The 70,688-nt window shown below is 49.8% G+C and overlaps 1 protein-coding gene across 4 annotated transcripts; it reads right to left on the bottom strand.

Annotated features, from left to right (window-relative positions):
• Positions 1–41,371: 41,371 nt before the first annotated feature.
• On the bottom strand, positions 41,372–52,988 carry CCNE1 (cyclin E1). Of its 4 annotated transcripts, none has more exons than XM_015123475.3 (12): positions 52,702–52,988; positions 52,275–52,321; positions 52,087–52,174; positions 51,820–51,888; positions 47,990–48,135; positions 47,731–47,866; positions 44,850–44,996; positions 43,872–43,967; positions 43,564–43,698; positions 43,343–43,454; positions 43,089–43,246; positions 41,372–42,035 (listed from the first exon to the last, which is right to left on the bottom strand). In XM_015123475.3, exons 2-12 carry the CDS (start codon positions 52,295–52,297, stop codon positions 41,913–41,915), a joined length of 1,233 nt encoding a protein of 410 aa, XP_014978961.1. In that variant the 5' UTR covers positions 52,298–52,321; positions 52,702–52,988; the 3' UTR covers positions 41,372–41,912. The 4 variants fall into 4 exon arrangements, with proteins under 4 accessions (XP_014978961.1, XP_014978962.1, XP_028694837.1 ...); XM_015123476.3 differs by having other exon boundaries at positions 51,820–51,879; positions 52,702–52,978; XM_028839004.2 differs by lacking the exon at positions 52,275–52,321 and having other exon boundaries at positions 52,702–52,985.
• Between the last annotated feature and the right edge of the window lie 17,700 nt (positions 52,989–70,688).

Raw genomic sequence — 70,688 nt, 5'->3', positions numbered from 1 at the left:
AGTGCAATGGTGAGATCTCGTCTCACTGCAACCTCCACCTCCAGGGTTCAAGCGATTCTCCTGTCTCAGCCTCCCGAGTAGCTGGGATTAAAGGCGCCTGCCACCATGCCAATTTTTCTATTTTTAGTAGACATGGGGTTTCACCATGTTGGCCAGGCTGGTCTCTAACTCCTAACCTCACGTGATCCACCCGCCTCAGCCTCCCAAAGTGCTGAGACTACAGATGTGAGCCACCATGCCTGGCCCAGTGTATCTGTTTTTGGCTGCAGTATTTATTTAGCATTTTCCTCAGACAGGGTATAAGTCTTTGCATACTTTAAAATCTCTTCCAGCTTGGGCAACACAGTGAGACCCGTCTCTACAAAAAATTTAAAATAATTAGTGGGGCACAGTAGCACATACCTGTGGTCCCAGCCACTTGGGAGGTTAAGGTGGGAGGATTGCTCAAGCCCAGCCAGTCTAAGCTGCAGTGAGCCATGATCACACCAGGCACTCCAGCCTAGGTGACAGAGCGAGACACTGTCTCAAAACAAAGAAAAAGAAAAAGAAAAATCTCTTGCCATTGCCCTGATATGTGCATGATACCTTTTGTGGACATAGGATTCCTGGGTCACTGTCCTTGTCCCTGAAGTCACTGTTCCGTTTGTCTCCTGACTTCCAGGGTGGCAGATGAGAAAGCCAATATCAACGTGATTTTTCTTTTCTTTGTAAGTAACCCTCTTTTTTGTCTGGAAGTTCATAATTCAGGAATTACACCAGGGTCTGTTTAAGTATATGTCTTTTTACTTAATCCTTCCCGGAACTCTATCTGCCCTTTTAATCAAGGCTTTCATCAGCTTAGAAAATGTTCTTTAATTAGGAGCTGGGTACAGTGGTGTGTGCCTACGGACCCAGCTACTCGGGAAGCTGAGGCAGGAGGATTGCTTGAGCCCAGGAGTTTCAATGCTGTAGTATGCTATAATCACACATGTTAGTAGTCACGGAACTCAAGCCTGAACAACAAAGCAAGACCCCATCTCTGAGGGGGAAAAAAAAAAAAAAGGAAGAAAATGCTCTTTAATTGTTTGATTATTGTTTTCCCTGTATATATATTTTTTCTTATCTTTCGCTTTTTTGAATGTTAGATTATCAGGGTTTGTCCTCTCAATCTTTTTCTGGTTTTGCACTGCGGTGAGATTTCCTTCCACTTGAACTCTCATAGTATCAACTTATTTCTCAGCAGTGATCATTCCCTTCCTGAGTTTATCAGTTGAATTTTTTTTTTTTTTTTTTTGAGACGGAGTCTCGCTCTGTCGCCCAGGCTGGAGTGCAGTGGCGCGATCTCGGCTCACTGCAAGCTCCGCCTCCTGGGTTCACGCCATTCTCCTGCCTCAGCCTCCCGAGTAGCTGGGACTACAGGCGCCCACAACCGCGCCCGGCTAATTTTTTGTATTTTTAGTAGAGACGGGGTTTCACCGTGGTCTCGATCTCCTGACCTTGTGATCCGCCCGCCTCGGCCTCCCAAAGTGCTGGGATTACAGGCGTGAGCCACCGCGCCCGGCTATCAGTTGAATTTTTAAACAGAGAAGTCGTTTGATTCTTTTGGTTCCTGATCGTCCTCCCTCACCATGCAACTACCAGTTCATCTCTGTCTTACTTTTTTGTAAAAGTTCTTTTCCTTCCTCAGCAGTGCCTACTGTTCAGAACAGGTTTTCTTTGCTTTGTTTCCTCCTCTTCTTCCTCCTCCACTACTACTACTACTACTACTACTACTACTACTACTACTACTACTGCTACTGCTACTGCTGCTGCTGCTACTGCTACTACTACTAGTACTACTAGTACTACTACTACTGCTACTACTAATTCTTCGTCTTCTTCTTCTTCTCTTCTTTTCTTCCTCCTCTTCCTCCTCTTCCTCTTCTTCTTCATCCTTCTTCTTTCTTCTTCTTCCTTCTTCTTCTTCTTCCTCTTCTTCTTCTTCCTCTTCTTTTCTTCCTCCTCTTCCGCTGCTGCTGCTGCTTCTTCTTCTTCTTCTTTTCTTCTTCTTCTTCTTCTTCTTCTTCTTCTTCTTCTTCTTCTTCTTCTTCTTCTTCTTCTTCTTCTTCTTCCTCCTCCTCTTCCGCTGCTGCTGCTGCTGCTGCTGCTGCTTCTTCTTCTTCTTCTTCTTCTTCTTCTTCTTCTTCTTCTTCTTCTTCTTCTTCTTCTTCTTCTTCTTCTTCTTCTTCTTCTTCTTCTTCTTCTTCTTCTTCTTTTCTTCCTCCTCCTCTTCTTCTTCTTCTTCTTCTTCTTCTTCTTCTTCTTCTTCTTCTTCTTCTTCTTCTTCCTCCTCCTCTTCCTCCTCCTTTCTTCTTCTTCTTCATGGAGTCTCCCTCTGTTGCCCAGGCTGGAGTGCAGTGACAGGATCTCAGCTCACTGCAAACTCCATCTCCTGGGTTCAAGCAATTCTCCTGCCTCAGCCTCTGAGTAGCTACGATTATAGGCACGAGCCACCACACCTGGCTAATTGAGGTATTTCAGTTTGGCCTTCCTCCTTCAGGTTCCTGAATTTTCTAAGATGGGGTGCAGTTTTCCTGGCTGTCACATGGCTGGGGGTACCCTGGAAAGCCAGGACAGGCTGCTGGCATCTCCTGGCAGTGGCAAACCAGCACAGCAGTTTCAGGCATTTTCGACCTCAGGGGCTGGCAGTGAGCAAGCTGGCCAACGTGACCCTTCTGCTGAGTGCTGGCGGTGTCCTCTCAGGCCACACGGGCATGCAAGCCCACCAGGTTTCCTGAGGCCAGCAGTGCTATACAGAATGCCAAGTTCCCTTTCCCAGGGAGTGAGGGAAAGGGGACAGGGAGGACAGAGAGGGACTCCTGTGTGGGCGGTTGTGAGGGTGAGCTGCTCCTTCCCCAGTGCTCCACCGCGAGCTGGCCTCACCCAGCGCCCAGCAGGAGGGGAAGGACACTTTCGAGGGGAAATCAAGGAGAAAGGGCTGCACCCTGAACCCCAAGTTTGGGTGTGTGCTGGAGTAGAGCCAAGAGGAGACCAGGAATTCCGCAAGGACTAGAAATCTGGACCAGAGGTTCTGAGTCACACTAGAATTGCCAGGGAGCTTCTTTTTTCAATTTATTTTTTAATTTTTATTATTACTATTTTTTTGAGCAAGAATTTCACTTTGTTGCCCAGGCTGGAGTGCAGTGGCGCAATCTCGGCTCACTGCAACCTCCACCTCCGAAGTTAAAGTGATTCTCCTGCTTCAGCCTCCTGAGTAGCTGGGATTACAGGTGTGCACCACCACGCTTGGCTAATTTTTGTATTTTTAGTAAAGATGGGGTTTCACCATGTTGACGAGGCTGGTCTCGAACTCCTGACCTCAAGTGATCTGCCTGTCTCGGCCTCCCAAAGTGCTGGGAGTCTGTGCATTTTCAAATGTGATCGATGTTGCCACGTTGCCCCCCATGAAGGCTGGTTGTAACAATTTATGCTCCCACCAGCAAGAAAATTGATTCGTGAAGCATTGGGTGGTAATGTCCAAAATGCAGGGAATTCCCTGGGCAGCTATGACCGGAAGAACACTTGCAGGATAATGAAGACAATATAATGGAAAGTAAAGCCAAGGAAGAGATGGGATGTGGTGAGGCATGGTGGGGAGAGGAAGAGGGAGAGAGACATGGTGATGTCACCAGAGCCCCTGGATCCAGCAGTTCCAGAAGCACGCTGACCTCATCAGCAGGGTAGCAGGTGTCAGAGGGACCCATCCTTCCAGGCTCAGACCCTCCCTTCCCTCTGAAGAGCTGAGGATGTATTCAAGGAAACCTAAACAAACCTTGCTGCCAGGCGTGGTGGCTCACACCAGTAATCTCAGCACTTTGGGAGGCTGAGGCGGGAAGATCACAAGGTCAGTTCTAGAGAGCCTGGCCAATATGGTGAAATCCCGTCTCTACTAAAAATACAAAAATTATCAGGGTGTGGTGGCACACTCCTGTAGTCCCAGCTACTCAGGAGGCTGAGGCAGGAGAATTGCTTGAACCTGGGAGGCGGAGGTTGCAGTGAGCTGAGATGGCGCCACTGCACTCCAGACTGGACGACAGAGCAAGAATCTGTCTCAAAAAAAAAAAAAAATACTTACTGGTAGGAATATGAGCTATGAGCTATTAGATTGGTGCAAAAGTAAGTGTGGTTTTTGCTTAAAAGTAAATGCAAGAAGATTTTGCACTAATGTAACACAAGTATTATTTACAGTTAAATAATTAGAAGTCATTTTATTTGCATATAAGCTACATGATTATAACGGTGGAGTATGTATTGGTCAGGGCACTTTTGGATGCAAGTGACAGAAAACTGATTTCCATTGGCTTCAACACATAGGGCACTTATTGACTCACCTGTCTTCCCACAGAAAGATCAGCGTAGGCCCGTCTTCAGGAACAGCTGGATGCAAAGGTGAGGACACCATGGGACCATCTCGGGGAACATAGTAAGATCCTATCTGTATAAAAAAAATTAGGGGCCGGGCGCGGTGGCTCAAGCCTGTAATCCCAGCACTTTGGGAGGCTGAGACAGGCGGATCACGAGGTCAGGAGATCGAGACCATCCTGGCTAACATGGTGAAACCCCCGTCTCTACTAAAAAATACAAAAAACTAGCCGGGCGAGGTGGCGGGCGCCTGTAGTCCCAGCTACTCGGGAGGCTGAGGCAGGAGAATGGCGTGAACCCGGGAGGTGGAGCTTGCAGTGAGCTGAGATCCAGCCACTGCACTCCAGCCTGGGCAACAGAGCGAGACTCCGTCTCAAAAAAATATATAAATAAATAAATAAAATTAGCGGGGTGCAGTGGTGATTGCCTATAGTCCCAGCTACTCAGGAGGCTGAGGGAAGAGGATCACTGGAGCCCAGGAGGTTGACGCTGCAGTGAGCCATGATTGTGCCACTGCACTCCAGCCTGGGTAACAGAGAAAGGCCAGCTCAAAAAAGGCTTACCCCCTTTAACTCCAGTTACAAAAATCCTGGAGAAGAATTCTGATTGGTCCAGACTGGGTCACATGTTCATCCCTGTTGTCAAGGCCTGAATCTGTCATCAGAGGCAGGAAAACTGGTACCACACTGCCTCCAGGGGAACCCAGCAGCCAGTCTCAATTGTGTCTACTTGGGGAGGAGAGAGAAAGAGAGGAGGAAAGGGTGGCCATGGGAGACTCTGTCTCCAGCACAGCAAGCCTGGAGTTTAATCAAACAATCGTGGTGGGGTGAGGTTGGTCACACCTGTAATCCCAGCACTTTGGGAGGCCAAGGCAGGCGGATCACTCGAGGCCAGAAGTTGCAGACTAGCCTGGGCAACATGGTGAAACCCTGTCTCTACTAAAAATACGAAAATTAGCCGGGCATGGTGGCATGCACCTGTAATCCCAGCTACTCAGGAGGCCGAAGAATGATAATCGCTTGAGCCCAGGAAGCAGAGGTTGCAGTGGACCGAGATCGCACCGCTGCACTCCAGCCTAAACAGCAAAGGGAGACCCTCACTCAAAAACAAACAAAACAAAACAAAAGCAAACAAGCAACTTTGCCTAGGACATGGGATACCCTGAGTCTCAGAATGTGGCATCAGTACAGTGACTCACACCTGTAATCCCAGTGCTTTGGGAGACCGAGGCAGGAGCACCGCTTGAGTGCAGGAGTTTGAAACCAGCCTGGCCATTATAGTGAGGTTTTGTTTCTGAAAAAAAAAGAATTGGGTACCAGAGTGGGTATGGTTCCCACCGGGCAGGGGCACTGATAGCACTGTCAGGAGGAGGATGGGGACTTGGAGGGAAGCTGGCCTGCTTTGGAATTATGCAGAGTGGAGGTTCATGGTGGCTTTGATGGTACTTAATTAAATATTTGGCCCATTTCATTAATTCAATATTTAAATGTTAAATACAGAATCAGATGTTACTTAGTGGACACTACTTCTCAACAGCCATGAGTCATTCAACAGGCCTCTGAATGGGACCTCTGCAGCCTCAGCCTCCCCTCCCCTACAGGAAGAAGGACTCCAGGAGACACTCGGGGAGTGTAATTAATTAATTATCGATTGAGGTTACACTGAGCTATGCTGTTTCAGAACACCATGTATTGGCCGGGCAAGGTGGCTTACCCCTGTAATCCCAGCACTTTGGGAAGCCAAGGTGGGCGGATCACCTGAGGTCAGAAGTTCGAGACTAGCCTGGCCAACATGGTGAAACCCTATCTCTACTAAAAATACAAAACTTAGCCAGGCATGGTGGCACACATCTGTAATCCTAGCTACTCGGGAGGCTGAAGCAGGAGAATGGCTTGAACCCAGGAGGTGCAGGTTGCAGTGAGCTGAGATCGTGCCACTGCGCTCCAGCCTGGGCAACAGAATGAGATTTATCTCAAAAAAAAAAAAAGAATGTCACCCGTCACTCAGGGGAGCCTCTCCTGCTGGGTCCCAGGGCCAGCTCACAGGGAGGTGGAAGAGGCAAGAACCCATTTCCTGCGTAGCAAAATCTACCTCAAACTTACGCACACACACACCCCTGCCACCTCCTCTGTCTAACACAGCCCCATGCCCCACATGTCCCCATTGCAGACTGCTTCCTTGGTTTCAGGCCACGTCCCCTCCCCTCCACCTGCCATCTTCCCAGGGCTGTTGGGGGCTCCCTGGCAGCCACAAGGGAACATTCCGCCCCTGTGTGGGGAAGGGCTCCCTGCAAATGGCTAAAATGTGATGACCTTCAGCTCCCCTTTGTTTAGTGCTCCGGGACCCTTGGAGGCTCCCTTCCCCACCAAAGCCCTGGGAGCTCGGGAGGGTGGGGTTCCTGGACTGCTTCTCCTGAGGACTGCGAGGTAGGTCGGCTGCCTACTGAGCCTCCGGGCCGGAGGACTTGCAGCTCTTTCCTGGCCAGCACGATAGGAGGCCCAGGTGTGTGAGTGACAGGGAGTGAGAGGCGATGAGAGGCCAGGCAGTTTGCAGCCACGGCGATCCTTCCGGAGGCCAACTCTGATGGGTTAGAATGGGCTGAGGGCTCCTTACTGCCCTCAAGATAACGTCTAGACTCGGGCTGCCCTGGTCCTGCTGCTCCCACAGTGCCAAGCATTACCTGGCCTCCTTAGTCCCTCCCCCAAGCCCAACAGTCTGCATTCCAGCCACATCAGCCTCCTGCCAGTTCCTGAAACACGGGGTGTGGGTTCTCTGGATTTGGGCCTATTCCGTTCCCTCTGCCTGAAATCCGTTATTGTCCTGCAGGTCTCACTGAAGATGTCAGCTCCTCCAGGAAGCCCACCTTCCTTTAGCATGGAGCCAGGGATGGGAAGGGGTGGGCAGGCAGTCCCGGGCAGGGGCAGCGGGATGGCTGCTAGGCTGCCTCATCCAGCTTCTCAGAATGGCCTAGGGTCTGGAAGCCAGGAGCTCTCTCCAGCCACCTGGGACCCTGTGGTATGTGAACTGGGGGGACAGGGACCCCAGGGTGGAGGAAGGTGGGTGGCCAGGTGGGAGGCTCAGAACTGCCACCTGCTGGCCGCTGAGAGGGGTGGCCTGGAGGGCTCTGGAAGCGGCTGACCTGAGGGATCTCCTAGCCCTGCCCCATTCCCCCCTGGACTTCCTGCCACTCATGGGAAAGGGGAGCCTGGACACTCTGAAGTTGCCAAAATGTTCTTTGAAGAGTCAGACAAAAAATGCCAAAACAAGGTTACAAAAACCATAGCTGGCTGGGCGTGGTAGCTAACACCTGTAAATCGGGCACTTTGGGAGGTTGAGGCAGGAGAATCACTTGAGCACTGGAGTTCAAAACCATCCTGAGCAACATAGAGGGATCCCTGTCTCTACAAATAATTTAAAAATTAGCCAGGGCCGGGCACAGTGGCTCAGGCCGGGACAGTGGCTCACACCTGTAATCCCAGCACTTTGGGAGGCCGAGGCAGGCAGATCACTTGAGGCCAGGAGTTTGACACCAGCCTGGCCAACATGGCGAAACCCTGTCTCTACCAAAAATACAAAAATTAGCCGGGTGTGGTGCACGCCTATAACCCCAGCTACTCAGGAAACTCAGGCACGTTAATTGCTTGAACCAGGGAGTCATAGGTTGCAGCAAGCTGAGATCATGCCACTGCACTCTAGCCTGGGCAACAGAGCAACATTCTGTCTCAATTAAAAAAAAAAAAAAAAAAAAAAAAAAAAAAGGCCCGGCGCGGTGGCTCAAGCCTGTAATCCCAGCACTTTGGGAGGCCGAGATGGGTGGATCACTAGGTCAGGAGATCGAGACCATCCTGGCTAACACGGTGAAACTCCATCTCTACTAAAAATACAAAAAAAAAAAAAAATTAGCCGGGCGTGGTGGCGGGCGCCTGTAGTCCCAGCTACTCGGGAGGCTGAGGCAGGAGAATGGCGTGAACCCAGGAGGCGGAGCTTGCAGTGAGCCGAGATAGTGCCACTGCACTCCAGCCTGGGCGACAGAGCGAGACTCCGTCTCAAAAAAAAAAAAAAAATCAGCCAGGTGTTGTAGTGCACACCTGTGGTCGTGACCACTCAGGAGGCAGAGGTGGGAGGATCGCTTGGGCTCAGGAGGTTGAGGCTGCAGTGAGCTATGATTGCACTACTGCACTCTAACCTGGATGACAGAGCAAGACCCCGTGTCAAACACGAAAACAATATACAAAAGAAAACAAAAATAACCGTAGCCTATTTAAAACGAGCAAGTTAACACTTTTTACACCAAAATATATACAACATCATGCAATTAGGTTTTTTACAAGATAACTGGAGTTTTTAACCTACAAAAATACTTGGTCGTGGAGCACCACAGACGCTCTGGGAAGGAGTCACACCTCTAAAGTAGTTGAGTAAGCTGGGCACAGTGGCTCATGCCTGTAATCTCAGCACTTTGGGAGACTGAGGTGGGTGTATCACTTGAGGTCAGGAGTTTGGGACCAGCCTGGCCAACATGGTGAAATCCCATCTCTACTAAAAATACAAAAAATTAGCTGGGCGTGGTGGTGGGTGCCTGTAATTCCAGCTATTCAGGAGGCTGAGGCAGGAATCACTTGAACACGGGAGGCAGAGGTTGCAGTGAGCCAAGATTGGGCCACTGCACGCCAGCCTAGGTGACAAAAGCAAAACTCCATTTCAGAGAGAAGTAAATAGATAGATAAATAAATAATAAAGTTGTTGAATGGATGTAAGCGTCTCTCCCTCACCTCTCTGACTCTGTGTAATCTCATTTGGAGAGGATAGTTCCTTTGGGACCCTGAGGCCTGGGTCAAGTGGCCCACATGCTGCTTGTACGGATGAGGAAACTAAGTACTGGAGCAGGAAAGAGGCTAGCCCAAATGGGTCCTGGCAAAGTAAGCTGTCCCCTCTCCCTGCAGTTCCTTCCCTCCGGGCTCTGTGGAGCTGTGCACCCTCCTCTGAGCCGCCAGCTCTGGCAGGAGCCTGGCCTCCCAGGCATCAGGGACAGGCCACCGACCCTCCTCCGTGGGCCACCCCTCCATTCAGCATCCTCCGCCTGACTTCCCTGCCCTTTATAAATATGCATTGGGCCAGAGAGATAGGGGGCCTCTTTTTGAGGAAAAATTAACCACAATGACAAACTTAGATATTCATGCAAACCATCAGCCTGTTACACTGATTATGCAGAATGCAAACTGTGAGTATCTGAGTGACTGAGCTGGCTCATCAAAGGCGCCGTCAGGCAGCAGGGGTGCTCCCGGCCCAGCCCACCTTCCCACCGCCTTTGTACTCTCTGCTCAGCCCCAGTGCAGGCCACCGGGCTACCTCCCTCGCACAGCGCCCGTTCCTGACGCAGGGACCCCTCCACGCTCTATTTTAAAGGATTAATTAACCTTGTAAGATTGGCGGGGAGAGCTCCACCTGGCTATCTGCTGCATGAAAGCGTCCGCTCACCACAGTATTTTAAGCTCACAGCGCAGACCATATGGTATTTCAAAGAACAGAAGTTGAAAGTGCAGTACATATTTATTCCTTCCACAGAGAGCATTAGAGGGGTTTAAGTATTTTATGAAAGCCTGTATGTGCAGGCATGTGTGTGAGCGCGTGTGTGTGCGCGCATGTGTGTGAAGCCAGCAGAAATATACTCCACTCGGAGAAAAAATAAATTACACAGATTTATTTTCATCTCTCTGCCAACCTACCCCATAGCAACAGTGAAAACTTGGTCTATGTAAACTCGAGAAAACAAGAAATATTTTATCAAGTCGTCTCAACTCATGGCTATTGCCAAGTCCCCTCTTTCTGGAAACACGAGCAGTCTCCTCATGTCAGTTTTGCAGGTGGAGAGGAGCGAGTAGGGGGCAGGTGTCAGACGAGAGGGGTCAGGCCACGTGGGAAACCCCAGGCCTGCTTCCCAAGCAGGAAGTGCAGACCCTGCGCCACTGGCTTGGGAAAGGCCCTTCCTCTCTCTAAGCTCAGTTCCCTGTCTGGAACAACATGATCTCTTGGCATTAAATGAGAACTAGATACAAAAGGTAAAGGACAGTGCCTGGCACAGGGCAGGCAGCACTGGTGAATCCTGGATCCGGTACCTGGAGGAAAACTTACGTTGTGGAAGTCTGTTGATTTCACCCTCCCAGCATGCATGTCTCGTCTCCTGGTAACAGTCCCGCCCTTGTCCTTGGGGAAGCCCCCTTCTGTCCAGGTGATTGGGATGGAGTTACCTCTGGCCCTGACTTTAGGGTTGGCCATGACCAGGGCTGGCCAATCAGGGGCCTGCATCTCCCCAGCCTCCTGGACTGGCTCAGGGATGGTCACATGACCCAAGACAGACCAATGAGGCTCAGCCCTCAGACTTTTGCCGGAATTCCTGGGAAAGAGGCTCTCTTTTTCCCAGCAGCCTTGCAAGGTTGAGGGCTTAGAGCTTACTGCTAAGCTAGCCTCGGGGGAAAAAACCTAGTGATAGGAAAATCTAGGGTAGATGTGGATTCTGTCTAATGGACAACTCCCCTCTCCTAAGCAGGGACAGGAACTGAAGTTCTAAAAATAAATAAAAATGTTAAAGGAAGAAATAAGGTAAAGGGAAGCTGATCAGGTTCAGCTGCCCAAGGGCCTGACTGTCCTCTCCTGAAAAAGCCACAGGTCTGATCTAATCTGGATAGGAAAGAGCTCTGGGGAATGTCAGGCCGCCCCACCCTTCAACAGCTCAGGCTGTGCCCCAAAATTCCTCTGACAGAGACCTGGGACCTGAGAGAGGCGGGGCCTCAGAAGCGGTGGAGGAGCGCCTACAGCCTTGGAAGCCATCTCCAGCCCTGGACTTCCACCCCTTTTTCACAGGAAGAGACTCTTGTCCGGGAAGAAGTTTGTGGCCTCAGAAGTTCATAAAAAGCACCTAGTGTAAGTGTGAGAGCGTGAACAGACTTTGAAATCTTCTAGACCTCCCCCAACCCCATCATTCTATGCATGACAAAACTCAGTACCTGGAAGATATAACTACTTTTCACCCAGCCTCTCCCCGATCCCACATCCACCGTCTTCAAGGTTTTCCCTTCCTGTATGTAGGAGGGAAGATACTTTCAGGCCACAAGATGTAGACGGGAAAATGCACTTTTCTCTACTATTGTATAACCGAAAATTTTACATGATGGCCAAAAAGTCAATCTAGTCAGATGGTGGTTCTCCCAGAAACTTTGAGCTTTGTTCAGTCATTTCAGATTTAAATGCAGCCACTTTAGATTTTCCTCCCCACCCCCTTCCTCCTTCTGAGTTTCAAGGACCAACAGAGTCCTGGCATTGTTGACAGCGTCATTGCAGCGTCATTGCTCTTGTCATGGTCAAGTACCTAATATCTGATCGACCCTCCCGTAGCTAACAGCCACAAACCCGAACAGTAACTGAAGGCCCCAAACAGCAACAAAAAGGCAGATACTGCAGGAGAATCAATACTTAGTAGAAGAGAACAGCACTGGGCAAGTTTCCCTTTTGATGGATCTGAGCCATTCGGGACTGCTCCATGCAGGACTCAGATAGAAATCCTTGGGTAGATCGGCCGGGTGTGGTGGCTCACACCTGTAATCCCAGCACTTTGGGAGGCCGAGGCGGGCGGATCATCTAAGCTCAGGAGTTCAAGACCAGCCTGACCGACATGGTGAATCCCCGTCTCTACTAAAAATACAAAAATTAGCTGGGCGTGGTGGCACATGCCTGTAATCCCAGCTACTCAGGAGGCTGAGGCAGGAGAATCGCTAGAACCCGGTAGGCGGAGGTTGCGGTGAGCCGAGATCGTTCATTGCACTCCAGCCTGTAATGCCAGCACTTTGGGACGCCAAGGCGCGTGGATCACTTGAGCTCAGGAGTTCGAGACTAGCCTGGCCAACATGGTGAATCCCCATCTCTACTAAAAATACAAAAATTAGCCGGACATGATGGTGTGCGCTTGCAATCCCAGCTACCATCGAGGCTGAGGCAGGAGAATCTCTTGAACCCGGGAGGTGGAGGTTACAGTGAGCTGAAATCACACCACTGCACTCCAGCCTGGATGACAGAGTGAGACTGTATCTCAAAAAAGAAAAAAAGAAACAAAAAAAAAAACAACAAAAAAAACACAACTTACTGGCTTGAAAAACTAAAGGTCACTGTAATTACGGAAACTAAAAAAACAAAAAACAAAAAACAAAAACGACTGGCGAAATTTCTTGAGAGACAGAGAAACAGAGAAAGGCCATGTGCAGTGGCTTACAATTGTAATCCCAGCACTTTGAGAGGCCAAGGCAGGTGGATCACGAGGTCAGGAGTTCAAGACCAGCCTAGCCAGCCAGGCGCGGTGGCTCAAGCCTGTAATCCCAGCACTTTGGGAGGCCGAGACGGGCGGATCACGAGGTCAGGAGATCGAGACCATCCTGGCTAATCCGGTGAAACCCCATCTCTACTAAAAAATACAAAAAACTAGCCGGGCGAGGTGGGGGGCGCCTATAGTCCCAGCTACTCCGGAGGCTGAGGCAGGAGAATGGTGTGAACCCGGGAGGCGGAGCTTGCAGTGAGCTGAGATCCGGCCACTGCACTCCAGCCTGGGCGACAGAGTGAGACTCCGTCTCAAAAAAAAAAAAAAAAAAGACCAGCCTGGCCAGCACAGTGAAACTCTGTCTCTACTAAAATTACGAACATTAGCTGGAGCTGGTGGAGAGCACCTATAATCCCAGCTACTCAGGAGATCAAGGCAGGAGAATCACTTGAACCCAGGAGGCAGAGGTTGCAGTGAGGCGAGATCATGCCACTGCACTCCAGCCTGGGCAACAGAGCTAGACTCCATCTCAAAAAAAAAAAAAAAAGAGCCACAGAAGGGGAGTCCCCAAATCCAAGTATAAAATGCACAAATCTCGGCCGCGCGCGGTGGCTCACGCCTCTAATCCCAGCACAGCACTTTGGGAGGCTGAGGCAGGCGGATCACAAGGTCAGGAGATCAAGACCATCCTGGCTAACATGGTGAAACCTCATCTCTACTAAAAATACAAAAAATTAGCCAGGCGTGGTGGCCAGCGCCTGTAGTCCCAGCTACTCGGGAGGCTGAGACAGGAGAATCGCGTGAACCTGGGAGGCGGAGGTTGCAGTGAGCCGAGATCGCACCACTGCACTCCAGCCTGAGCGACAGAGCCAGACTCAGTCTCAAAAATAAATAAATAAATAAAAATAAAAAATAAAAAAATGCACAAATCTCTTGCCGACTCCAGAATCAGGCATGAGTGAGGAAGTCAGCAAGCAGTAGTTAAGGCTACGTGAACTTGAGATTTCAACTGCCATCCTCTAGAGGGGAGAGAGAGTTTACAAGTTTAGCCAAGTGAATTGCCTACTTCTAAAAAAAATACTCTTCATATTTGAAAATTGCTACGAGAGTAGATCATAAACATTCTCACCACAAAAAAATGATAAGCATATGAGGTGGTAGATATGTTGATTAACCTGGTGTAATCATTTTCCAATGTATACAGATATCAAAACATCATGTTGGGAGCTAAATGATGGGAACTTATGAACACAAAGAAGGAAACAACAGACACTGGGGCCTATTTGAGGGGGAGAATAGGAGATGCGAGAGGAGCAAAAAAGATAACTATTGGGTACTGGGCTTAACATCTGGGTGATGTAATAATATGTTCAACAAACCCCCGTGACACCTGTTTAGCTATGTAACAAACCTTCACATGTACCCCCAAACCTAAAATTAAAAAATGTTTTAAAACCCATTGTGTTGTTAATATCTACGATTTTTATATATCAACTATACCTTAATAAAGCTGGGGTGGGGGAAGAACCAACATTCTTTAAAGTATAAAGAGTCCAGAGTCTCTGCAACATGTCATGGCAACATCCAGGATAGAATCCAAAATTTTTTTTTTTTTTTTTTTTTTTTTTTTTTTTTGAGACGGAGTCTCGCTCTATCGCCCAGGCCGGAGTGCAGTGGCCAGATCTCAGCTCACTGCATCTCCGCCTCCCGGGTTCACGCCATTCTCCTGCCTCAGCCTCCCAAGTAGCTGGGACTACAGGCGCCCGCCACCTCGCCCGGCTAGTTTTTTGTACTTTTCAGTAGAGACGGGGTTTCACCGTATTAACCCGGATGGTCTCGATCTCCTGACCTCGTGATCCGCCCGTCTCGGCCTCCCAAAGTGCTGGGATTACAGGCTTGAGCCACCGCGCCCGGCCGATAGAATCCAAAATTACCGGACATGTGAAGACAGGAAAACATGACCCAAACTCCAGAGAAAAGAAAACCAATGGATACTAAACAAAAAGTGACCTGTGGTGATGAAACTAGCAGATGATAACTTTAAGGCAGCTCTTATAACTACACAGATGAATACAAAGGAAACGCTGATCAAAATGTATAAAAAGATAACTATTCTCAGCAGAGAAATAGAAACTATGAGAAACAGGACTTGTTGCTCTCTGATGTGGAAATCCACTGGTTACAGTTGAGACATCTACACTTGCGGGCATCAGCTGAGAGAGCCATGCTTCCACCTGAGTCACAGTTACCAGACCACACTAGCCCCCGTTCATCCTGCTCTCGCGGAGTAAGAGGCCCCATCAAGTGTGCAAGTCCTGTCTTGAGAAACATCCTCCCCATTTCTTAGGCGCAGGAAAATGTGACTGATAACCAAACCCTAGGGCCAAATCTGTGTGGAAAATCCAAAAGAATGTATCAAAAATAAAATAAATAGAAGTGATTGCAAACTGAAATTTTAAAATCAATACCATGTAAAATGACATTTTAAAAATGAAATATCAGCCAGGCATGATGGTGTGTGCCTGTAGTCTTAGCTACTGGGGAGGCTAAGGTGGGAGGATCACTAAATCCCAGGAGCTCCAGGTTGCAGGAGCCATGGTCACACCACTGCACTCCACTCTGGGTGACACAGCAAGACCCCAACTCTAAAAACAAACAAGTAAATAAATCAATAGTGAAATTCTTAGGGATGAATCTAACAAAATATGTTTATGATTGGTATGCCAAAACATATGAAACATCATTTAAAGAAATTAAGGGTCAGGTGCAGTGGCTCACGCCGCTAATCCCAGCACTTTGGGAGACTGAGGCGGGCGGATCACCTGAGGTCAGGAGTTCGAGACCAGCCTGGCCAATATGGTGAAACCTCGTCTCTACTAAAAATACAAAAATTAGTCAGGCATGGTGGCACATGCCTGTAATCCCAGCTACTCAGAAGGGTGAGGCAGGAGAATTGCGTTAACCCAGAGGGAGGAGGTTGCAGTGAGCAAAAATCATGCCACTGCACTCTAACCTGGGCAACAGAGTGAGACTCCATCTCAAAAAAAAAAAAAAAAAAAAACACACACACAACAACATTTCAACAAAGAGTGTGAAGGCCTGTTAACCAGGAGCTCCAATGTCTGATGTCCAGGAACTGGAGATGGATGTCCTGGAGATGGATGTCCCAGCTCAAGGAGAGAGAATTCACCCTTCCTCTGCCTTTTTCTTCTATCTGGGTCCTCAATGGATTGGATGATGCTTGCTCACATTGGTGAGGGCACACTTCCTTTACTCAGTCTCTTGATTCTAATGCTAGTCTCTTCCAGAAACAGTCTCACAGACACACCCAGGAACAGTGTTTTCCCAGCTTTCTGGGCTTCTCCTACTAGTCGGGTTGACACCTAAAATTAACCATCACACCCTCCCTTCCTACCCCACCTCTCATTCCAGAGCTGAGCAACATCCAAAATGGTACCAACTCAAAGCACCACCTCACCTCAAAGCCAGGTGGGGCTGGGACTTGAACCACCTAGAGCTGATGACTTCATTTGCCACTTGAGCTGACAGCACTCAGTTGCATCCTGTGGTCCTCATTTTCTTCTGAAAGGCCCCTAGACTGCTGTCCCATGATTGAAAAAATGTTTTGCTTTGTTTCAAAAAAAAAAAAAAAAAAAAAAGTCAGGGAATCTCCATTTGTCTGTGCTGTTTGACAGAAGAGGAGGGAGAGAGATAAGTGGTTTCAGATACCCTTTCTCCTTTGATTCCTAACACCAATTCTGAATTAGGCTTTATTTTTATTCCCATCTCACTGAGAAGAACACCAAAGTTCACTGTGGCTGGGTTTCCTGTCCAAGTTCTCATCTCTAGAGAGCAGAAAAGCGACTGGAATATATGTAAACTCCAAAGTCCAAGCTGTGCCGTCTAAATCCTTTCTGCCTTGACAGAGGAGCAGGATCTGGAATTCTCCAGTTTCTGCCTCCTTATCTGACCTCTGCTTCCTTATAGGCATAGTGAAAATATGCCTAGCCCTTCTTAGATGCCCTGAGGGTACCTTCCAACTTTCTTTCTAGCTAAATTCAAAGGCACTTCTTGGGGGCAAGGCAGGAGGATCAGCGACAAAGGCTCAGAAATCTACAAAACGCTCCAAGGCAGATGCAAATGTCATCTTTGGTCTCACTCCTGAGAAGGTGGAACAAAGTCATTTTGTATTTTGCTCTCAGCTGTCTTTCACCAAGTTCCCCAAACTCCTTCCCAGAGGCCAAGCGCTAGGGAATCCCTGCCCTCTGTAAAAATACTTGGCATTGTCTTCATGTACCAAGTTCTACCTGTCCAGGTCCCTCGTGGGGGATACCTACAACTTGGCTGTCATAAAGCAACACTGTGGACTCCTGAGGAAGTTTCTTTAGGTACATAACCAAGAGTGAAACTGATGTGCTGAAGGTACAGGGCTGGGTTTAGGGTGAGGCAAATGAGGCACTGAGGCACCTAAGGTATAAAATTTAAGAACAGAACCGGTGCGGTGACTCAAGCCTGTTATCCCAGCACTTTTGGAGGCTGAGGCAGGAGGATCACCTGAGGTCAGGATTTCTAGACCAGCCTGGCCAACATGGTGAAACTCCGTCTCTACTAAAAATACAAAAATTAGCTCAGTGTGATGCACGCCTGTAATCCCAGCTACTCCAGAGACTAAAGCATGAGAATCACTTGAACCCTGGAGGCAGAGGTTGCAGTGAGCTGAGATCATGCTGCACTCCAGGCTGGGCGACAGAGCAAGACTCTGTCTCAAAACAAAACAAAACAAAACAAAAACAAACGAACAAACAAAGCCCTCACTTTCAGTGCTTTACAAGGGGTGGGGTCAATCCTGACAGTAAAGTAAGCGCTTCCTTATGTGTGTGCCCAAGCACCTCCCTTTCTATCCCTGGTCCTAGTCCTACAAAAGTATACATGTATTTAATTTCACTGTACCTGGCCACACACTCACTCACAAGTGCGTGGGACTGCCTCTCTCATCCATCCATGCCAGCACTTCTCATCATCTGGCTTGTTGAGTTGCGTCAGCTCTGTGGGGCAATGTAACATCTCATTCCTTCCCCTTGCCTTCTTCTGACCGCCAGTGAAAATGAGCCTCTCTGCATACCTCAGTCATTCTGATTTTTCTTTCTGTGAACGGCATATATGTATCTTGCCCATTATCATTACTGTTATTATTATTATTTTGTGACAGGATCTCACCATGTCACCCAGGCTGGAGTGCATTGGCGCGATCTCAGCTCACTGCAACCTCCATCTCCTGGGTTCAAGCGATTCTTGTGCCTCAGCCTCTAGAGTAGCTGGGGGTTACAGACGCACGCCACCACACCCCCGAGTTTTTTTGTTTTTGTTTTTGTTTTTTTGTATTTTTAGTAGTGACAGGGTTTCATCATGTTGGCCAGGCTGGTCTCGAACTCCTGACCTCAAATGATCTGCCCGTCTCAGCCTCCCAAAGTGCTGGGATTATAGGCATGACCCACCGCGCCCGGCCTGCCCATTTTTTTTTTTTTTTTTTTTTTTTTTTTTTTTTTTTTGAGACTGAGTCTGGCTCTGTCGCCCAGGCTGGAGTGCAGTGGCCGGATCTCAGCTCACTGCAAGCTCCGCCTCCCGGGTTTACGCCATTCTCCTGCCTCAGCCTCCGGAGTAGCTGGGACCACAGACGCCCGCCACCTCGCCCGGCTAGTTTTTTGTATTTTTTAGTAGAGACGGGGTTTCACCGTGTTAGCCAGGATGGTCTCGATCTCCTGACCTTGTGATCCGCCCGTCTCAGCCTCCCAAAGTGCTGGGATTACAGGCTTGAGCCACCGCGCCCGGCTCCATTATTTTTTAAATTCGGTTTCCTCTCTCTTTTTCTTTTGTGCTGATTTTCAGAAGCTCCTTGTGCATTCTAGTTATAGCCTTTTGTTCATTTAAAACATGGAGAATACCTTCTAGCTTATCACTCATATGTTAATTTTGTAGCAAAGCAACATTTTTCATTTTGGTGTAGTCAAAATCCATCACGTCTCACCTTTCAGCTTATGATTTGGAGGTCATGAGAAATCCTTTCCTAGCACAGAAATACTATGTTACCATATATAATTGAGTTTATGCTAGACTCTCCAAACTATTCCTCTTACCTATTTGTTTTTCTGTACCAATATTCCATTATTTTAATTACTATGCCTTTGTAATTCATTTTAATGCCTGTTGAATAAGAGTTTCCTTTGTCCTTCTTCCAGATTGTCTTAGCAGATCATGGATTTTTATTCTTCCATAAACGTTGAAGAATCAAGTTTCTCAAGTTCCAAAACAATTGGGCTGGAAGTTTTACTGAAATTGCAATGCATAGTTAGATCACCTAACGGAAAATTTACATTCTTTCAAGGTTGACATTATCTCACTATGTATTCAAGCCTTTTAAAACAAAATCTATATATTATAATTTCAGGTTTTGCTCCCTAAAGATCCTGTGCATTTTTTGTTAGGTTAATGCATAAATATTTCAGTATCATGCAGAATACTTTATTTTTTATCACATTCATAATACACGTATTATTTTTGTGGAGGAACCCATTACTGACTTTATATTCTGACTATTATTATTATTATTATTATTATTATTATTTTGAGACGGAGTCTCACTCTGTTGCCCAGGCTGGAGTGCAGTGGCGTGATCTTGGCTCACTGCAACTCTGCCTCCCATGTTCAAGCGATTCTCTTGCCTCAGCCTCCCCAGTAGCTGGGATTACAGGCACGTGCCACCATGCCCGAATAACTTTTGTATTTTTAGTAGACAGGGTTTCACCATGTTGGCCAAGTTGGCTTCGAACTCCTGACCTCAAGTGGTCTGCCTTCCTTGGCCTCCCAAAGTGCTGGGATTACAGGTGTGAGCCACTGCACTCAGCCTCTGATCTTTATTTTTAATAGAAGAGGGTCTCACTATGCTGCCCAGGCTGGTCTTGAACTCCTGGCCTCAAGGAATCCTCCTGCCTCAGCCTCCCAAAGTGTTGGGATTACAGGGGTGAGCCCCCACACCTGGCCCTATTCTGACCTTAAACTACCTTTGTGCAACTCTCTCATTAGGTTAATTTTTCTGTTGATTCTTGTTTTCTATATTGATGATCATTACTTGACAATAACGATGTTGTCATTTTGCTTCCAATCCTTCTATTACTCACTTTTCTCACCCCATTGCACTGGACAAGACTTGCAAGTACCAGGTTGAACAGTGGCAAGGCCAGACAGAGGGCATCCTTATCTTTTTTTCTGAGTTGTAAAAAGATGAAAAGCTTTGGCTTTCAGCCTACTGCTTAGAGAAGAAAAATGCAATCATTAGAAATTTGCTCTTGAGAAAGATCCCTGCGACTGCCCATGAAGGCAGGACTTGAGGCTAGTAAGACAAGAGGCAGAAAGACGGGTCTCCTACAGTCCAGGTGAAGCATGATGTGTTTCAGACCAGGGCCGTGGAGACAAGTGTAGCAGAGAATTGTGGGTCGGGTGGGGTGGAGGAAGAATTGATGGGATTCTCGAACAGATCAGAGGGAGGAGAGTGAGGAGTCAAGACGGAAGCCCTATCTGGGGCTTGGCTGCCACTGAGCGGGCCGTGATGCCACTCCCTGAGGAGGAGACCCAGGGTGAAACGGGAAGGAAGAAGGGCTTCACTGCACACACGCTGGCTCATAAGGGCCGTGGAACACCCGGCCGGCGGGGAATACGGAGCTCAGAGCAGAGGGCTGCGCCGGAGGGTAAAAATGGGGCTGTCAGGAGTCCAAACGGCATCAATGTTCAGAAAGCAAGTGGAAAATAGTTTAGCTACTGTTACAACTATCAGGATCATCCGCAAGCAAGTAGGCGTTAAAACCTGGGATGGACGAGATCTGCCAGGGGCAGCCCACTGCACAGATCACACCACTGCACTCCAACCTGGGCAACAGAGTGAGACTCCGTCTCAAAAAGAGGCCCAGACCTCAGCCCCTGGAGGCAGCAGCTAGAGGGGCAGACAGAGCAGGAAGGGGGCCCCGGTGGGTGAAGGAAGGAATACCAAGGAGGAGTGGCTCTGCCAAGGACGCAGAGAAATCTAGGAGTGATGGCGCCCATCCGAGCTCTATCCGGTTCTGCCTGCCGAGGGCAGGGCCAGCGCAGCTCAACTTGCGAGCCCGCCTTCGGCTGCTGCGAGGTACTCAGGTCTGGCCGCTGAAAAGAGGCCACTGCACAGCTGAACGCCAGACCCGGTCCACCACAGTTCCGGTCCCGCCCCTCTCACTGTACGGGTCTCTCAGGGCCCCTACGCATAGCATGGCCCGCCCATCGCCGCCCTGGCCCCACCTACCCCGCCGCAGGCCCCGAGGAGCTCGGAAGCACGGCCTGGCCCCGCCCACCGTTGCCCTGGCCCCGCCCCTCCCGCCGGGGGCCCTCAGCCCCTTCGTACAGCCAGGCCCCGCCCCTCACCGCCCTGGCACCGCCCTTTGCGGTGCGGGCCCCTCACAGCCCCAAGCAAGGCCCGGCCCCGCCCCTACCTCTCCGGCCCCGCCCCTCTTGCGGCGCGCGCCCGGATGTGCTTCCGCGCCCGTCGGAGCAAGCTCCAGCGCCCTAGCAGCGTGGACACAGCGGAGTGGCCGGGCCAAGCCCGCCCAGGGAGGCTGTGGACCGCTCCAGTCTGCCGGGGGAGGCGTCGGGGCGACGTGAGGCCGCGCTCGGGCCCCCAGCCCCGAGCATCCGCCTTGGCCAGGCTGCAGCCGCGCGGCCTGGGAGACGCGGGGCGGGGCGGGGCGGGGCAGCGCATCACGTGTGTAAACACAGCGCACGTGGAGCGCAGCCTGAGCGCTAGGGCTGTATGGCTGTCCCAGCTCTGGAGCCCAGGTTCTGCAGGTCCCAGGCCCTGGGGAGACGGTGAGGCGTGGGCGCAGGCCGGGGTCCGCGTTGGTCCAGCTGAGCCTCAGTTCATTCTGTTAAAACCTTAATAGGCCAGCGCTGTGGCAGGCTAAGGCAGGAGGATCGCTGGCGGCTAGGGGTTCGAGACCAGCCTGGGCAAAGCAGGAGACCTCATTGGTACAAAAAAAAAAAAAAATTTTTGCTGGGTGTGGTGGTGCCCGCCTGTAATCCCAGCTACTTGGGAGGCTGAGGTGGGAGGATCGCTTGAGCTTGGGAGTTCGAAGCTGCAGTGAGCGCTGATCGCACCACTGCACTGCAGCCTGGGTGACAGACTGAGCCCTTGTCTCCAAAACAATACATAAAAAATAAAACTATACTAGCCATGCAAACACTAACGTTGGCTCAGCCTGCCAGGCCCTGCCCTAGGGAACATGATAACCCTGTCACGTGGGCACCATCCCATTTCACAGAAGGGGAAAGTGGAGGCCAAAGCGGTTAAGAAACTTGCCCAAAGCACTTGGCTGGAAACTGGTGCAACGCAGGTCCGACCTTTCGCAGCGGGGCCCCTTCCTGCTTGGGCCTCGGCCTGCATGACGGGGCACTGGCCGTCAGTGGACGAGGGGGGTCAGCTCCTGGCGTCATTCCCCCCGCCCCTCAGGGCCGGCCTGGCCTGGTACGCTCGGCGGAGCCGGTTTCCCCGTTTGTGCAGTGGAGTAGCAGAGGTGCCGCCTCCAGAGGAGGCTCAGAGGCGGCCCTCCCCAAATCGTGGCGATAGCTTCCGTCGGGCGTGGTGAGGATGGAACTGGCCAGGGCCTCGGGCCCCAAGTCGCTGCTCACCGGATTGCCGCCCCCTCCGGGGCCCCCGTCTCCTCCCAGAGCCGGGGGTGGGCAGCGCCCCGTGCAGGGAAGGCGTCTAGAGCACGCGTGGGCTCCTTCCAGGAGCTGGAGCTGACTTCTACCCAGGCCGGCCTCCCTCCTCTCCCCTCCTCCTCTTCCTCTCCCTTCTCCTCCTCCTCTGCCCATGCCGCGTGACCGGGAGGCGCCGCATTCAGAGTCGGCCCCAGCCTGGGGCCAGCCAAGCTGTCAGCCCGGACTGGCGGCGGAGGAGGCCTGGGAGGGGCCCCTGGGAAGGGGCAGAAGTGCTCAGAATTCCTAGGAAGCGCTTGTCCCAGCAGAAGAGCTGAGCTGTTGAGCTTCAGGGGACCAACGCATGCCCTATGCAGAGGCCTGTGTGGCCAGGGCCACCCCAGGGCCAGAAACCCCAAAAGCTGATGACTGGGCCCCAACCCTCGGTGGGATTTTGGAACGCCTGTGAGCTGGTTAATGAGAAGTCCTATCAACCAGCCCCCAGCTTCTCATGCAGTGTCTTGTCACAGGCCCTGAAGCCAGGCCCGGAGGCCAGGCCCCATGTGGGACCTTGCGCAAGTGTGGGACCGCGGGCAAGTTGCGGGACCTCCCTGTTTCTCAGTTCCCTCTTCTCTAAAATGGGTCCAGTGATCATTCCCACCCCATAGGATTGTGAGAAAACGAAATGACTAAACAGGAGTAAAACCAGGGTGGCAGTGCCCTGCAGTGTGGGTGAGCACTCAGTGCTGGAGAACAACCCCATGTGGCCTGAAGGGCATGCCTTCCTGCTGTCTCCATCCAACCCCCGCCCGACCCCAGTTCTTCCCTCAAGGTTAGTTTCATGGATGTTTCTACACAGGCTGCTTTAAACAATGTCTTGCCCAGTGCACTCACTGAGGCACATCACAGTGGCAACACAGGCGTGGGTGGGGGCCTGGAAACTGAGCTCCCCAGCTGGCCCCCTCGAAGTTCACATACCCCCTGGCCAGCCTCAGCATGCCCTTCTCTGTTAATGCCCATTTTCCCCCGACCACCCCCGGCCCAGGACCAAGAGCCAAACAAGTTTGGCCACTTGTCCTTTATTCCACTACAAGAGGGCAAGTCTACCCCGAATGGGCTTGTGGGTGGCAAACAGAGGCTTTGTGCATGAGAAGCCCAGACCTGGGGCTTTGGCTGTGAAGACCCTCCTGGTCTCCTGTTTTTTTTTTTTTTTTTTTTTTTTTTTTTTGAGACGGAGTCTCACTCTGTCGCCCGGGCTGGAGTACAGTGGCCGGATCTCAGCTCACTGCAAGCTCCGCCTCCCGGGTTTACGTCATTCTCCTGCCTCAGCCTCCCGAGTAGCTGGGACTATAGGCGCCCGCCACCTCGCCCGGCTAGTTTTTTGTATTTTTTTAGTAGAGACGGGGTTTCACTGTGTTAGCCAGGATGGTCTCGATCTCCTGGCCTCGTGATCCGCCCGTCTCGGCCTCCCAAAGTGCTGGGATTACAGGCTTGAGCCACCGCGCCCGGCCCTGTTTTTTTTTTTTTTTTTAATCCAGGTCAGGGTGAAGGTTGGACCTTACGGTGTTGGTTTAAGGAAGGGGAAAATGGAAATCCAAACACAGGGAGAGCTAAGAGACACCAGAGAGGGAAACTAGGGGCCTTAGGGCTGAGGCAGACCTCAACAGTCCCCAGGGGGCTGCTCCCACCCCTGAGGCCAGGTGGCAGGCAGGCTTCCCCACACGGTCATGTGGAACCTTCCCCATATCCTGGGCCTGGCACAGAGGCCAGCACGCTGGAATTCGAGACGCTGAGGGGATGAATGACGGTGGGCACACAACTGCAGCAGGCTGTTGGAAGCAGGATTTTTGCAGCTGTTCCAAAGCACGCTCCCATCTCTGCCGTCACCCATGCTCTGGGAGGGTCTTTGTTGGTTTCTGTACTTGCTGCTTTTGCCAACCCAGCATCCCTTCCCCTTTTCTGCAGAGCCAGGTAGTTCAGATGGACCCATTCCAACTCTGCCCCAGAGACTGACACCTGACACATGTCTGGCTAATCACAGCACTACATTCCTCTGGCCACAGTGATTAGAGAAGGGATGGGCATGTGACCCAAGCTGGACCAATAAGAAGCATCCCCAGGACTTTTGCTGGAGATTCTGGGTAGGAGGTACTTGCTGGGAGGAATGTCTGCCTGGAGACACTGGCCAATGCCACGTGGAGAACAAAGTCGGCACAGTCAGCTTTCAGAGCTGAGGCAAGGATTCCTGAGGACAGCAATGTAAACACCCTGATCCAGCCATGCCTGAGGCTAGATAGGCCCCTGGGCCATTCGTTTGAATCCATACGTTCATATGAATCCATGAATTCCTTGTTTTCTCCTGGGACTTTGAGTTGCCTTTTCCTTGCAGCTGAACATCTTATCTCATCTGACCCTCTGGTAGAGCAAAGACTTCAGCCACCATTTCTGGATGAGCCTTGGTGGCTCCAGGTCAGATGGCTCATCAAAGGTGTAACCTACCTGCGGGTAAGTGGCTTCCGCAACGTCGCCAGCCGCAGGTCCCTGCCTCTAGTCTCTCTCCTGGCCTCCTGCTCTGACATTCCTGAGCAGTGAGTCTGTGGCCACCCAGCTCTCAGATGGCCTTGGCTGTGTGTTCCCCTGAGCCTGTGCTCTCTGGGTCTGTCTCATCCATAATCATATCCTCAGGGCCTGGATATCCCCAGAGGTGCTCAGCAAATATGAGTGGTGAGAATTCCGTGGCTGGTCAAGGTTTGGGGGATTCAAAAAATCAGGAGCACACGCCCGTAACCCCAGCATTTTGGGAGGCCAAGGTGGCAGAATTGCTTGAGCCAGGAGTTCAAGATCAGCCTGGGCAACATGGAACATCAGTCCTTCTGATGCATCTGATTGGGGGGAAAAGCAAAAAATCAGAAACTCCTAGAGCTTCATCTCCCACTCTGCCGCCTGCACGTGGCGTGCACTGGTCAGCCCTTAGTGTAGCAGCCCCTCGTCCCCCACCTCTGCTGACCCGAGGCCTTCCTCCAACCCTGCAACCGCTTCCCTGGGCCAGCTGTCTTATGGATGACAACATGGCCAATCTTGAGTGGGGGGATGAATTTTCACACTCTCTCCCCTCTGGGTCTTTCTCTCCCACTCAAAAGACTCAGGCATCCCAGACATTTCCCAGAACACACTCCGGGGCCGAGGCCACGGCCGCTCCCCAACAGCACACCAGAAGGGGCGAGTGCGAGCGCACAGGAGGAGGGAGGTTGCTGCTGGAACTCAGACTGCACGCCTCCCAAAATGTGCAGCCAGCACATCTGCCCAGAGAAAAAGGGAGGCCCAGAATTGCAAGCTTTGTTATTTTTACTTTTTGATGCGAGGGGCCATCTGTACAGGTTGGAGCTTGTCTGGAGGAAGCCAGGCTTTGTCAATGAAATTCAAATGCAGGATTACTTTGCAGGCTGTCACGCCGAGACTTTCTCCAGGAGCTGGGGTGGCAGTGCTGATCATTTTTACAGCAGCAGAGCGTGCCAGGTTCCAGCAGCTGTTGGGGGTGAGTGTGCTTGTGAAGCCTTCGGCCAGAGCATCGCTACTTGCCTCGGCGACTCTCTACTCAGTGTTGGATCCACCAAGGATGCCAGGAGGGGTCTCGACCACCAGCTGTGCACATCGGCCCCTAGTGTCTGGGAGGAGGAGGTCTGGAGGGCAGAAAGCCCAGTGGGGCTTGAGGAGAAGAAGAGAAAAAGGTTGGCCGCGCGGGAGATGGGGGTAGGGGGGACTCTGACACCCTCCGTTGTCGCTATCAGTTCCCTCCAAACTATCTCAGTCAACACTCAGTTGCAGACTCATCCTGGGGATATGCCTGTGACCCCCACTTTTAACTACAAGTCACCCTTGAGCCTCCTGCATGGAAATTCCAGAACCGCCTGAGTTGCAGGTGGAGGTGGCTGAGTTGGGACCCAATGAGGACATTCTTTTTTTTTCTTTGAGACAGAATCTCACTCTGTCACCCAGGCTGGAGTGCCGTGCGCGATCTCAGCTTACTGCAACCTCCACCTCCCAGATTCAAGCGATTCTTCTGCCTCAGCCTCCCGAGTAGCTAGGACTACAGGCGTATGCCAACATGCCCAGCTAATTTTTATATTTTTAGTAGAGTTTGGGTTTCACCATGTTGGCCAGCCTAGTCTCAAACTCCTGGCCTCAAGTGATCCACCCACCTTGGCCTCCCAAAGTGCTGGGATTACAGGCGTGAGCCACCGTGCCCAGCCCCACCTAGGTCGTTTTCACAAACCAGGGCTGCCTGGTGAAGTGGGGCTGGGAAAGGTCATCCCAACCCCATTCTGAAAGCACCTTTTGGTGAAATCTAGGTGCGGAGCCTGGACAGAGCCCAGATTTTAGCGGCTGTTTGAAGCTCACGTGCTAATGATGTTTGTATCCAAATAATAACAAATGTCAGGTGTGTGCACCTGTCTCTCTCATTTGTTTATTGCCTGAATGCTTTTCTCAGTGCCTCTTTCCTGGGTCAGATGTGCAGCCGCCACCTGTTCTGGGGTGGCACGGAGGAGGAGGAGGAAAGGATACTGAGGTTTAGCACATTTACGTTTGGAAACTCTTCGATGCTATCCCTGATAGTTCACCCTAGGATCTGGGGGTGGAGGGTGATGACAGAAGCAGGCAAATAATCTGTGAGTCTTTCAGCCATTGCTGTGTGCCCCAGCGTACACATAGCCTTTTCTAACGTATGCCAAACAGTGAAATCTAATGGTAATAGATAAGGATGGCAGGAAGAAAGCAATCTAGAACCAATTATTTCTTTTCTTTCTTCATAAAGAACCCTTAGGTGAGGAATGTGATTTGAGGTGCATCGAGAGGGGTCCTTAGTTTCTAAACACTGCCCCCCAGACCCTCAACACACACACACCCTGCCTCTACCTCCACGCAAAGATTGGACTCAATACTGAGGTCAGAGCTCCTCTACGTGGGATTATAGCAAAAAAGAATGCAGGAGAGGGGACGGTGGCTGGGGACACAGCAGATGGGCACTGCCAGGCAGGACTGCTGTGGGCATTGCCAGGGAGAGCCCGGACGCAAAAATGACAGTGAGAGGGGCCCCGGCAAGGGCTTCTAGGGCTTTGCTGATCCCCAGGCTCATGTGAGAGCTGACTAGCTTGGGCAGATAGATGCTTTTTCTTTTTTCCCCCAACAGAAACAAAAGAATGAAATCATTGGCATCACTGCTGGGCGCGGTGGCTCACACCTGTAATCCCTGCACTTTGGGAGGCTGAGGTGGGTGAATCATGTGAGGTCAAGACTTCGAGACCAGCCTGGCCAACATGGTGAAACCCTGTCTCTACTGAAAATACAAAAATTAACCCGGTGTGGTAGTGGGTGCCTGTAATCCCAGCTACTCGGGAGGCTGAGACGCGAGAATCAGTTGAACCCGGGAGGCGGAAGTTGCAGTGAACTGAGATCATGCCACTGCACTCCAGCCTCGGCGACAGACCAAGACCCTGTCTCACAAAAAAAAAAAATAAGAAAGAAAGAAAGAAAGAAAAAAAAAAAGAAATGATTGGCATCAATTGGGCTCATTCAATGTAGATTACTGACATGTATTGTTTTGAAGATGGAAGAAATATAATTAATAAAAGCCCCCCCCAGCCTGCCTTTTGTGCTTCCCACGAATTCCTTATTGACGTCTGCATCTATCTCAAGGCGCAGATGAGCCATCATTTTCAGCTGCCCTGGATAGCGCGGCGATGAACAGTGTGGAATAATCACTCTTGGCATCTGTACGCTCATCTTCTGCAGCTGCAATTTTTCTTCTGCAGCCTCAGTTTTCTCCATCACAGTGGTGGAATCAGAGAGGGAGTTTCCTGGAGCACAGTGCAGGTTCCCTTCAAGGAAGAGCAAAGTCCGCCCCAGTGCTGGAAGCTTTTTCGGGAGGCCTGAGGGCCTTCCCACCTTGGATCTCTCTCTCCAGGGCCATCAGACAACCGGTTACCTTTCAGGTGCCAGGCTTTAATGGGCGCGGGGGAACCATTTCCCAGCAGCGGCCCAGGAATCACACCTGCCTCACCTCTGGCCTTAATATGCCTCAGAGGGACTGAGGGCCGAAGGTCACCCCAGGGACCAGCAAGAGACCTAGGGGATAAAGACAGGATGTAGGGTGGAGGCTGCGGGCTTCTCTCTGCCCCTGGCAGCCTCTCGCCCACCTGCTTGCTAGTTTGACTTCGGTCCTGCGCATTGTCCCTCTTACACCCACCCACCCTGACATCTAGAAAAATGAAACCTCCTTTGCATGCCAGGAAGCAGGGGAGTTCCCTGAAGTATGACTGCAAACCTGAAAGCAGCCCCAAACTAGTCTTCCATCACCACCTGGAAGGTAAGAGTTGGAAGAGAAACAGAAAGCAACTTTTTTTTTTTTTTTTTGAGACGGAGTCTCACTCCGTCACCAGGCTAGAGTGTGGTGGTGAGATCTCAGCTCACTGCAACCTCTGACTTCCTGGGTTCAAGCGATTCTCCTGCCTCAGCCTCCAGAGTTGCTGGGGTTATAGGCACACACCACCATGCCCAGATAATTTTTGTGTTTTTAGTAGAGACGGGGTTTCACCGTGTTGACCAGGATGGTCTCCATCTCCTAACCTCATGATCTGCCTGCCTCAGTCTCCCAAAGTGCTGGGATTACAGGTGTGAGCCATGGCGCCTTGGCCAGAAAGCAACTTTTAACCCCCAAGAGGCTGGCCTTGCTCCCAGGCGTGCTGGCCAGAGGGTTGCAACCCCACTGGGCAGATGAGGAAACTGAGGCTTATACTAGGTAAATGACAAGCTGAAAGCCCCACAGGAACTTGGGGTCAGAGCCAAGACTCCTATAAGTCCAGGAATCTCAAACTTAAGTGCCTATGGGAGCCAGGCGCATATAAAGAACATGTCTTTGGACACCAAGACATTTTGTATTGAATATTAAACATGCTCAAGTAGTCTTCACTTCTAGAAGAAACGGTCCCTCTCTGCCATTCTTCTTGAAACACTCCACCTTCTTGATCTACACAGTTTTCTCACTTTTTTTTTTTTTTTCAAAGAGACCGGGTCTTGTCACCCAGGCTGGTCTCGAACTCCTGGGCTCTAAAGATCCGCCCTCTTCGGCCTACCAAAGTGCTGGGATTACAGACATGAGTCATCCTGCCCAGCTAATTTTTTATCTTTTTGTAGAGACGGGGGGTCTCACTGTGTTGTCCAGGCTGGTCTTGAACTCCTGTCTTCAAGTGATCCTCCTGCATCAGCTTCTCAAAGTGCTGGGATTACAGGTGTGGGCCACTGCACTCAACACTGTTTTCTCACTTTTGATAGTCACAGGTACAAGAAATATTTGTCTACTCCAAGAAGATGTACGCGCATTTGTGAAGATAAACAGCAACAGAGCCTGACACCTTAGCATGGGTGTGGTAGAGGTGGTGAGGATTCTGGTCCATTGCAGACCGCATGCTCTGCCTGCGGGGCTGGTCAGAGCTGGGGAGCTATATCTGAATGTGAACTTTTCAGGTTTTCAGTGTTGCCTCAAGTGTTTTGAAATGACTCGGCAGCCCCAGCACAACCACACCTGACCTGCAGGCCCCAACGTGCAGCCTCTACATTAGCCCTGAATGCCAGGGCGAATCCCCCACAGCTTAGAAGAGGGATGGAGGATGCAGAACTTCAAGGGCAACACTTCCGCCTGGGTGTGTGGTGGCTCATACCTGTAATTCCAGCACTTTGGGAGGCTGAGGCGGGAGGATCATTTGAGGCCAGGAGTTTGAGACCAGCTTGGGCAACATAGTGAGAGCCCACCTCTACAAAAAAAAAAAAAAAAAAAAAATTAAGAGATACATAAAAAATAAAATAAACTTTTTTTTTTTTTTTTTTTTTTTTTTTTTTTTTTAAGAAGGAGGGAATGCTTCAGACCAAGTAACCATCTTACAGAGCTTGGATGTTCATTACTTGTCTATAACAAGAGATAACTCAGTTAGGGGCTTAGCGGGAGGAATACAGAGAGCTTTCTGGATGACTCAGGTTGTGACTGCTGGAACATACTAACTTTGGATGTTTTTTTCTTTTAGAAAAGGGACAGTATCCCGGCCGGGCGCGGTGGCTCACGCCTGTAATCCCAGCACTTTGGGAGGCCGAGGTGGGCGGATCACGAAGTCAGGAGATCGAGACCATCCTGGCTAACACGGTGAAACCCCGTCTTTACTAAAAATACAAAAAATTAGCCAGGCATGGTGGCGGGCGCCTGTAGTCCCAGCTACTTGGGAGGCTGAGGCAGGAGAATGGCGTGAACCCGGGAGGCGGAGCTTGCAGTGAGCCGAGATTGTGACACTGAACTCCAGCCTGGGCGACAGAGCAAAACTCCGTCTCAAAAAAAAAAAAAGAAGAAGAAGCAGAAGGAGGAGGAGGGGGGGGGGGAGGAGGAGGAGGAGGAGGAGGAGGAGGAGGAGGAGGAGGAGGAAAGAAGAAGAAAGAAGAAGAAAACGGACAGTATCCCAAGGATGCTTCATTACAGCCCTGCCCCAAAGTAGAGAGGACGGATTTGTCTGTGTGTCTGATGGTGCATTGGAGACTGGGCTCTTGGATGCCATGCTCCCGGTAACCCCACCAGGAACTGGGATTCTATGGTGTGTGGCACCTTTGCTCAAATAAGGACTAGAACCTGGACAGAGGCTTGATTAATTTCTGTTAATGTCTCACTTTCTAATCTTTTTTTTTTTTTTTTTTTTTTTGAGACAGAGTCTCGCTTAGTCGCCCAGGCTGGAGTGCAATGGCGCGATCTCGGCTCACTGCAAGCTCCGCCTCCCGGGTTCATGCCATTCTCCTGCCTCAGCCTCCCGAGTAGCTGGGACTACAGGCGCCCGCCACCTCGCCCGGCTAACTTTTTTTGCATTTTTAGTAGAGACGGGGTTTCACCGTGTTAGCCAGGATGGTCTCGATCTCCTGACCTCGTGATCCGCCCGCCTCGGCCTCCCAAAGTGCTGGGATTACAGGCGTGAGCCACCGCGCCCGGCCTCTAATCTTAATTTTGGTCTTTTGCAAGTAGAAGATAGTCTATAGTCTCCTGGGCATAAAAAGGTAAGAAAGTGGCTATAAATGTAAGAATCCATCCATCCGTCTGTTTGTCCATCCATCCGTCTGTCCGTCCATCCATCCGTCCGTCCGTCCATCCATCCGTCCGTCCGTCCAACCATCCGTCCGTCCATGCGTCCATCCATCCATCCATCGATCCAGCCATTCATCCATCCATGGAGCAGATATTTAATGAGCAGCTATTTTGTGCCAGGAAGGCAATGAAATCAATTGGCAGGTCATCACTGAGAAATAACAACAGAAAAGCAGTGATTTTGTGTGTGCATGTGCATTTTAAACTACTTAGTGATGATATAGCTGAATGAAACCACCCTGTAGAAGAACAGCAAATATTTTCATTCACTCGTGTGTTAGTGTGTCATTGAAAAGCATTCTGGAGCAATGTACACTGTTTTAACACTCAAACTCTTAAGAACGGCATCTCTGGGGAATCGTCAGTTTCTATGTTGCATATGTTTGTAGTAGTCTGATTTATTATAACAAACAAACTTTACTTTCATAGCCAGAGAAAAACCAATGAAGTTAAATACTAGCAATTGTAATGGGAAGACAAGTTGACAATAGCAAGTACTGGAGCAAGGGTGGAGACGCAGGAGCTCTCACACTCCCTGGCTGGAAGCAGAGATTGGTGCAGTTTGAGGAAGTCCCTGACCACATCTAGTTAAGGTGCACAGGCACACGCCCTTTGACTTGGCACTCCTACATCTAGGAATGTGCCCTAAAGGAATCCAAGTAAGTGGCACCAATGTGAACAAGATGCCAACTGCAACACTGTGATGGTGAAAAAAATCAGAAACCTACTTGTGGACCAGGGTGGCAGGGAGCATATCTATTGTGGAACATTCACACAGGGGAAAATTCTACCACCATTTCAAAAGAATAAACTCAACCCTGCAGGGATCAACATAGGTAAATCTTGAAAATAACACTGAGGCCAGGCACGGTGGCTCACGCCTGTAATCCCAGCATTTTGGGAGGCTGAGGCGGGCAGATCACCTGAGGTAAAGAGTTCGAGACCAGCCTGGCCAACATAGTGAAACCCCGTCTCTACTAAAAATACAAAAATTAGCTGGGCATAGTGGTGGGCGCCTGTAATCCCAGCTACTCAGGAGGCTGAGGCAGGAGAATCACTTGAACCTGGCAGGTGGAGGTTGCAATGAGCTGAGATTGTACCACTGCACTCCAGCCTAGGCAACAGGGCGAGACTCCATGTCAAAAAAAAAAAAAAAAAAAAAAAAAAGAAAGAAAAGAAAAGAACATTGAAAGAAAATAACAAGTGATATTGTGATATGTAAAGTTTGATTCCATTTAAGTATTTTCTTTTTCTTCTTTTTTTGTTTTGTCACTATTTCTCATTTTTCCTTCCACCAAATGTAGGTAAATTTTTAAACACCCAAAGCAGTGTTTGCTGTAAGTCTATTTATTGCTTCTGGATCCAAAAATAAATTGTCAAAGTCTAAAAATATGCGTGGGCATCATATACATCCACGTTGGCGGGCTGTTTCAGTTGATGAGGAACATGAGGGGACTTTCAGCTATGTCTATAATACTGTATTTCTTTTTTTTGGTTTTTTTTTTCTTTTGACAAACTGCTGGGCATACTCAAATGCTGCATTTCTTCTTTAAAACATGATATGAAGTCAAGTAGGCAAATTTGGGTAATGGATCCACAGCTATTCATTTGTATTATTCTTTGTACTTTAAAATTTTTGCCAACCTGGTGGCTTTGAAATGATCTCATTGTTTTATTTTGCATTTCACCAATGACTTGCGGATTGAGTCACTTTCACATTGATTGTGTATTGCCAGTTCCCATTTTTCGTAATAGCATGAACAATGGAAGGTGAAATAAGGAATTTCTCTAGAAGGTGGTGAAAGGCGCAGGTGGAGGCCCCCTGCAGGCAGGTGGGCATTGGAGTGTGCAGCCAGGGCAGGTCTCACTGAGGTAGAGACCCCATGCTTGGGTAAGGCCGGCACAGAGGCACCGGCAAAGCCTTCCAGGTGGTGAGTTTGCCCAGGGACGAATGTCAAGGGGGCGGCGGTGGCCAGAATGAATCTGCGACTCCTCCACCTTAAGCTGGAGCACAGAGGAGCTGCCTGGGAGGGATGATGCTTGGTGCGTGGGGGTGATGGGGGCTGGCACCCAAGTTTCTAGAGGGAAGGAGGGGTCAGCAGAGCGAAGTGCGGCAGAGGTTCCTTGGGAGAGGAAGGCAGATGCATACTGTGAGATTTGTCCCACAGAAGTCTTAGGTGGCCTTGTTGAGGGCACTGTGTGGTGTGGGGACACCAACTAGAGACGCTCGAAGAGGGAGTGACAGTGACACTTTCAAAGGGGCTGCCCAGGAAGAGAAGTGGCAGCTGGGCGCAGTGGCTCACACCCATAATCCCAACACTTTGGAAGGCTGAGGCGGGCAGATCACCTGAGGTCAGGAGTTCGAGACCAGCCTGACCAACATGATGAAACTCTGTTTCTACTAAAAACACAAAAATTAGCTGGACGCGGTGGTGTGTGCTTATAGACCCAGCTACGTGGGGAAGAATGGCTTGTACCTTGGAGGTGGAGGTTGGAGTGAGCCGAGATCATGCCACTGCACTCCAGCCTGGGTGACAGAGTGAGACTCCATCTCAAAAAAGAAAAAAAAGAAAGAAAGAAAAAAAAGGAAGACAAGTTGGGAGATGGGGGTGGAAGCCTGGAGAAGACAAAGGGGCGGGCCCAAGGGGAGAGGCTAAGGAGGCTAAGGGTTCGCTTGCACAAGCTCCCAGGCATTCTTGGAGTCCTCACTGCTCTGGGCTGGGCTGGGCTACACAAGGCACACAGGTCAGCCGGTAAGTCCCCACCTCAGTGCCCTCTCTACCAGGGCTGTCTGTAGGGCTAGAACACATCCTCAATGCTAAACTCAGCCGGGCACAGTGGCTCATGCCTGTGGCCACAGCACTTTCGAAGGCCAAGGCAGGAGGACCACTTGAGGCCAGGAGTTCAAGGCCAGCCTGGGCAACATAGTGAGATTCCCCCATCTCTATAAAAAAAAAACTTTAAACTAGTCGGGCATGGTGGTGTGCACCTGTAGTCCCAGCTACTCAGGAAGCTGAAGCGGGAGGATCTCTTGGGTCCAGGAGGTCGAGGCTGTAGTGAGCTATGGTTGTGCCACAGCACTCCACCTTGATGACAGAGCAAGACCCTGTCTCTTAAGAAAGAAGCAGCTCGGCCAGGCGTGGTGGCTCACACTTGTAATACCAGCACTTTTTTTTTTTTTTTTTTGAGACGGAGTCTCGCTCTGTCGCCCAGGCTGGAGTGCAGTGGCCGGATCTCAGCTCACTGCAAGCTCCGCCTCCCGGGTTTACCCCATTCTCCTGCCTCAGCCTCCCGAGTAGCTGGGACTACAGGCGCCCGCCACCTCGCCCGGCTAGTTTTTTTTTTTTTTGTATTTTTTAGTAGAGACGGGGTTTCACCGTGTTAGCCAGGATGGTCTCGATCTCCTGATCTCATGATCTGCCTGTCTCGGCCTCCCAAAGTGCTGGGATTACAGGCTTGAGCCACCGCGCCCAGCCAATACCAGCACTTTGGGAGGCTGAGGTGGGCAGATCACCTAAGGTCAGGAGTTCGAGAGCAGCCTGGCCAACATGGCAAAACCTCGTCTCTATTAAAAATACAAAAATTAGCCAGGTGTGGTGGTGGGCACCTGTAATCCCAGCTAGTTGGGAGGCTGAGGCAGGAGAATCGCTTGAACCCGTGAGGCAGAGGTTGCAGTAAGCTAGATCATGCCGCTGCTCTCCAACCTGGGAGACAGAGTGAGACTTCGTCTCAAAAAAAAGAAAAGAAGAGAGAATGCTCAATTCTTCACAGAACAGCCTAGCTCAGTGACAATGAACCCAGTGGTGGCATAAAGAGGGATCAGCTGTCATTCCCTGTTTCTCTTTAATGTGCCAAACGCTGTGCTCAACATATCTATGCATGACCTCATTTCATCTCCCCTCTTTTCCATGGGGGAAGCACTACGTCATCATCCTCAGGTCACAGCTGGGAAACACGAAGCTTGGAGAAGTGAAGCACAGAGCCCGAGACCACTCTGGGAAGTGGCAGAGCCGGGTTCCCACGTGAGGTGACTGCCTCCAGAACCCAGTGAAGAAACGACATCAGTGTGGGCCAGGGATGCACCCCTGTAGGAGGTGGGGTCCAGCCACCGTAGGCACAGGCCTGGGCAGGGGCACAAGGGCAGAATCATGGGGCCTGGGGAGATAATGCAGGCAGTGCCATTTAGAAATGATGGTGATGCAGCTGATTTTACGAATGTCCTCATTGGCTGCCTGCTTGTCCCTCACACACTACACACTCATTTTCATTTTCTTTTTTGATTCTTTGTTTGTTTGTTTCAAGATAGGGTCTTGTTCTGTTGCACAGGCTGGAGTACAGTGGTGTGATCATATCTCACTGCAGCCTCGACCCCCTGGGCTCAAGCGATACTTCCCACCTTGGCCTCCCAAATAGCTGGGACTACAGGTGCACACCACCACGCCCGACTTGCACAGTCATTTTCTTACGGCACAAAGACACGTAACTCTGCACTTGTTCATCAACCTCTTCCTCCAAACCGGCTCTGAGCGGGCACTCCTGTCTTACAAACACCGGCTTCCTGCTGTGGGGGAGACCACACCCATCTTAATTGATGGCAAAAGCCCCTTGTGATGTGGTCTTGTCAGCTCTTCACCTTCCTCTACCCTATTTGTGAGGGCTTTTTGTGACTGCTGGAGAGCATTCCACAGCCCCACCTCCCGAGCTTCAGTCCTGCTGCTGCTCTGCTCTTAGAGTGCCGCCTTTTCATTTCATACCAGTGCCCTCCGGGGACTTCTGGGCTTCACAGGTCTAGGCTCCCTTGAGCTCATGTCTCCAGGACTGGCAGTGTACACTCAGCAGGGGCTCCACGGAGGGGCACCTCACACACCAACCCCAGGGAAGCCAGCATTCGACTTGAACCACACTGCAAGATCAGATGCCACACAATTTTTGGAATTGGCATTCATCAGGAAAATGATTTAAAAGGTGCGGGATGCTGTTTATTGAATAAAGGATAGCATTACCCTCCCATGTGAGGCTCCCAGGAAAGAGTACCTGGTAAGCCTGTGCAATTGAGTACATTAGAGTCTTCTAAAGTTAAATTTGGAATTGGGACGAGGTAGGAAAAAATCTATGCTCATTGGATACAGAATGCAATTGTCTGTCAGTGCAGGAACTGAAGTATCTGCAGCAAATTATATTTAAGACTCTATTGTCGCAGGCGGATTAGCTAATGCTTGATTTTAAGTATAGGCTTCTAATGCTATTACTCCTGGTTAACTCTGCCTGGCAGGTAACCTTGTGGAACAAATGACTGCATTGCTTGAATAACATATTTGATCAAACAGGACAATTCTTTCAAAAATTGAGTTCTCTGTGGCAATTTGAGGCCTGTAATCAGCAAATTAGATGATTACAGCAGGGATAAAAATAGTCTTCTAACAATGTCCAAGGTAGAAATGTGATTTGAATTTCAAAATGTGGAACATGTGGTAGGAAAATGCACGGTTGGGTAAATATGAGTAGACATTATCAGATTTGATTTCTCTTTCTAGCCCTGCTCGGAGCTAGAGCCTAATTTTGCCCGAATAAACTGCAATCTCGTTTGTGTCTGAGTTAGAGGATGGACACGTATCGGGTGCCATGCTCCGAATCTTAAAGGGCTCCATGGCTCTACCTGCCTTAGAAACTAAAAGTCAGTATGAACCTCAGCATCATGTATTTATCCACATGGTACCAAATAACCATCATGAAAGAGTAAGCTGTCTGTGTTCCACACAGGGAAGATGGCATTGGAAAACCCTCGACTCTCACCACCTGAGGACCAGGGCTTTTGTTTTGTTTTGTTTTGTTGTTTTGTTGTTGTTGTTAGGCACAGTGGGCAGAGAAATGACAGCAACTTTGGCGGACTCTAGTAAATGAATTCTTTTTTGGGAGACAGGGTCTCACTCCGACGCTTAGGCTGGAGTGCAGTGGCACAATCATGGCTCACTGCAGCCTCCACCTCCCAGGCTCAGGTGATTCTCCCATCTCAGCCTCCTGGGTAGCTGGTACAGGCATGCGCCACCACAACCAGCTAATTTTTAAATTTTTTGTAGAGATGGGGTTTTGCCATATTGCCCAGGCTGATCTTGAACTCCTGGGCTCAGGTGGTCTGTCCACTTTGGCCTCCCAAAGTGCTGGGATTAGAGGCGTGAGCCACTGTGCCCGGCCGCAAGTGAATTCTGTGAGCTGAGACGGGATATGAGGATATGGTCCACCACAATCCAGTGTCTCCAGGGTTGGTGAATCACTCGCTCTTTCTCTATCTCTAACCCGAGGGTTACATCAAGGGGCCACATCAACTCCATTCTCTGGTCCTTCTCGCTAACGCATCTCCTTAGGACATCTGTTCACCCAAGTTGACTGAGCTGCCATTTTCACCCCAGTGTCTCTTGTGGCCTCCTCTGGCTTTAGCTGAATAGCAGAACATAAGTGACTTGGTCAAGGGGTATTTGCAGCCAATGAGAGAGAGGCCAAAGCATGGATTACTAGCAAGTGAAAAAAGCTCCTCTTACAGGGGAACTTTGATTTCCACTTACTAGCAGCTTTTAGGGTTCTTGAGTATAGACATGATTGATTAATATGGATGTCATTTACCCATTCGGGACTTAGCCTTTATTAGCACCAATGATTAAGAGCTGCCTGTGACAACACTGCCACTTAAAAAGCTTTGACTTCCAGAAATGCAGCATTCCAACAAGTTACATATAAGCCATTCTTATTTCAGCATATTCTAGCACTCTCTGTAATACAGTGGCTTGCTAAATGACCTGTGAATTAATGTTTACCTCAAATACACTTTTTTCCTTTTTTTTTTTTTTTTTTTTGAGATGGAGACTTACTCTGTCCTGCAGGCTGGAGTGCAGTGGCATGATCTTGGCTCACCGCAACCTCTGCCTACCGGGTTCAAGTGATTCTCCTGCCTCAGCCTCCTGAGTAGCTGGGACTTCAGGCACCCACCACCACATCTAATTTTTTGTACTTCTAGTAGAAATGAGGTTTCACCGTGTTGGTCAGGCTGGTCTTGATCTCCTGACTTCAAGTGATCCGCCCGCCTCGAACCTCCCTAAGTGCTGGGATTACAGGCGTGAGCCATTGTGCCCAGCCTCAAATGTACTTTCAAATTTGCTGTTACCTCAATGTGTCAAGCTCTCAATGGAAATAGAAATGTTTTTAGTGCCATCTTTTTGCTTAGAAAATGCCAAATGTGGCCGGGCGCAGTGGCTCACGCCTGTAATCCCAGCACTTTGGGAGGCCGAGACGGGCGGATCACGAGGTCAGGAGATCGAGACCATCCTGGCTAACACGGTGAAACCCCGTCTCTACTAAAAAATACAAAAAACTAGCCGGGCGAGGTGGCGGGCGCCTATAGTCCCAGCTACTTGGGAGGCTGAGGCAGAAGAATGGCGTGAACCTGGGAGGCGGAGCTTGCAGTGAGCCGAGATCCGGCCACTGCACTCCAGCCTGGGTGACAGAGTGAGACTCCGTCTCAAAAAAAAAAAAAAAAAAAAAAAGAAAATGCCAAATGTAGGCCGGGCACACTGGCTCACGCCTGTAATCCCAGCACTTTGGGAGGCTGAGGCAGGAGGCCAACACAGTGAAACCCCGTCTCTACTAAAAATACAAAAAAAATTAGCCGGGCCTGGTGGCAGGTGCCTGTAATCCCAGCTTCTCAGGAGGCTGAGGCAGAATTGCTTGAACCTGGGAGGCGAAGGTTACAGTAAGTCAAGATCACACCACTGCACTCCAGCCTGGGTGACAGAGTGAGACTCTGTCTAAAAAAACAAAAAAGGCCAAATGTAAGTTAACCACTTTTAGGATTTTGCCAAGTCACTTACAAATGAATGCCATTAAAAATTCACTGCTTTTTTTTTTTTTTTTTTTTGACAGGGTCTCACTCTGTTGCCCAGGCTGGAGTGCAGTGGCATGATGTCAGCTCACTGCAACCTCCGCCTCCCAGGTACAAGCGATTCTTCTGCCTCAGCCTCCCAAGTAGCTGGGACTACAGGAGCACACCACCACAAAACCAGCTAATTTTTGTATTTTTAGTAGAGACAGGGTTTCACCATGTTGGCAAGGCTTGTCTCAAGCTCCTGGCTTCAAGTGATCTGCCTGCCTCAGCCTCCCAAAGTGCTGGGATTACAGGTGTCAGCCACCACGTCCAGCCAAAAACTCACTGCTTTTTTTTTTTTTTTTTTTTTGAGATGGAGTTTTGCTCTTGTGGCCCAGGCTGGAGTGCAGTGGTACAATCTTGGCTCACTGCAACCTCCGCCTCCCGGGTTCAAGCGATTCACCTGCCTCAGCCTCCCGAGTAGCTGGGATTATAAACATTTGCTACTATGCCCAGCTCATTTTGTACTTTTAGTAGAGACGGGGTTTCTCCATGTTGGTCAGGCTGGTCTTGAACTCCCGACCTCAGGTGATCTGCCTGTCTTGGGTCCCAAAGTGCTGGGATTACAGGTGTGAACCACCACGCCCAGCCTTAATTTTTGTAATTTTACTAGAGATGGGGTTTCACCATGTTGGGCAGGCTGGTCTCAAACTCCTGACCTCAAGTGATCTGCCCAACTCAGCCTCCCAAAGTGCTGAGGTTACAGGAGTGAGGCACCGCGCCCAGCCGCATTTTCTTCTTTTCCTTTTTTTATTTTAATTTTTTTTTTGAGATGGAGTCTTGCTGTTGCCCAAGCTGGAGTACAGTGGTGCAATCTCGGCTCACTGCAAGCTCTGCCTCCCGGATTCATGCCATTCTCCTGCCTCAGCCTCCCAAGTAGCTGGGACTACAGGTGCCCACCACCATGCCCAGCTAATTTTTGTATTTTTAGTAGAGATGAGGTTTCACCATTTTAACCAGGATGGTCTCAATCTCCTGACCTCAGGTTGTCCTCCCACCTCAGCCTCCCAAAGTGCTGGGATTACAGGCGTGAGCCACCGTGCCCGGCCGCATTTTCTTCTTAAAAGCAGTTTTAGGCTACTATGTTAAAAGTTCTCCAAAGAAAAATTCACTTATTCTTTAGGTTAAGATTTGGGTAAGGACAAAAAAAAAAAAAAAAAAAAAAAAAAAGCATTAAATCACACTAATTACAGATTCCTTATGGCCTTTAACCAGTCCTAAGAAGGAAGTTATACCTAGGAATCCTCTTCGGTGTGGACATGACCTCACCACTACACTGCCATCGATGGCCAATGAACCTGATGTGAGCAACCACCAGTGCAGGGCGTGGTGAGAGAGATACCAGGTGGACTCCTTGCTTCCAGCTCAGGGGGCACCAGGAGGCAGACAGGCTGCACCTGAAGCCCATTTCTAAAGTTTTCTTTCCATCAAATACATTGAAAAATGTATTTAACCGAAAGAGTTAAGCCTCAGGGCTGGGTGAGGTGGCTCACACCTGTAATCCCAGCACTTTGGAAAGCTGAGACGGGCGGATCACCTGAGGTCAGGAGTTTGAGACCAGCCTGGCCAACATGGCAAAACCCCATCTCCACTAAAAATACAGAAATTAGCTGGGTGTGGTGGCACATGCCTGTAGTCCCAGCTACTTAGGAGGCTGAGGCAGGAGAATCACTTAAACCCGGGAGGCAGAGGCTGCAGTGAGCCAAGACTGTGCCGCTGCACTCCAGCCTGGGTAACACAGCGAGACCCTGTCCCTGTCTTAAAAAAAAAAAAAAAAAAAAAAAAAACCCTTGAGCCTCAAGAAGTATGAAGTCAAAAAAGATAACTTGATATAGTCACAATTAAGGCTTCTACCTTACGTTACCAGACACAGCTCATAAAACCAGCTGTCTCAAAGACAGTATTATCTTTATTAAAAAACGGATAGATATAGCAGCACTTACAAAACAGAGTTCATTCAAAGGCATTGTACACTGTCAACTGATAATGTGGAGACAGCAACCCCCTGCCTAGCTGGCTGTGGGCTCTGCACAACATTTGCCCGCAACCACCTGCTCCACTTGGTACAATGCAGCCCAGAACACCCGCGGGGAGAGCCACGCCACTGTGGCCCTCCACAGCTTCAAGCCTTTGTTGTTGTGTGAGTCCCTCAGGTCAAGTAGCACCTTCCATAGCAGCATTGGGAGCACGCACTGGTGTCTGGAGGTGGCTGGTGTACTTGACCCACTTATTTAAAAAAAATCTATAAGCATTCAATAAAAAACACTTTGCCCTGTTCGATGCCATCCACAGAAATACTTCTGTTGTGGAAGAAACACTCTTCCATTTTAGATATCTGTAAAAGCAAACGCACGCCTCCGCTGCAACAGACAGAAGAGAACGTGGAGCAGGCGCTTCCGTGTGACTGTCTTTGGTGGAGAAGGATGGGGTGGTCACGCCATTTCTGGCTCGCTGCTCTGCTTCTTACTGCTCTGTGGAGGGGTGAGGAGCCCACTGGGGAGAGGAGAAGCCCTATTTTGTTCAGACAACATGGCTTTCTTTGCTCGGGCTTTGTCCTGTCAGTAAGAATAAAAGGGACAACATGTTAAAGTACAACATATCCTTGGGCTTCAACTACCATAGGCTTTTTCTTTTTCTTTTTTAATTTTTTTTTTTTCCCCCGAGATGGAGTCTCGCTTTGCCACCCAGACTGGAGTATGGTGACGGGATCTCGGCTCACTGCAACTTCCACTTCCCGGGTTCGAGCGATTCTCTGCCTCAGCCTCCCGAGTAGAGTAGCTGAGATTACAGGCACCCACCACCATGCCCGGCTAATTTTTGTATTTTTCATAGAGATGAGGTTTTGCCATTTTGGCCAGGCTGGTCTCGAACTCCTGACCTTGGGCAATCTGCCCGCCTCAGCCTCCCAAAGTGCTGGGACTACAGGCATGTGTCACCATGCCCGGCTAGTTTTTAAATTTTTTAGGGACAGGGTCTCCCTATGTTGCCCAGGCTAGTCTCGAACTTCTGGGCTCAAGCAGTCCTTCTGCCTTGGCCTCCAAAAGCCACTGTGTCTGGCCACTATGTCTTTTTCTATGGAGGTGAGTAAAGGAAAAAAAAATATCAAAGAACACTTTAGAACTCTGGTGGTCTATACGATAGTGAGATACAGCATCAATTTGCCAGGATTTTTCTTGTTCAAGGAATTAAAATTGGAATTTCTCAAGGATATTTGGAGCCTGCCTGAAGAAAAGTGAACAGGTTATTTAGGCAGTTTTTTTTTCCTTTTCAGACACAGTTTTGCTCTGTTGCCCAGGCTGGAGTGCAGTGGTATGATCTCAACGCACTGCAACCTCCGCCTCTTGGGTTCAAATGATTCTCCTGCCTCAGCCTCTCGAGTAGCTGGGACTACAGGTGCCCACCACCATACCTGGCTAATTTTTGAATTTTTGGTAGAGACAGGGTTTCACCATTTTGGCCAGGCTGGTCTTGAACTCCTGGCCTCAAGTGATCGGTCCACCTTGGCCTCCCAAAGTGCTGGGTTGACAGGCCTGAACCACTGCGGCTGGCCTATTGAGGCAGTTTTAAGAATTTGGGCAAGAAGGACTGAAAGAAAGAGCAGCACTGACCAGCAAGTCCAAGCTGTCTCTGTGGGTCTGTATGTTGTGTGCATCTTCATCAGCAACGCCCCTGAAGTGCTTCAGTTTTGAGCTCCCCGTCTCCCTTATAACCATGGCAAATGGAACCATCCACTTGACACAGTTCTCTATGTCGCACCACTGATACCCTGCAGTGAAGACACATCGTGGGCTTAACCTGAGGCTGACAACTGAGTGTAAGCTTAGTACACCTTGTTTGCGCGCGCATTGGAAAGCTTACTTACCTGAAACCTTTTGCGTCAATTCAGATGAAGAGAAATGATACAAGGCTGAAGCAGCAAGTATACCATAAGGAAATTCGAGGCAGTCAACATCCAGGACACAGAGATCCAACAGCTACGGAGAAGAAAAGAATGCTGAGATGGACGCCACCACACGCCTCTTCTAGAGTTCCTCACTCCAGCTGCAGGGAAGGTGGCCCCACGGACGTGATGGAGCCACTTACCTCTGCAATCTGTATAAAGATTTGCTGGGGATACTGCGGCAGTAGCACTTCATGTAAGTCATTTAGATATGCAACCTGCATGTATACATTCAGCCAGGACACAATAGTCAGGGGACTTAAACGCCACTTAAGGGCCTAAAGGAAAACAGAGAGAAAAGAGACCGATGATTGAGAAAAGAAGTTCAAAATGCAGCCATGTTCCATGCCACAATGTGTCCAGCTGGACCTCCCAGAGGCACTCATACTTCAGGTGGAAAAGATCTGACATATGCATTTTAAAAATGGCTGGAAAATTCACTGGAACCCACCTTCATAATCATTAATTCCATGGTGAGAATTTCATCTCCTGAACAAGCTCCATCTGTCACATACGCAAACTGGTGCAACTTTGGAGGATAGATTTCCTGAAAGGAAATAAAAGATGACACTAGCACCAAAGCCAGTCTCTAACAGTCTCAATTTATAATGCATCCAAAATGACTTCTCAGCACCCTGGCATGGAAAGAGAGAAGATGCACTGATGAGATTAACACAGAAGCCACTCTAATGGTTCAACATGTGTTCCTTGTAAAAAAAAAAAACAAAAACAAAAACTCCTCCCACCCACCCTTAAATAAATGGATGGAACTTTGACTCACTGTGGGTACTTTTGAAATATCCCCTTTTCAGTACCTTTAACACGTTTGAAAGTTGGGCCCATACACCCTTTGATAATCATACACAAATTTTTCATCTTTTCTTTTTTCTTTTTAGACAGAATTTCCCTCTGGTGCCCAGGCTGGAGTGCAGTGATGGATCTCGACTCACTGCAATCTCTGCCTCCTGGGCTCCAGCGATTCTCTTGCCTCAGCCTCCCGAATAGCTGGGATTACAGGCGCACGCCCCCACGCCTGGCTAATTTTTGTATTTTTAGTACAAACGGTGTTTCACCATGTCTCAAACTACTGGCTTCAAGTGACCTAGCTGCCTTGGCCTCCCAAAGTGCTTGGGATCATAGGCATGAGCCACCACCCCGGGCCCAAAATTATGATCTTAGTTCAAAGATCAATTTGTTTTTCTTTGCTCAATGTAACTACACGAACCTAGGTCTTCCACACCCTCACTACTTTTCTTTTCCCGGTCACCTTCCAGCCTCTTTTCTTTTTGGCATGTGTCTTAACTTTTAGGGTAGCAAATCAGAAAAATTTAGGATGAGTGCATAGACAAAACACCAACCTCTTCCCCCAATCTCAGTGGAGCTCAAGAAATAACACACATTATAGAACGAATACTTGAAAATGATTTACCTCAAGTTTGGCTGCAATAAATAAAGATGAAATCCCAATAAGCTGTAAAAGAGTTTTCACAACATTTTCTTGTGTCGCCATATACCGGTCAAAGAAATCCTGTGCCAAGTAAAAGGTCTCCCTATGAAGTTTATAGACTTCACACACCTGAAAACATATTAAGTTTTAGAACGGTTACTTGAGGAAGGGGAAAAAAAAAACAAAAACAAACCTTATAATGACTTTGGTGAAGGACAATATAGGACAATATTAAATGCAAAGTTCCTGAACTCAACAATTGATGTTTTTTTGTTAGTTTGTTTTTTGTTTTGAGACAGTGTCTTATTCTGTCGCCCAGGCTGGAGTGTAGTGTTGTGATCTTGGTTCACTGCAACCTCCGAGTCCCAGGCTCAAGTGATTCTCTTGCTTCAGCCTCCCGAGTAGCTGGAATTATAGGCACCCGCCACCATGCCCAGCTAATTTTTGTATTTTTAGTAGAAATGGTGTTTCACCATGTTGACCAGGCTGGTCTTGAACTCCTGGCCTCAAGTGATCCGCCTGCTTCAGCCTCCCAAAGTGATGGGATTAAGGGATGAGCCACTGTGCCCAGCCTAACAACTGATAGGTTTTAAATGAGGGGCCCTCTGGCCTGTCCCACCCTCACCTGCCTAGGATGTGAATCATCCCCCTGCCCGCACATCCCCGTGGAGCAGGCCACCTGCCTGTTAGTCACTCAGTAGCACACAGGTTATCAGATGGACTGTCACAGCACAGCAGTGCTGGTGTTCAAGCAAGCAGCCCTTATTTTACTGAATAATGGCCCCACAGGGCAAGAGTACTGAGGCTGGCTATTTGGAAACGCCAAAGAGAAGCCGTGAAGTGCTTTCTTTAAGTGAAAATGTGAAAGTAGAGGATTAAAAACATAGCATAGCTAGAGCTCAGTACTATCTGTGGCTTCAGGCGTCTCCTGCGGGTCTTGGGATGTACTCCCAAGGATGAGGGGTACTTTTGTAGTTACATATTCATTTTCTACATGTTTTCATGAAACGGGTCTGCCTGAGATGTCCGTCTTTTCAGAAGAAAAGCCCACTTCTCATCCATTAAAGTCTTACAAGGTTGTCTAGGAAGTTTCCCTTAATCAGAAACTATGAGCTACCGCAGTTCATCCCAGTAAGAGATATACTACCCATAAAATCTCTCTTATGTTTAACCATTATCTATTAAATTTTGTTATACTTGTTCTTTTGATTAACTGTTAAAGAGAAACAAAATAGTGTGGATCAAGATAAGATTTGAGTTGGGTGCTGTAGCGCACACCCGTAATCCCAGCATTTTGGGAGGCCGAGGCAGGCGGACCCCTTGATCCCAGGAGTTGGAGACTAGCTGGGGCAACACAATGAGACACCATCTCAACAAAAAATAAAAAATTGGCAGGGTGTAGTAGCTCATGCCTGTAGTCCCAACGACTGGGGAGGCTGAGGCGGGAGGACTGCTTGAGCCCGGGAATTGGAGCCTGTAGTGAGCCATGACTGCACCACTACACTCCAGCTTAGGTGACAGAGCAACTCTGTCTCAAAATACAGAAGCCACTCCAATGGTCCAAATATCTTTAAAAATGTGCTAAAAAAAAAATCGAGACAGAGTCCCATGATCACCCAGGCTGGAGTGCAGTGGCACTATCATGGCTCACTGCAGGCTCCAACTCCCAGGCTCAAGCAATCCTCCCATTTCAGCCTCCGCAGTAGTTGTGACTACAAGCGTGAGCCACTATACCCTGACAATTTTTTATGTTTTGTTGAAATGGGGTCTTGAGGGCCGGGTGCAGTGGCTCACACCTGTAATCCCGGCACTTTGGGAGGCCAAGGCAGGCGGATCACCTGAGGTCAGGAGTTCAAGACCAGCCTGACCAACATGGAGAAACCCTGTCTCTACTAAAAATACAAAATTAGTCAGGCATGGTGGCGTATGCCTGTAATCCCAGCTACTCAGGAGCCGGAGGCAAGAGAATCGCTTGAAACCGGGAGGCAGAGGTTGCAGTGAGCCAAGATCGCACCATTGCACTCCAGCCTGGGCAACAAGAGCGAAACTCTGTCTCAAAAAAAAAAAGAAAAGACATGGGGTCTTGCTATGTTGCCCAGGTTAGTCTCCAACTCCTGGGCTCAAGGGATCCTTCTGCCTTGGCCTCCCAAAGTGCTGGGATTAGAGACATGACCCACCGTGCCCAGCCAGGATTTGAACAGTATATTTTATTAGAATAAATGGGAATGGTGGCAAAAGGGAATGGATTCCAAGAAGTTAAAAAGGAACAATGTCAGACCTGCTTAAGATAAACTTGTTCACACGTGTTTATAATTTATGACAGTAGCTATCAAAGAGGTGATATATGCGTTCCAGTGGGTACATTTAAAAGCAGTTTAGCCAGGCACGATGGCTCAGGCCTGTAATCCCAGCACTCTGGGAGGCCAAGGTGGGTGGATCACGAGGTCAGGAGTTCAAGACCAGCCTGGCCAACATGGTGAAACCCTGTCTCTTCTAAAAATACAAAAATTAGCCGGGTGTGGTGGCGTGTGCCAGTAATCCCAGCTACTCAGGAGGCTGAGGCCAGGAGAATCGCTTGAACCTGTGAGGCAGAGGTTGCAGTGAGCCGAGATTTTGCCACTGCACTCCAGCCTCGGTGACAAAGACTCCATCTCAAAAAAAAGAAAAGAAGAAAAAAAAAAAAGATTTCAGAAATTCTTGCTAAGAATACAAGCAAAACAGAAAGACCACCTCAGTAAATATACCATATAGCTTCAGAGATGGAGAACGTGTCAAGGGAATCAACCACACAGAGATCCTAATACACAAAAATGCTGGAAATGCTCAGTGCTTTCATGAAGGCAACAGGAAGACTCAAGCTCACCTCCATTAACCAATCCAGAAGAATTGCTCGCATTTTTGGCTGCAGAAGAGGGTGTTGCTCAAGAAAGTGCTGATCCCTTAAGTATGTCTTTTCCTTGTTTAACATGATTTTCCAGACTTCCTCTCTATTTGCCCAGCTACAACAAAACACACAACAAAAATGAGGCCCACACAGGGGTGAGAATGCGTCCATGCTATGAGGGATAAAGGGGAGTATGGAGTAAGAGACCTGGAAGCCACGTGGTAGAGTCGGCACTGACCTCAGTACAGGCAGCGGGGAGCCTCTGGATGGTGCAATAATCCGAGGCTTGCACGTTGAGTTTGGGTAAACCCGCTCATCATCTTCTTTGTCAGGTGTGGGGATCAGGGAGCAGGGGTCTGCACAGCCTGTATTATTGTCCCAAGGCTGTAAATGAAAAATACACAGGAGAGGTGAGATAAGATGCAAACAGCTCCTACATTACCCAAAAACACTGCAAAGTCACTTGCAACTCAGTAAGATACTGGGCATGACCTCTGAAAGTGCTTCCAAAAAGATACATTATGGTATTTTTTGTCACAACTCAAAGATTTGTTTTTTAGTGAGTACACGCATCTACTAAAATTTCACAAAAGGAAAACAGAATTGTCAATAAAAATATTTACATAAGCACTTCACGTTCATAAGTATAAAAGATCAAAAATGTAAATTGGCTGCCATATATATTAAAGTCCCCTCAGTTTAAAACAAAAACCCACCAAATGTGACATTTTTTTTTGTTGCGCGACTAGCCAAATATGTTAAACAATAAAGGACTTTCTCTTTTCCTTAACTCGAAACAAACAGAATGACTATCCACCTAGTTAAAACCAAATCAAGTGATGGTCACAGGTCATACTATGAAGTCTACAGGAAGCTAGCCTAGATACTCCTTAAGACCTCTGAATCTCGAGTCTTGCAGGCTAATTCAAATACCCAATAAAATAAGGAACTATTATAAACCAAAGCACTATGCTTTTCTTTTAAAGGTTTCAGATATGTATTCAGTTTTCAGTATCTGAAAAACACTAAAGTTCATTTAGAATATTTTCTTTTTTAAAGCTATTCCTACTCTAAGATGTCTGTTTGATTTTTAAAGTTATAAAATGGTAACTCTGCTGAAGATATTAGGCAGGTAACAATCCCACTAGCATGGAAGCCGTATGAAAGTCTGAGACTTGGCTTTTTTTTTTTTTTTGAGACAGGGTCTCCCTCTGTTGCCCAGGCTGGAGTGCAGTGGTACGATCTCAGCTCACTGCAACCTCTGCCTCCTGGGGTCAAGCCATCCTCCTGCCTCAGCCTCCTAAGCAGCTAGGACTTCAGGCATGCACAAGCACGCCCAGCTAATTTTTGTATTTTTTGGTAGAGATGGGTTTTCGCCATGTTGTCCAGGCTGGTCTCGAACTCCTGGACTCAAGCCGTCCTCCTGCCTTGTCTTCCAAAAGTGCTGACATTACAGGCCTGAACCACCGCACTTGGCTTTTTTTTTTTTTTTTTTTTTAAAGCAGAGACCACCAGCCTGGCGGTGGTCTCTGCTTTAAAAAAATAGACAACTGGGGTCACTATAATGAACGTGGAAACTTGGGCTCTAAGTGCTACCTCAAAGACACAGCACAGAGTGGCGACCACAGCACATTGGTCGCCTTCAGAGGAAGCCCAAACACTTTCAGTTGGAAGAGCAAAGCCAGATAAAGCTCTTCCCCACCCAATGTACAAAGAATTGGGCATGCAAATTATCCATGACAGCTCCTGCCAACAGCTGTGCGAGCAAGGCTGCTTCCTTTCAGTTCTAGTACCATGTGCGGGTGGCATTTCCTTGACTCAAAAAGGGTCACATTACAACCGCTGTAAGTTGTTCTTCATTCAGGAAGAATGAATTCTAGTCTTGAAGGCATAATGCTGGGTGCCGCCCTCTAAGGCCAGCTGGCTGGCACATCTGAGAGCAGGCCTTTGGACATAGATGAGTCCAGCAGCAGTTCCCAAACAAACTAGGTGAACCATCAGCAGACAAACGGTTTCCAAAGTTGGCCTTTTAGGGACCAGTGGATGAGGTAGAATAATTAAGTCTATGTCCTTAACTTGAGTGTACACCAAGTTTCAAAGCAAGATCTGTCTGACTTTATTTAGGAAGGAATGAGACCAACGGGATTCCTAACCACTCCATCTCCTCACACCACTTTTTTCCTTATGTAGGATTATTTTCTGCAAAGTAACAGTCCAGGATTCCACTTCAATAGAAAGACTGAGTCTCGTGCAAAAAAATTAAATAACATAATGGACGTGTTAAGTAGGTCTTAGATAAAAGGGTATTCTTTTCATTAAGAACAGGCTAAGATGAAAATTAAAAAACCTCCATGTGGTCTTGATGAAGCAGTTACACAAGAGTTTAGCACAATGGCTCCAAGTAGCTCAAAACTGTCATACTGGGGTGAACTATGATAACTCCAGAGAAAAGTTCTGTATGTGAACAGGGAAAAAGGTTCTGTGGTACCCCCAAGTTCTAGTTTCATGAATCCACAAAGAAATAACAAAGATACTGCTCCATACATAGACAGCTAATGTTTAAGCTATCTGCTCTACAAAATGTACAGAAATCTGTTGCCTTTAATCTCTGGATAACCACGAAAATGCCTTCTAGTGGGAAACGGTACAGCTATTCTGGCAGCACAGCTATCCACGCTGTGGCCAGGGGACATAGCCACAATCCGTCCCAGGCACCCTCGTCACTACTCAGGCTATCCTTGAGAACACACATGCTTCTAAAACTCCAAGAATGTAACAGGGATGGCCCTGCTTCATCTTCAGCTGGAAGTTGCTTTTTTATTCAAAACACAGCTGGGAAAATAAACAATCCTGAATTTCACGAAGTCAGAATTCATTTTATAATACCTAAAAAATCAACTTGCTTGATTTGAACGTACTTTTAAGGGGAGAAAAAAAAAAAAAACTTGGGATATGCCATCTTATTTCCTTCTCTGAAATGATTTCTTTGAATGAAAAAGGAAATCGGCAACCCTTTCTTCAATAGTCAGTGGACCCTCTTCAGAAATGCTTATTTTGGGGGAATCTTACAGTGACAACTGCTATTTAGAACACGGCCCATTGAGTTGAAACCCTTCACACTTCCAGATGAACTGGCTGCTGCTCTGCACAGTGAGGTGCTCCTCTGCTAACCTAGCTGGGATCCCTGTACTCAGGTGGAACACTGTTTCTGTTCAGCGTTTATCTGTGATAGAGTCAGAAGGCCTGACCAGCTAGTTTAGAGATAGGCTGCTTCCCCGCACGGGAGCCATAACTACAGTCTCCAGCCATTTCTGAAAGTAAAGAGATAGTACAAGCTATTCCTGCAAGAAACTTCTGATATTATAATGATTATCACACTGCATGCAGGAAATTTGGCAGGAACTCCATCAGGAGAGAAAAGAAAAGCAGTCAAAAAAAATGTGTTGAGACACCACCTATCATTACACTGAATGTTCCACTGATACTCTTGCTGAGGTCAGGCTGAGCTGGGGATCAATGCAGGTAATTGCTGGAGGGGCTAGAAGAACTTCCAGGGCCAGAAAGAGAAGAATTTGAAACCTGACCTACAGAAGACGGAGGAGGTCCTTAAGCACCATGACAAGAAAAATAGGTGTAGATGGGGGGGAAGTTGTTGCTTATAAACACCCAGGAATCCTCCCCCAGTTCACCAGCTTTTACAGACAAGGCTGAGGGCCCAACTTTGCCCCTGGGTGGCATAGGACTCTGGGTTACTTTCTTCCTCTAACTGAGTCTCAGTTTCCTCCTGGGCAGAAGGGGAGGACTGAATAATGTGATGTCCATTCTGGTTCTTCCAGGCATCAGCACATATCTGTAATCTCAGACGGTACCAGTCAGGAACACCAAACTTCCTGGAATCCCAGGACTGGCAGAGGCCAGTACCCACTGACAGGTACAGGGCCATATGGGCTGTGGCTGCATTTGAGAAGTTCACTCTCACCAGTGTCTCCAGCGAGACGAGAGCATGAAACCCCATGTGACCCACAGGGAGAAGGACCTCCACAGAGGCCCAACCCCGGGCGGACCTACCTGGCTCCCACACTGGTCCCTCGCCGTCCTGTCGATTTTGGCCATTTCTTCATCTGGATCCTGCAAAAACTAACATGAAGCCCACCCCCATGACCCCAAGGAAACACACCAAACAAGACAAAAACAGAGAGAGAGAAGAAGAGAAAGCTGATCAGGTTATGAGCACCGTTCCAGCCCAAGGGACCCCCCCACCCGCCGTAGGCAGAGTCAAGTAGGGTACCCAGGTGAGATGGGGGGTGCTCCTCAACCTGTCTCTTTTGTACTCACAACGGCCACGTTTGCCTTCCTCTTCCTGGAGCGAGCCGAGAACTCTGCGCCGCCGTCCTCCTTCATGGTGTCCCGCTCCTTCGCATCCCTGTGGACCCGGGTGGCACCAGGCCGGGTGAGCACCCGCGGCCGCCCCTCCCCCACGCCACCCGTCCCGTCCCGTCCGGCCCCGCGGCGCAGGCACTCACCGCTCCCTGCGCTCCCTCGGCATGATGGGGCTGCTCCGGCCTGAGGCCTGCGGGGCGGCGCGGGGTGAGGCGGCAGCGGGGTCAGGCCGCGGGCCCAGCACCCCTCCCCCCCTCGCGCGCGGGCGGCCGGGCGGGCCAGGAAGATGGCCGATGGCGGGGTGGCCTGTCACCCGCGACCCGCGCCCCCGCCGACCCCCGACCAGGGGTCCCGCCGCCTCCGCCGCCCTCGCCGGTCCGTCGCCTCCCGGGGCCCGGGCTGCCTCAGTGTCCCCTCCGCCCCGCTCCGCCGCGCTCCCAGCACCCTCCCGGGGCGCCCCGCGCCGCCGCCCGGGGACCCGCGACCCGGCCGCACCCCGCCCCCACCCAGCTCCCAGGCGCGGTCCGGGCCTCAGGAGTCCCTGTCCGCAGCCCGCGGCGGGAGCCTCACCAGGGTCTTGTCCGCGGCAGGCGGCGCGCTCCAGTCCCAGCAGGCGGCGGCGGCGGCGGCGGGAGTCGGCGGGCAGAGCGCGCGGCGGTGGCGGGATCCGCGCCTGCCCCCTACACCGCGCTGGCGGCCGCGCCGGCTGCTCCTGCGCCCGGCTCAGAGCGGGACATTTAAAATCCCTGCGCGCGGAACCGGCCCCGGCCCGCCCTCGCGCCGCCCCGCCGCGACTCCCAGCCCCTCAGCGGCCGCGCGGGACCCGGAGCCCGTCCCGCCCAGTCCCTCGCCCCGCCCCCGGATCCGCCCATCCGCGGCCCCGGCCAGCGAGGCGCAGGGACCGGGATCAGGGGCGGGGCCGGCGGGCGGGGCGGGGCCAAGTGACAGGGCCTGCGCGCCGAGGGCCCGGCGCGGGGCGCGGGGCGCGGGACGCGGGACGCTGGGCGGGGCGGCGGGCGGGACGCGGGAGAAGTCTGGCGCGCGGCGGCGAGGGGCGGGCCGCGGGCGCCGGGGGCGGGGCCGAGCGGCGCTGGAGCGGCAAAAAGCCGCGTGGCTGGCGCGGGTGGAATGTAAACACGGCGGGCGGCGCGGGTTCGGGCCCCGGCAGGGTCGAGCCGGGGGGCTGTGAGGGGGCCCTACACGAGGAGCGCCGCCCGCCTTTCCGTCGCGCGCGCTGTCCCGCCAGGCACGCCCTCCCCGCCCCCGGGACGCCGGGTTCCGGGCCCTGAGTCCGGGGCGGGGACATCCCCAAGGTCACTGCGCCTGTGCCTTGGCCTAGAACCAACGCTTCAGGCCGCGGGGTCTGGGGCTCCCTGGGGGCCGACTGCTATTCCTGGCCGCCTGTCCATTCATCCATCAGTGCATTGGGTCGTTCATTCATTCATTCAAGGAATCTGTGAGTTCCTTCCATGCGCCCCTTCCATACGCGCCCCTCCCCCGCAAGCCCTTCCTGGCGTTCTGAATACCTTTCTGACCCTGGGATTCCCTTGCACCCCATCTCTCACTTAAAGCCTTCCAGTTGAGGCGGGGCGCGGTGACTCACGCCTGTAATCCTAGCATTGTGGGAGGCCGAGACGACCGATCCCTTGCGGTATTCGAGACCAGCCTGGGTAACAGTGAGACCCCCATTTCTACAAAAAAAGAAACAAAAAGCCTTCCAGTTGTTTCCCATAAGGATCAAATACACGCTCCCTGTCCTAGGCTACAGGCTCCACAGGACTTGGCCCTGACCCCCCACCCTCAGACCTCAGGCCTCCCCTCCACCGCTGCTCTGTCCTTTCTCCCTCAAGACTTGTATTTTTTCTTGGCGGGGTCGAGGGGTGGCAGGTAGGGATAGGGTCTTGCTCAGGCTGGTCTCAAACCCATGAGCTCAAGCAATCCTTCTGCCTTGGCCTTCCAAAGTGCTGTGAGCCCAGCCCCTGCACAGTCTTGGTGCCTCTCTGTTTCTTGTCTCTCTCCCCGCCTTGCTTATCTTGCTCACTGCTGTATCCCTCAGTTCTTGGCATAGTGCCTGGACCAAGGGAGACACTTAAATTGTGTTTCTGAATGAACGTTTGAAAGACAGGCACTGGCCAAGCCCTTGCAGAGTTTACCGGCTAATGAGAGAGACAGGTAGGGAACAGTAATCACCTCAGAGTACCCTCTGTACTCAGCTTCAGGAAGACGTGTGTAAAAGAAGGCTCTGGAATGCTCCCAGGGCCCTTCTTGAGCTAAAGTCTCAGTCCTGTCCCTCACCCTCCCCTAATGACCGTTTTCTTGAAGTTAGAGCCAGGGTCTTATCAAAGAGGCTCACAAATTTGTGACCCCCCCAGGTCCTCTGAGGCCAAGGCTGCCAGGCTACTTGCTGAGCATGGACCCACCAGGCTCCTGAACCCCCCATCCTGTGCCCATTAGGAATCACCAGTAACAGGTATCATAAACAGTGTTTCCAAAATGGCAGCCTTGGGCTAAGTCCTTCAAAGTACCATCTCAATTAAACTTCACAATAATCCTATTCATGTTGATACCACGATTATCCTGTTTCACAGATGGCAACTATCTACTCCCAACGATCATTGTGAAGATTGAGATAATGTAGCTGACTCCCATACAGTACCTGGCACACAGTAAATGCTCAGTAAATGAGTTATTATAATGATGGTAGACAAGACAGAGTTTTCCTTAATCATTAGAGCAATGTATACACCCACCAGTAAAGATGGAGCCCAAATGCTCCACATCCTAGCTGACATGTTCATCAAAAATAGAATGGATACATAAATGTTGTTATATTAATTCAATGGAATACTACACAGCAATAAAAAGGACAAACTATGGAATCATGGAGCAATATGAGAATTTCAAAGACAACATGTTGAGCCCAAGAAGCCAGACACACTTATTTGAAGTTTCCATTTATTTGAAGTTTAAGAAAAGGTAAAATGGTGACGGCAGTCACCATAACAGTATTTACCCCTAGGGTGAGGAGTAATGACTGGGAGGAGACCAGGGGAAACTTCTGGGGGCTAGACATGTATGTTTTGATCTGAGTGGTGGTTTCATGGCTATATACATACATAAAAGCTCATTGATTTATACATATATAAAAGTTCACACCTAGGATTTGTGCACTTTACTGAATGTGTTTTGTACTGCAATAAAGATGAAAGAATTATTATTATTTATTTATTTTTTTTTTAGACGGAGTTTTGCTGTTGTCACCCGGGCTGGAGTGCAATGGTACAATCTCAGCTCGCTGCAATCTCTGCCTCCCGGGTTCAAGTGATTCTCCTACCTCAGCCTCCCGAGTAGCTGGGACTACAGGCATGCGCCACCATGCCCAGCTAATTTTTGTATTTTTAGTAGAGATGGGGTTTCACCATATTGGCCAGGATGATCTCGATCTCTTGACCTCGTAATCTGCCCGCCTCGGCCTCCCAAAGTGTTGGGATTACAGGCGTGAGCCACCGTGCCTGGCATTATTATGATTATGATTATGATTATGATTATGATTATTAGAGACAGAGTTTAGCTCTTGTTGCCCAGGCTGGAGTGTGATGACGCTATCTCAGCTCACTGCAACCTCTGCCTCCCTAGTTCAATCGATTCTGCTGCCTCAGCCTCCCAATTAGCTGAGATTACAGGCGTCTGTCACTACGCTCGGCTAATTTTTGTATTTTTAATGAGACAGTGTTTCGCCATGTTAGCCACGCTGGTCTCAAACTCCTGGCCTCAAGTGATTCGCCCACCTTGGCCTCCCAAAGTGCTGGGATTACAGGTGTGAGCCACCGCACCCAGCCAATAATAATAATAATTATTATTATTATTATTTTAATTCAAGACATAGCAAAGCAAGACACAATCCCTGCCATCTTGGGAGCTTCCAGTGTGGACGGGAGGCCATCATGCATTTGCAGAGTAGCATGATAGGGCTGGGAAGGGAAGAGTCTTGGGGCTATGACTTCATGTGGAGAAGGGGGTATCCGAACCATCCTTGGATGGCAAGAAGCTTGCATGAAGGAAATGGCATGTAAGCTGGAAGGACGAACACATTTAATAGGAGCAATAGAAAAGTTGTGTCCAAGATGGCGGACACAGCCTATACAGCAGCTTGGAGTCTTCAGAAACCACTGATGTCTTTTGTTTTTATTTTTCTTTTTTTTTGAGACGGAATTTCGCTCTTGTTGCTCAGACTGGAGTGCAATGGCGCCATCTCGGCTCATGGCAACCTCCGCCTCCTGGGTTCAAGCGATTCTCCTGCCTCAGCCTCCCTAGTAGCTGGGATTACAGGCATGTGCCATCATGCCTGGCTAATTTTGTATTTTTAATAAAGATGGGGTTTCACCATGTTGGCCAGGCTGGTCTCAAACTCCTGACCTCAGGTGATCTGCCCACCTGGGCCTCCCAAAGCACTGAGATTATAGGCATGAGCCACCGTGCCTGGCCCAATGTCTGCCTTTCTAGGGCAGCTCACCTTTGGGTGTTTGGGTTCATCCCATTCTGTGCCTGCCTCAGGTCCAGAGTTCCCAAGCATTGGCCCAGCCTTGAAGGAGATTGTGGATTGCATCAGAGGTGGTGAACCAGCTGCTGTGTAGGGAGGACAGCACCTCCCCTTTGCTATGAGACTTTGGGAAAGTTATCTGACCTCTCTGTGCTTTAATCTTCTCATCTGTGAAACAGGTATAGTTCTAATTGTCCCAACATAATGGGGTTGCTGTGAGGGGTAAATGTATTAATACCCCTCATGTGTTTTCAACAGTATCTGGCACAAGGTAACTGCTCAATTTGTGTTGTTATTACTCATAAAGAGATTCAGGGGTTATTTGCTTAGCTTCCTACATACTTCAGGCTCTGAGGATGGAGGGCAGGCACCCGGACATAAAGGTTAAAGAGAAGGAAGACCAAGGGATTGTAAGGGGGAAGTCCTTCCAAGATAGGATTCCTTAACATGGGATCCCTGGACAGCCTTCAGAGACCCAGGAGCCTGCCTACTGATGGGCCCATGTGCATTTCACTGGGCAGCTGGAGCCTAACGTCTACCAGCTCCTCAAACGTGTCTTAGCGGAAAATTAAAGAGCCCTGCTGCTAGTGAAGGTTGATCAGGGAAGGTGTGGGCTGTGTCTGGCAGTGGAGCTGGCTAAGGCCTTGCTGTGGGGCCAAGGTGGACATCTGTGGCCACCTGGATGAGCCAGGCATCTTGTGAGGCTACATATGGGAATACTAGAAGAGGAGGAGCCACACTATACCAGTGTGAGCTGTGAAGTGGGAGCCGGACAAGATGAACAGGACCAGGCTGTCAACCAGAGTGTCTGCGGCCCAGTGCCAGGGAAACTGAGCATGGGAAAGCCCTGGAGGCTTGGCTCCTGTCCTCCCTGGGCAGGGCAATCTGCCTGCACAGGCCCCCCAGCCAGCCAAGCAAGGGCCCAACCTATGCTCCCCAAGGCTTGGTTCCTGCTCAGAACCAGCGCACACTGCTGTGTAAAGCCACCAAGGTGGGAAGAATGGAAACCAATGAATGGGTGCTTCTGGCCCAGCCTAACCTCCTCTTACTGTGGGGAGCAAGCCCAGCCATCGCTTCTTTGGATGGAGGCTGTGACCAATGAAAAATTCCAGGGAAAATTAAAATAGGCCTTTTAACTTAGCGTATGATAGGATAATGATGGCAGGTGACATTTTTGGATTCTGTGCTAAGTTCAAGGTTGCAAAGAGCAGAGATGGGGTGGGCAGTGGGCACAGCAGCTCACACCTGTAATCCTAGCACTTTGGGAAGCCAAAGTGGGAGGATCGCTCGAGCCCAGGAGTTTGAGACCAGCCTGGGATACAAAGCAAGACCCCCATCTCTACAAAAGATACAAAAATAAGCTAGATATGGTGGTGCATGCCTATAGTCCCAGCTATTCTGGAGGCTAAGGCAGGAGGATTACTGCAGGTCGAGGCTGCAGGGAGCTGTGATCTCACCACTGCACTCCAACCCAGGTGACACAGCAAGACCCTGTCTCTGGAAAAAAAAAAAAAAAAGAGCAGAGACTAATTTGAAGATGCCTGAAAGAGTGGGAGTGTGTGATGAGGTTGGGGAGATGGGGGTGGCTGGGCAGATATGCAGCAGGAAGCTACTCTCAGCACTGGTTAAAACACAAGAGTGCTCTGTTCTGTGTCTGACTGCCATACCCTCAGCTTTCATTTAAATCTCATTTTGGGATTTCTGAAGACAGGCACAGCTGCAAGACAGAGCACGGGCTGGGAGAGCAAAGGCCCTGGCCTCTCCCTTCCTGTCAGGGTCCAGCATTTTCCTCCAAGCAACACCCTCTCTGCACTTTAATGGGGGAGGGGCCTTGGCCAATCAGAGTGCCCCATTCCTGGCCGTGCGATTGGCTCAGGCATAAGCACAATGACCCAGGCTGGGCCAATGACGAGCCTCAGGAGTTGCTAAGCCGACTAGAAGTGGGCCTGCAGCCATGAGGCCATCTTGCCACATAAGTTGACCTTTCGTAGAGGGAAGTCCTTCCTGGAAAGCAGAGCCAGAGGTTCTGGGAGGCAGACTTCTGATCCCTTGAGGTTCTGGATCCAATCAAGCTCAAGACTGGATTACTAGAAGCTTCCTGGATACAGGAGCCAATTCACTATTTTCATGTTTTTATGTAGCCAGTTGGGTTTGAACTTCTCATAACTTGCAACCGAGACAGTCATGGATGTCAAGGGTGATGAACCGTCAGTTTGTCTAGCCCTGGGCAGGCCCATTTGTGCCCACGAGTGAGCCTCCTAGTAGTCCTGCAGACCCACATTGGCCCCTCACGTGGAAGGTCTGGAAATCCACTGGCCCTGGTTGTGTAGATGCCAGGCCTGCACATGGGAGTGGACATTAGACTCATTGTCTCAATTCCCCAGGAATCCTGACTTCCCTGGCATCATCCCTCGGCCACACGCTTACATCAGTCATGTGGGAATCCACTGATGACTCAGCCTGGTGGCCTTGGAAGCCCCTGTGTGCCCGTCCAGGGCAAGCTCTAGTGGACTGGGGTGGACCAGCATGGCCCTGCCCTCCAGGAGCTCCCAGGAACACCTCACACACTCTGTGGGTAAGCTGGGCACTAACTGAGCAGGACTTATCTGGAACACCACTGGCCAGCCCAGCGAGCTAGCAAAGCTGTGAATTCCTGGATATGGGAGGACTTCTCGCTCAGGGGACAATAGGATGATTTGGCACAGTTGAGCCCACACGTGCGCAGAGCAACAGCAGGAGGCTGCCCTCTTTGAGTGGAGCCACCTCACCCTATGTCTTTAATCCCTTAAATATCAACCTGGCCAAGGTCGTTGTCTGACCCCGGGACCTCCCGTAGGAATTCAGAGCTGACTCGGAGTCTGCATAATAGGGTCCTAGATGAGGTTAGGATTAAGATTAAACAAACAGAAGAAACGGAAGAAGGCTTTGCAGAGGAGTTAGATTGGGAACATCCCAGGCCTGGGGGCCGGAGTATTCCCCAGGGCTGGCCAGAGGCTCTGGACAGCCAGGTTTGCTGAATAAATAAGTGCATGGGTGAATGGATGGGGGCAAAGGTGAGAGCTACGAAAAGCGATAGGAAGCCAAGGAGGCCGGGTGCACGGAGTCAGGGGGCGCATTCCTTCGCTGGTATTCTGGACACAAAGGAGGCTTCACTCCCAAGGCCAGGGTTTCTCCACCTCCCAACTTCTTCCCCTCGTTCTCCTCTGCTGTGAGAGCCTCTCCACCTTCAGCCTTTCACTATTACTTCTGTTTCCCATTTAGATCCACTTGTTTGAGAAGTAGATTTCAATCCACTATCATAAATGGAAGAGCAGCCTTGCTAGCCACAAAGAGAAGGGAAGTAAGAAAATGTTTATAACTCAGGACAGCAACGGGAGGCAGAGGCTGCTGCCTGCCCAAGACGTAAGCCTGAGGCCCTGATCTCCTTCCGTGTAGAGAAGGAGGTGACTCTGTGATTCCGTTTATGGGAGGTCCCTAGAGCATTCAAATTCACAGAGACAGAAAGTTGAATGGTGGTTGCTGGAGGCTGGGGGAGGGACATGAGGAGTTTTCGTTTAATGGTACAGAGTTTCAGTTTTACAAGATGAAAAGAGTTCTGTGGATTGATGATGGGGAGGGCTGCACGCTATGAATGTACTTAATGTCACTGCGTTGTACACCTAAAAATGGTTAAAAGGTCAATTTTATGTTATGTATATTTTACCACAATTTATTTTATTTTATTTTTTTGAGACAGGGTCTCTGTCTGTCACCCAGGCTGGAGTGCAGCAGCGTGATCACGGCTCACTGCAGCCTGGTCTTCCCAGGCTCTAGCCATCCTCCCACCTCCAGCAATCCACCCATCAAGTGGCTGGGACCACAGACGCGCCACCACACACGGCTAATTTTTGTGTTTTTGGGAGAGTGGGGGTCTCACTGTGTTTCCCAGGCTGGTCGGAAACTGCTGAGATCAAGCGATCCACCCACCTTGGCCTCCCGAGATGCTGGGATTATAGGCGTGAGCCACCACCGCGCCCCGCCCCACAGTGTTTTTAGAAAGGAGAAATGCAAACATTAGTGAGGTTAAAGCTTCTTAGCTTCAAACTGAGACTTTCTCTTTGATTAAATGGATCATTTGGAAGAGGATTAAAAAAGAAACAACTCAGTGTGTGATATTATCTAAAATTAATATATAAAACTGTGTCCAGGCCGGGCACAGTGGCTCAGCACTTTGGGAGGCCAAGGTGGGAGGATTGCTTGAGCCCAGGAGTTTGACACCAGCCTGGGCAACATAGCAAGACCCTCTCTCTAAAAAAAAAAAAAAAGAAAAGAAAAAAGAAAAGAAAAATAAAATTAGCCAGACATGGTGGTGAGTGCCTACAATCCCAGCTACTCAAGAGGCTGAGGTGGGACTGCTGCCTGAGCCCCAGAGTTCGAGGCTGTGGTGAGCTGTAACTGCACCACTGCACTCCAGCTTGGGCCACAGGGTGAGACCCTGTCTCTAAAAAAATATTAAAACATAAAAATACTGCGTCAGTGTAAGGGAAAGATAAATTATGGGCAGGGGTGTCGGGAGGCCAAAGGATGGGCAGCCCCTGATACGAGGCTCATTCAGGAGAGCATCCTGCAGGGGGAGGCCCTGGAGTGGCTGCAGCGGCTGGCAGGTGCCCACAGTGCCATCCCCTCTGCGGAAGAGAAGTGCCCTGGGGTACATGGAACCCAACTCCAGGGGACCTTGGGGAAGTCACTTCTCCGGCCAAGAGGATAATGAAGGGGTGAATGTGAGACTGACGTGAGGGCCGTGGTGGGTTCCGTGTGCCTGGCCTTTAGAAAGGCCATATGGCTATATTTTCTATATTTTCAGGGTCTGTTCCTTGGCTCCCACAAGGAGTCCCTTCCTAAGTTTACCCTGATTTTTGGTGGGGTGGTGGGTGATCAATGAGCTAATTTCCTGTGTTTGGGGACAACTGATAAAGTTCCCCCCCCCTTTTTTTTTTTTTTTTTGGAGACAGAGTCTCACTCTGTCGTCCAGACTGGAGTGCAGTGGCGCAATCAAAGGTTGCTCACTGCAACCTTTGCCTCCTGGGTTCAAGCGATTCTCCTGCCTCAGCCTCCTGAGTAGCTGGGATTATAGGTGCGTGCCACCATGCCTGACTAATTTCCATACTTTTAGTGGAGATGGGGTTTCACCATGTTGGTCAGGCTGGTCTCGAACTCCTGACCTCATAATCCATCTGCCTCAGCCTCCCAAAGTGCTGGGATTACAGGTGTGAGCCACCGCACCCGGCCTCTATGAGCTAATTTCCTGTGTTTGGGGACAGCTGATGAAGTTCCCTGTCTTCATGCCCTTCATGCTGGTGGATAACAGGGAAATCAGTTATGGTGCCATCATACTGGGCCCATGAGGTGCCATGCACACAGCCGGTGCTCTTTTAGCCTGTGGGAATGGCTGCAGGAATGAGTTCTGTTCTAGGGCTGGAAGTCTGAACCAGGCATCCTGCCCTCAAGATGCTTATCCCAGTGGAGGAGAAAAAGAGCCCGCTGCTCATCACAGAACAGCGTAAGAAATGCAGGGAGAAAAGCGCCCACAGCAGGGGTCAATAAGCAGCTCAGGGAGAGAACAGGAGCAGAGAGTGAAGTCACCGAAACTGTCTCTGTCAGAGTCACCGCTGTGGTCTCAATGTTTGTGTCTTACACCACATCTGTACATTTTAAATCCTAACACCCAAAGAGATGGTGTTAGGAGGCCTGTGGGAGGGAATTAGTGCCTTTGTAAAAGAGGCCCGGCCGGGTGCAGTGGCTCACGCCTGTAATTCCCGCACTTTGGGAGGCCGAGGCAGGTGGATCACCTGAGGTCGGGAGTTTGAGACCAGCCTGGCCAACAGAGTGAAACCCTGTCTCTACTAAAAATACAAACACACACAATTAGCCGGGCGTGATAGTGGATGCCTGTAATCCCAGCTACTCAGGAGGCTGAGGCAAGAGAATCGCTTGAACCCGGGAGGCAGAGGTTGCAGTGAGCAGAGATTGCACCATTGCACTCCAGCCTGGGCGCGAGAGAGAGAGACTCTGTCTCAAAAAAAAGAAGACCAAGAGAACTCCCTTGTTTTTTCCGCCATGTGAGCATGTAAGGATTCAGTGACAAGGCCACTTTCTATGAGCCAGGAAGCAGGCCTTCCCCAGACATCGAATCTGCTGGTGCCTTGACCTTCAACTTCTCAGCCTCCAGAACAGTGAGAAATAAATTTCTGCTGCCTATAAGCCACCCAGTCTATGGGATATTTTTTATAGCAGCCCAAATGGACAAAGGTACTCAACAGTGCCCCCCATTTCTCCAACTTTGAAGGGCACTCACCAGGCTTGATTTCACAGCCCTCTCAGGAGTGTTGGGCCTGGCAAATTATTCCCTTCTTTTTCTTTTTTTGAGACAGGGTCTCACTCTGTCACCCAAGCTGGAGTGCAGTGGTGTGATCATGGCTCGCTGCAACCTCAAACTTCTGAGCTCAAGTGATTCTCCCACCTCAGCTTCCCAACTAGCTGCTTCTACAGTTGCGCACCTCCATGCCTGGCTAATTTTTATTTTTTTATTTTTTATTTATTTGTTTTGTTTTGTTTTGTTTTGTTTTTTGAGACGGAGTCTCGCTCTGTCGCCCAGGCTGGAGTGCAGTGGCCAGATCTCAGCTCACTGCAAGCTCCGCCTCCTGGGTTCACACCATTCTCCTGCCTCAGCCTCCCAAGTAGCTGGGACTACAGGCACCCGCCACCTCGCCGGGCTAGTTTTTTGTACTTTTTAGTAGAGACGGGGTTTCACCGTATTAACCAGGATGGTCTCGATCTCCTGACCTCGTGATCCGCCCGTCTCGGCCTCCCAAAGTGCTGGGATTACAGGCTTGAGCCACTGCGCCCGGCCTAATTTTTATTTTTATTATTATTATTTTTTTTTTGAGACGGAGTCTCGCTCTGTCACCCAGGCTGGAGTGCAATGGCATGATCTCAGCTCACTGCAACCTCCGCCTCCTGGGTTCAAGCAGTTCTCCTGCCTCAGCCTTCCAAGTAGCTGGGATTACAGACACATGCCACCATGCCTGGCTACTTTTTGTGTTTTTTTTAGTAGAGACAGGGTTTCACCATGTTGGCCAGGCTGGTCTCAAACTCCTGACCTTGTGATCTGCCCGCCTCGGCCTCCCAAAATGCTGGAATTACAGGCGTAAGCCACCGTGCCTGGACAATTTTGGATTTTTTTTTTTTTTTTTTTTTTGTAGAGACGGGGTCTCACTATGTTGCCCAGGCTGGTCTCAAACTCCTGGCCTCAAGCGATCCTCCCACCTTAGTCTCCCATAGTGTTAGAGTTACGGGCGGGAGCTACTACACCTGGCCACTCCCTTTTTTTTGAGAACACCTCTCCTCTGGGTTTAAGGGACGACACTCTCTCCTGGTTCCCTTCCCTCTTCCCTGGCTGCTCCTCCTCGTGCCTTGGCTCCTCCTCCTCTATGTAAATGATGGGAATCTTCAGAATGTCCCTGGGAGCCTATGGAGCTTACACCTCCCCAGGAGGCCCTCTGTCTCCCACCCCCGCCTCTGCCTTGCCCACTTGGCACCTTAACTCACTTGCCTGTCTCCCAAGCATTGCTAATTAATGTAGGATATCCAAAGGTGAGCTCTGAATTTCCCCACCCTGTCCCCACCTGCATCTCCCACATCTCAGAAAAATGGCACCACCATTTACTTGACTGCTCAAACCCCAAGCCTGGTACTTAGCCTTGAATTTCCCTTTCCAACCCCCTCTACATGGCATGCACCAGCCAGCCCCAATGGCTCTCTGATCCCCAAATATTTCCAATCTGTTTACTTCTCTCCTTCTCTGCCACCATCCTAGACCAAGCCACGGTCTGCAGGCTGGACAGCTGCACTGTCTGCTGAATTCGCTCTTCATCTTCGGTACTTCTTCCCCACCAAAATGCCTTTGTCACCAAATAGCTAGAATCATCTCTTAGAGGTCAGCCAGGCACAGTGGCTCATGCCTGTAATCCCAGCACTTTGGGAGGCCAAAGCTGGTGGATCACCTGAGATCAGGAGTTCGAGACCAGCCTGGCTAACACAAAATAGCAGGGCATGGGCTGGGCATGTCTGTAATCCCAGCTACTCGAGAGGCTAAGGCAGGAGAATCACTTGAACCCAGGAGGTGGAACTTGCAGTGAACAGAGATTGCACCATTGCACTCCAGCCTGGGTGACAAGAGCGAAACTCCATCTCAAAAAAAAAAAAAAAAAAAAAAAAGACAGTACATCCCATCAAATCTGCCCCTTCTTAAAATCCTCTGACAGGATCCCACTGATTGCGACATCACATCACATCTCCTGTAGGAAGCACGAGGCCCCATCTGGCTGGGCTGGTGCTAGTGCCGTCTCCTCTTGGGCCTCCTTACCCGCGGCCCCTCTGTTCCTGGCTTGTTGGCTCACTCCCTTTTTCTCTGACACTCCATGTCTTTTGCTTCTTTGGTGCATTTGCACCGGTTCCTATGCCTCCCACTCCCCACCAATATTTCCCCAGCTTTCTTAGTGAAGCCGCCTTCAGTATCGACATCCCTCGTGGCGGAGGCCTTTCCTGGTCACTATTTCTAAATTCCATTGTCTCCAGCTCAGTGCTGTCATTTTATGTTTCACCTCTCACCAATTTCCTCTCAGCATCTTCTTTTGCTTCTGTTGTTTTCATTGTAAAAATTTTCAAACATACAAGTAGAGAGATGATAGTATAATGAGCCCTCATTGGCTTATCCTACAGATTGAATAATTAAAATGCCGTCAGATCTGCTTCCTTGAGCCAGATCTTGGCTGAAGAATCATAAGACGGATTCCAAACATGATGTCATTTTACTGTTACACACTTGAGTATGCATTTTGAAAAAGGATGAGTGTTTTTTTTTTTTTAATTTTTATTTTTGTTTGAGACAGAATCTCACTCTGTCACCAGGCTAGAGTGCAGTGGGGTAGTCTCGGCTCACTGAAGTCCCTGCCCCCTGGGTTCAAGTGGTTCTCCTACCTCAATCTCCTCAGTAGCTGGGACTACAGGCACATGACACCATGCCCAGTTAATTTTTGTATTTTTAGTAGAGACAGGTTTCACCATGTTGGCCAGGATGGTCTTGATCTCATGACTTCATGATCTACCCACCTCGGCCTCCCAAAGTGCTGGGATTACAGGTATGAGCCACTGCGCCCGGCCTAGTGTTTTCTTATATAACCACACCAGTAACGCACCTAACAAAATGAACACTAATTCTTGGTATCATTTCATATTCACATCTGTTCATACAGGCTCACACCTGTAATCGCAGCACTTTGGGAGCCTGAGGCAGGCGGATCACTTGAGGTCAGGGGTTCGAGACCAGCCTGGCCAACATGGTGAAACCCTGTCACTACTAAAAATTAGCTGGAATATGAAACAATTTTCTCAGTTGTTCCAAATATGTCTTTTAATTGTTGGCCTGAGTCACAATCCCAACTGGATCCACGCATCGCATCTGCTTATTGTATCTTTTCATCTTTTTTTACCCTAACACAGCCCCCTCTTTTCCATGTTTGCTGGAGAAACCGGGTCAGTCTCCTGTGGGATGGTTGCACATCCTGGATTTGTCTATTGGCTTTTTCATGGAGTTTTTTAACTCCTTCCTCTCTTCCCCGTATTCTTTGGAGATGGAAGCAAGCTCTAGAAGCCCAATGAGATTCGTGTCTAGAGGTGATGCTGCGTGTTCACCTGTCCTCAGCTCCAGAACCCGTGGTGTCTGACTGTCCCACTCTTATGATGCTGAGATTGGCCAGTGGCGGATGATTATCGTTCCATGGTCAAGTTCCTCATCAGCCCCTGACCCAATATTTCATGCATCGACAATATTTCCTGAATCAGTCATTTGATTAGGGTTTGCAAAATGGGTGCCTTTTCTATTTCCTTCATTTCTTCCAAACTAGAGGCATACCCGGGGAGGGACGGGGTTTAGAAGCAGTCTACCCTGATGCAGCAATGGGAGTAGGAATTCACAGTCTTTAGAGAACTTAAAAACAATCATGGCTGGCCGTGGTGGTTCACACCTGTAATCCCAACACTTTGGGAGGCCGAGGCGGGCAGATCACTTGACGTCAGGGGTTCAAGACCAGCCTGGCCAGCATGCTGAAACACCATCTCTACTAAAAATAAAAAAGTTAGCTGGGACTGGTGACGGGCACCTGTAATCCCACCTACTCAGGAGGCTGAGGCAGGAGAATTGCTTGAACCCAGGAGGTGGAGGTTGCAGTGAGCCGAGATGATGCCATTGCACTCCAGCCTGGGTGACAGAGCAAGACTTCGTCTCACAAGAAAAATTTAAAAACCCCAACAATCATAAAGTGGATGGAAAGTTATTTGCTCTTTTTCTTAAAAAAAAAAAAAAAAAAGAAAAGAAAAGAAAAAAGGAACGTCTCATCATGTTACCTAGGAGGCTGGTCTTTTTTTATTTTTTTATTTTTGTGAGACACAGTCTCGCTCTGTGCCCAGGCTGGAGTGCAGTGGCGCAATCTTGGCTCACTGCAAGCTCCGCCTCCTGGGTTCACGCCATTCTCCTGCCTCAGCCTCCCAAGTAGCTGGAATTACAGGCGCCTGCCACCACACCAGGCTAATTTTTTTTTTGTATTTTTAGTAGAGATGGGGTTTCACCGTGTTAGCCAGGATGGTCTCGATCTCCTGACCTCATGATCCGCCTGCCTCAGCCTCCCAAAATGCTGGGATTATAAGCATGAGCCACTGGGCCCGGCCCTGGTCTTTTTTTTTCTTTTTTTTAAACGGAGTCTCATTCTGTCACCCAAGCTGCAGTGCAATGGTGTGATCCCAGCTCACTGCAACTTCCACCTCCGGGGTTCAAGCGATTCTCCTGCCTCAGCCTGCTGCGTACCTGGGATTACAGGCATGCGACACCACTCCCGGCTTATTTTTTGTATTTTAGTAGAGATAAGGTTTCACCATGTTGGCCAGGCTGGCCTTGAACTCCTGACCTCAGGTGATCCACCCACCTCAACCTCCCAAAGTGCTGGGATTATAGGCATGAGCCTCCGTGCCTGGCCACCCCAGGCTGGTCTTGAACTCTTGGGCTCAAGCAGTTCTCCCACCTTGGCCTCTCAAAGTGCTGGGATTGTAGGCATGAGCCATTGCACCCAGCCAAGTCCTCTGCTTTTTATCATTACCATGCCCTTGAGACTCTAAACTATGCCAGCAATGAAATATAGGGGCAAAGTGCCCCTACTTTCCCCTCCCCACCTTGGTGTACCCCTGTTGATTCACTAGAGTCCTCCGGAAAGAAATTTTCCATATCAATCAGGGCTATTTGGTTGCCTTGAAATACAGCTCACATGCTGGAATAAATGCTTCCTCCTTTTAATTAAGCTCCATATTTTTATTCTCCACAGCACCTGAGACATTTTGTAATTGGACGTTTGTTTACTTGTCGGGGGCCCTTTTCCTGGCAGAAGGAAGCTGCACAGGGGCCCGTGGGAGGCGCTCCGTATTTCAGGAGTTTGAGTGAAAGATACGTGCGGGAGGGCCGGGAAGGGGGAGCAGGCAGTGTCAGAGGTGGGATGACAGGGGAGCGCCTTTCCTGGGGAAGACCCGGAGGAAGCAGATGCTTTCAGGTGCATTTGAGCAGGGCCTGAGGTTGGGGGAAGCACAGAGACCCATCTCTTCCACCACCTACCCTGCCCCATGACCTCCTGAGTAGAGCTGCTCTCCAGGAAGCACATACAGCACAGGCCCCAGGATCTGGCCCCATTCTAAGCTCGCATTCGCCTTGCACTCACTCCGTTTCTCTCTCTCTCTCTCTCTAATTGCTCTGTTTTCCTTCCACTTCACAAGTGGGTTGGCTAGTAACACTGAAGTCTGTTTTATATACATATAGATAGTTAGCAAACACAAAATGTGTGGTGAGCTATGTTCTATCTTTATGTCATTAACACACAAAAGCAAGAAAGCTCCAAGTTAGAGCATCTGCAATTCAGCCCAGTGTGCAACAAGCCATATGGTATGAATGTGAAACAGAAGACAACAGAAGCCCCTCATCCGCCTTCGTCTGCAGAACTCCCTCGAAAGCGGGGACCATGGGCTCCTCCCGCCCTGCCCGTCCTCGCAGAGGCTGGACAGCTTCATCCATTCATTCATCCATCATTCACTGAACTCCTGTCCCATGCCAAGGGCTGTTCTCCCACCAGCGACAGAGGGAACCAAGACAGAAGAGACCTGTCGTCAGGTGGGAGAAGGATCAGGTCATAAGGAAGTAAAACAACATATTCAAAAGGTAAAATGTTTCCCTTAGTTATAAGAACTCTTTTTTTTTTTTTTTTTTGATTGAAATGGAGTCTTGCACTGTCGCCTGGACTGGTGTGCAGTGGCGTGATCTTGGCTTACTGCAACCTCTGCCTCCCGGGTTCACGCGATTCTCCTTCCTTAGCCTCCCGAGTAGCTAGGATTACAGGCGTCCACCATCATGCCTGGCTAATTTTTTTGTATTTTTAGTAGAGATGGGATTTCATTATGTTGGCCAGGCTGGTCTCGAACTCCTGACCTTGTGATCCACCCGCCTTGACCTCCCAAAGTGCTGGGATTACAGGCATGAGCCTCTGTGCCCAGCCCAGTTATAAGAACTCTTTTTAAAAATCTTTTAAGTGTTTTGTAGAGATGAGGTCTCACTATGTTGCCCAGGCTGGTCTCAAACTCCTGGGGCTCAAGCAATCCTCCCTCCTCAGCCTCCCAAAGTGCTGGGATTACAGGCATGAGCCACTGCACCCAGCCCAGTTATAAGAACTCTTTTAAAAACTCTTTTAAATGTTTTGTAGAGATGAGGTCTCACTATGTTGCCCAGACTGGTCTCAAACTCCCGGGCTCAAGCAATCTTCCCTCCTCAGTCTCCTAAAGTGCTGAGATTACAGGTGTTAGCCACCTCACCCGGCCAGTTATGAGAACTCTTCTTTTTTTTTTTTTTTTTTTTTTGAGACAGAGTCTCACTCTGTCGCCCAGGCTGGAGTGCAGTGGCGCAATCTCAGCTCACTGCAAGCTCCGCTTCCCGGGTTCATGCCATTCTCCTGCCTCAGCCTCCTGAATAGCTGGGACTACAGGCACCCGCCACCACGCCCGGCTAATTTTTTTGTGTTTTTAGTAGAGACGGGGTTTCACCGTGTTAGCTAGGATGGTCTCGATCTCCTGACGTCATGATCCGCCCGCCTTGGCCTCCCAAAGTGCTAGGATTACTGGCGTGAACCACCACCCCCTGCGAGAACTTCTGAGAAAGTGAGTGATATGATAGTAAGTGGATCTTGGGTGAGTCGCTTCAGATAAGGTGGTTCAGGAAGGCCCTTCTCTCTGTTGTTTTTTTTTTTCCTTTTTTTGTTTGAGACAGACTTTCGCTTTGCCGCCCAGGCTGGAGTGCAGTGGCACCATCTGGGCTCACTGCAACCTCTGCCTCCTAGGTTCAAGCAATTCTCATGCCTCAGCCTCCTGAGTAGCTAGGATTACAGGCGCCTGCCACCATGCCCGGCTGATTTTTTTTTTTTTTTTTTTTGAGACCGAGTGTCGCTCTTTTTGCCCAGACTGGAGTGCAATGGCGCGATCTCAGCTCACCGCAACCTCCGCCTCCTGGGTTCAAGCGATTCTCCTGCCTCAGCCTCTCGAGTAGCTGGGATTACAGGCATGCGCCACCATGCCTGGGTAATTTTTGTATTTTTATTACAGACGGGATTTCTCCATGTTGGTCAGGCTGGTCTTGAACTCCCGACCTCAGGTGATCCACCCACCTCGGCCTCCCGAAGTGCTGGGATTACAGGTGTGAGCCACCGCACCCGGCTGATTTTTTTTTTTTTTTGTAGAGATGGGGTTTCCCCATGTTGGCCAGGCTGATCTCCTGTGCTCAGACAATCTGCCCGCCTTGGCCTCCCAAAGTGATAGGATTACAGACATGAGCCACCACGTCCACAGGAGCCTGTCTCAAAAAGAGAGGCTCTCTCAAAAGGAGACATTTGATTTCTTT

This window comes from Macaca mulatta, chromosome 19, assembly GCF_049350105.2.
Source record: "Macaca mulatta isolate MMU2019108-1 chromosome 19, T2T-MMU8v2.0, whole genome shotgun sequence".
NCBI classification, from domain to species: domain Eukaryota; kingdom Metazoa; phylum Chordata; class Mammalia; order Primates; family Cercopithecidae; genus Macaca; species Macaca mulatta.
This window is presented reverse-complemented; position numbering and strand designations above follow the sequence as displayed.

What these genes read in the sequence shown, in the direction of transcription:
- CCNE1 (XM_015123475.3), bottom strand. Translation starts at nt 52,297, where the DNA reads ATGCCGAGGGAGCGCAGGGAGCG. An exon ending in TTCTGGATTGGTTAATGGAG is followed by an intron (nt 44,997 to 47,730) that starts GTGAGCTTGAGT and finishes ATATGTTTTCAG; the next exon opens with GTGTGTGAAGTCTATAAACT. An exon ending in TTATTGCAGCCAAACTTGAG is followed by an intron (nt 43,968 to 44,849) that starts GTAAATCATTTT and finishes ATTTCCTTTCAG; the next exon opens with GAAATCTATCCTCCAAAGTT.